Source organism: Glycine max, chromosome 3 (genome assembly GCF_000004515.6).
Source record: "Glycine max cultivar Williams 82 chromosome 3, Glycine_max_v4.0, whole genome shotgun sequence".
In the NCBI taxonomy this organism is placed as follows: domain Eukaryota; kingdom Viridiplantae; phylum Streptophyta; class Magnoliopsida; order Fabales; family Fabaceae; genus Glycine; species Glycine max.
This window is the reverse complement of record NC_016090.4, coordinates 6,696,125-6,768,213: the sequence shown is the minus strand read 5'-3', so window position 1 is coordinate 6,768,213 and position 72,089 is coordinate 6,696,125. Positions and strand designations below refer to the sequence as shown.

General features: G+C 33.0%; 4 protein-coding genes across 4 annotated transcripts in view; 2 read left to right on the top strand and 2 right to left on the bottom strand.

The window, feature by feature from the left end:
• The window catches only part of LOC100801120 (two-component response regulator ARR18), a 3,165-nt gene extending 228 nt beyond the window's left edge, over positions 1-2,937 (bottom strand). The window contains exons 1-5 of the mRNA XM_003520304.5: positions 2,232-2,937; positions 2,010-2,086; positions 1,836-1,872; positions 1,604-1,733; positions 1-1,420 (exon numbers count right to left, since the gene is read on the bottom strand). The exon at positions 1-1,420 is cut by the window's left edge and continues 228 nt beyond it. Of these exons, the coding sequence (XP_003520352.1) occupies positions 880-1,420; positions 1,604-1,733; positions 1,836-1,872; positions 2,010-2,086; positions 2,232-2,487 (1,041 nt within the window). The 5' untranslated portion in view covers positions 2,488-2,937 and the 3' untranslated portion in view covers positions 1-879. The remainder of the gene's footprint in view (positions 1,421-1,603; positions 1,734-1,835; positions 1,873-2,009; positions 2,087-2,231) is intronic.
• Positions 2,938-41,884: 38,947 nt separating this feature from the next.
• Positions 41,885-47,455, top strand: LOC100794758 (ethylene-overproduction protein 1). The gene is made up of 4 exons (XM_003520298.5): positions 41,885-44,527; positions 45,159-45,450; positions 45,538-45,847; positions 46,714-47,455. Exons 1-4 carry the CDS (start codon positions 42,468-42,470, stop codon positions 46,941-46,943), a joined length of 2,892 nt encoding a protein of 963 aa, XP_003520346.2. The 5' UTR covers positions 41,885-42,467; the 3' UTR covers positions 46,944-47,455.
• A 147-nt stretch (positions 47,456-47,602) lies between these two features.
• Positions 47,603-49,411, top strand: LOC102663984 (uncharacterized). Its single transcript, XM_041014488.1, has 2 exons — positions 47,603-48,117; positions 48,252-49,411. Exon 2 carries the CDS (start codon positions 48,338-48,340, stop codon positions 49,133-49,135), a length of 798 nt encoding a protein of 265 aa, XP_040870422.1. The 5' UTR covers positions 47,603-48,117; positions 48,252-48,337; the 3' UTR covers positions 49,136-49,411.
• Positions 49,412-57,181: 7,770 nt separating this feature from the next.
• LOC100792854 (probable L-type lectin-domain containing receptor kinase VI.1) lies at positions 57,182-59,652 on the bottom strand. The gene has a single exon (XM_003522003.5). It carries the CDS (start codon positions 59,570-59,572, stop codon positions 57,539-57,541), a length of 2,034 nt encoding a protein of 677 aa, XP_003522051.2. The 5' UTR covers positions 59,573-59,652; the 3' UTR covers positions 57,182-57,538.
• Positions 59,653-72,089: the final 12,437 nt, after the last annotated feature.

Below are 72,089 nucleotides of genomic sequence, written 5' to 3'. Positions count from 1 at the left end.
TCTTTATAAAAAAAAGTTTTATAATAAAACATAATTATTCTTTCAAATATTGAACTTTTCTTTCAATTATTTCCTTTTTTTTGTACATCCAAATAAAAAAATCATAGTTATTAGACATCATTAACCTATATATACAGTCTTCATAAAAAAATATAGTCAGATTTGATTGCCCAACAAAAACACTTATTACAAATACTATAAAAACTGTTATATACGAAAGATGAAGCCTTGAGTTTGCTTTCACTAGTAGTATAGCAGTTCTCCAAAAATTAATTGCAATTAGTACAAATATTATGAATATAAATTTTTTTGTGAAAATATAAACTAACATTATGATGTAATACTATCATTTTATTTTTGCTTTAGTCCTATACTATTTACATTAGCCGTTCGTTTTTTATTAAGAAAAGTTATACTGATGAAGATATGTTAACATATGGTATTTATTTCAGTGAAAATAATATATATATATATATAATCGAGGATAAGACTTCAAAATATTACCTAATAATAATAAAGGATCTAACTCGATCTACGCCACAAACTAGTAAACAAGTTTTTTAGTTTCACACAAAATTATACCTAAAAATACCTATCCCTATTGATCTTGGGTACTAGACTTTAATTTGTTTTCCTTTTTTCTTTATAACTTGTGTAACTAAATTTTCTCTTTTGGCATTTTTATGACAGTAATATTTAAGGCAACACTGGAATTTAAAATCATGATTCATTCATCTAGCTAGTTCATGTATTTGACAGTCATACAGAAAGAGACAAGAAACATACATAACTAAGTCAGATAAATGTAAGAATTTGGTTATATAAAAAAGCATAGTTTTCTGACAAGTACCTCAAGATCTCACTGAGAATTTGTCTCATTCATATAGTCAGATCTAGAGTACTGGCCATTATTTTCCCTTGTTCATCACATCGATCTTGTTGTGCTTCCTTGATCAACCTGCTGCTAGGATTAGATGATGAGGATAATTGAGAGCACAATGAGAGTGATAGGTTTGTGCTATCAACTTCATGGTTATTTAATGTTCCTTCTTCAGCATCATTAATCTTTGAGTTTAGTTTTAGTGACAGATCCAAATCAAGGGTTGTATGATCTGAAGCCTTCCTTTTCAGTGTCTTCAATTCTGGTTGATTTGTTGTTGGGTTTATAGGCATGAGATTTTGTGCTATTTGTTGCATAATATTGATTGGTGGCGTGTGATCAACGTGGCTTAATCTTGTGGGTGTGCTTAGAGAGTGATCATGAGCACCAAATGAGAGAAACTCATCTTTCGGTTCACGGATTTTGCTTTGTTCACCAAAAATGGATGAACCTTCCCGAGAAGAAATTGCATTAGACCAATCGAAAGGTCTTTGTAGCAGTTTCTCGTAGACACCAAAAGAAGCATCCCCGAATCCATAACTGTGAGAGAAGAAAGAAACATTTAAATGGATGAAAATGAACACATATGGTTTAATTTTTTTATTTTAAAGAAATTGTTATTGTTTTTTAATTAGCTTAATTCTTGAAAGAGCTTTGAAATAAAAACAAGTAATTACTATATCTCAACTATAATTATTGTTTTTGAGAGAATTTGAAGCAAACCTTGGATAATTGTTTGTGTAGCTGAAGGATGAACTTTGACTCGGATTATACCCTTGGAGCATTGAAAGTTGGCTAAGATTATAAATATTTTTGTCTCCGGTTTCAACAAGACTGTTATGATCCGCAAATACTGTCATATATAATCAAGTTGTTTTCATTAGGGATTTGTAATCAGAAACCCTAATCAGCAATAATTGATATTGAAAAGTTTATAATGAAGAACATCTCGTACCTTGATTTCGGTCATCCACCTTTTTGCTCCTAAACATCTAGCAAAAAGAAACGGGAAAGAAAAGAAATAAACCATGCTGGGCAAGACTAGGTAAATCATAATTTTTTTGCAAAAATAAAATTAAAAACAATAAAAAAGAGAGTCACGTCTGGGTAATAATTATCTAATAATTACCTGTAAATGACTCTTGACATGGGCAATACTTAAACTTTTGATGTTCATCAATTGAAGAACCAATTTTGGTGTTGCTCCTACACCCAAAAAAAAACAATATTACCAACAAAAAAAAGAAGCACTAAAACATGAAATTTTTCTGGACCAACCTTGCAGGAATTAATGACAAATTAATATGAAAAATTGAAAAGTAAAACAAATAAAAAAAATTAAGGAACTAACTCTCTTGTCCTCCAAGTCGTTGAACCGCATGAATAAAGCGAAGATGAAGATCAGGTGTCCACCGAAGCCTTGGCATCTTGGATCTAACATAAGGCCTTATCTTCTTCTCATTCTCTTCCACTGTGCTGTTACTTGAGCTTCCTCCGTTGTTGTTTTGCTTACTTTGATCTTCATTGGCCTCACTTTCACCCTCGTCATCTTCATCAATGTTAGAAGGACTTGTCTTGGAACATTGTGAGCCACTGCTTTCTCCCATCTTCTTGTGTACCTTAATTTTTCAACTTTATGCTACTGTTTTCTTGAAATTTTGGAGCAAGACAAAAGAAAATATAAACAGTGTTGTGTGGATAAATTAAAGGTCAATTAGTGAAATAAAATTCACTAATTGAAGAAAGGAATAATTGGGGAGTGAGGATTTTGAGAAATCTTTTCATATGCTTCTTTTCCTATTGCTCATCCTCTTCCATAATTGGACAAGAAAATAAAAATAAGTTAAATATTGATCCTAGAAACACGAACGTTGCACAATCGATGACAAGTCGTACACCTCTAGATATGTGATGCGATAAGGCTAAAAACCCTACAGCGATCTTCAAATGTAATTTAGAGCTCCATGTTTAGCTAACTAGCTTTCTCTCTCCTCCCGTCTCTTTCTCTCTCTCCAGTCAATGCCTGTGTGAGACGAGTAAACGATTATATGGTTTAATTTCATATCGTGACCATGTTGATGTATATATGTTTTTAAATCTGCATGGACATCAATGCAAGGAATATGTTTAAGTTTCAATGTGAATACAATATTTTTTTTGTTCCCACTTGAATAAGGAAACCTTTTTTTTTGTGTGACAATTAATAGAGTATAATTGTAATAAAAATGAACACCGTTGATATTTTAGTATTATATGCCTGTGGACCTATGTCTGACATACACACAAATATTTTGTTTTCAGGAAATTAGAAACATGGGTTTGATTCTTGGATTTAAGTTTTATGTACTCTGTCAAGAACATTTTATATTAAAAAGAGAGTAGCACTAATTAGACTCTATTAGTATGACTCACTAAATTTATATAATAATTAAGATTGTGTTTAAAAATGTCAACAAATATTTCTAGCTAATATTTTTCTAATTAGAATAACTTGTCATTTTTATCTATTCACATAATTTTATTTTTTTAATTAGATAGCATGACTGTAATTTATTTTATATTTTTGTTTCTATAACATTATTACCAAATATTTATTGATTTTATTAATGATTATTTTCATTAGAGAATTTAGTTGACTTTAGTGAAATTTTTTTTATAATTATTTTTTTATTTATAAAACTTAAATATAAAATTTTGTTTAAATAATGTGACTCAGATCAACATGTTGGGACGGTGAGTTGTTTCTTTACTTTTTTTTTTTGTTGAGTCTTTGTTTACATGTTTATACTTTCCAAAGTGCTAGAATTAGTTCACTGACTTATACACGTATTAGAATAATAAATGATAATTTTAAAAAAATCCTCTTTAATTTTTAGTCAAAACTTCATTTGCACCGAAATACGTATGTCCAAAGAAGTTGTTTTGTACATTGGACAGGCTAATAAAATACAAATATTTTTTAATTAGTTATCTCATGATTTAAAAATAAGATATAATCTACTTATTTTCCTTAATTAGTAGTTATCCCATTATCAAAAGTTCAAATTTGTATTTATTTTTTAAAATTAATGTTTTGCATCAATAATAATTGTAAGAGTAATTATATACTTCCTCCCTTTAAAAAATTATATATCTTCCTAAAGTACTAGTGTATCTTTTTTAATTCTCTTAATAATTTATAAAATAAGTATTCAATAAAAATAAAACATACTTAATATCTTATAAATATAAAAAATATATTAAGTATTGCTTTATATGTAATAACTAAAAATATTGGTGAAAATATATTGTAAAAGAAGTAGAACTATCATAACTAAATTCATATGTTACATATTAATTACCAGCTAGCAATTGCAATAAAAAAAACAATGAAATGAATGAATTAATTAATAGACTGCAGTAAAGAACCAAAGACGGTGGTTTTAATTGATGCACGTGTATGTCTGTGCGTGTGATAATAGGTTGGTGATTTTATTGATCATCCAAAATGTATATATGCATATCTGTGTCATTGTGACTCTGTGCTGGCTATGCACACCCAAACTCACCAAAACATGCAAAACTATCTAATGGTCCAGATCACGTGGCTATCAAAAAATATAACAGATAATATGAATTGTTTTCCCCATATAGTCGGGAATCACGGGCTTTGTTCCTCTGCAGTACATATTTGTTTTATTAATTTGATAATTTAAATCTATTCTGTACAAGTAATTTAACGTAAGAATTATTTAATCAAACTTATTTTCTGAAACTCTGTTTTTTAAATGATAGGATTTCTGTTTTGTTTTGCTTCCACGAATGAATTGTAGGCAGGAGACAGGTCCCAATTGGGATATGATTGTTTATTGATTGGCATCACTACGATTGATACATTGGAACTTACGGCTAAGCATATATTAAGTTTTCTTAAGCTTCTTTATGGATATATATATACTAATTTTTCTATATAATAATGTTTTTATACTTTATATGGAAGACCATGATATACTGTTGTTTTTGGTAAATACATAAGCATCGATGTCTATCCCTTAACATTATTATACTATTTTTTATATTCCTGAGCTCACTAAATAACCTAGCCTCATAAGTCTTAACCTGCATTGTAATTCGTAAATAAAAGGTTCTTAAAGTCACCGAAAACTAAAATGTTCATAAAATTAGCCATGGTCTATATGAAATTCAAGTTCTGAAATCCCTATCCCGTTCGATCATATATATTGAAGTGTGCATAACTACATATCATTATAACGTGAATAAAAAGATGTGTGTATCATTTATTCATCACAAAGATATCATTATAAAGTGAATAAAAAGGTGTGCATGTTCATTTTATATCCACTTCTCTTTATGTTCGTATCGACATTTTCGAGCTGTGACATATTTTATTGGCTACAAATAACTAACTTCCCATCCTATGGTAAAAGTCTATTACAAACACAGGCTTTTGAGTTGGTAAAGAGAACACTTTTCATTCCTCACACGTGCATAACTGTGTGGCCATCCATGCATGCATGGAACGTGATTTAGATCAAATCAAAAGTTGTGGCCATGAGAAAGGAAACTTCCTCACTTTCGACCAATCACGTGGTTCTTGACAATGGTAGGTTATGCAAGTCTAGCATTTCTCACAGTCAACGACTCAACTTTATCATCTTTCCTTGGAATCAATTTTCAAGTACCAATTTAATATTGAATTGAAATACTTTAGCCTAGCTCAGTCCTAGTGCTTATCAGGTTGCAGACTAAACAGGCTGGTCTATGGGCCACAAGGGCCAATTATTTTTTTAAATATTAAAATTTAAAAATCATTAGAATAAATTAATAGTTATAAATTAAAATAATAATAATAATAATAATGTCATGGACATTAACAATATATATATATATATATATATATATATATAGAAATACAAATAAAATAAAGGGTATCATCTGTAACAATAAATAAGTGATAGAAAATTAAAAACAATACTTCATATGTATAGAATTTTAAACTTAAAATGAACATTAATAACATATATAATATTAATTTCTATGGTTTTATCAATTATAAAAATTAAACAATAAAAAGACAAATCTAGACCATAGGTCGGTTCTGCCCCCTTTAGGCCAATAAATTAAATCCAAGTCGAACCTAGACAGACCATAATAAATTTATCGTATTGAATTTTCATCCCTAGCTAACCCAAGCCATGCATTGGGCTAATCAGGTCAGGCCATGCATTTTGATAATTGTATCATCAATTACTCGTACAAAGATATTTCAAGTATATATGTGTATTTCAGTGAAGGATTTTCACCATATTTATGTTGATAATTGATTCAAGGTGGTCTTAAGGCTCTATCTATTCATACAAACATGTTGGTTTAATTTCAAGAATTAGCTCAAATTGCTTAATGTTGATCGATGACAACACGATAACCCAAGAAACAAAGATACTAAAATATATCTAGATACAGGGGAACCTACTTCGTCAACTAGAGTAAATTGAAGTAGTATTCTTCTTAATTTCAAATAGACTAACATTACCTCTGAAAGACTTTGGCATCCGTGTTAGGGAACTCATCCCATTTCATAAATACAATAAATGCCAAACGTGTCATGTACTTCAGCTAGCATTAGAGGCAAACCTTATTCAGTCACGTTGAAAAAGTGAACTCACCTCACTATCCCCAAGTTGACCTAGCTTCATCTCGGCTTCCATCACCAGTTTTGTAGTCAACCAATCAAGGCATAATCATAAAAAGGTTTTGCCATGGTTCAACCCAAATGAGTGTATGCGAAAAATAGGTGATATTTTTTGGTCTGTCGTCATCATTCTACATTGGTTCTTCATTAGCCGATGTAGAAAGGTTTAACATTTCGCCTCCAACACACTTAATCATTCATAACCGATGTAAAATGCATTTTATAATTAAGTGATAAGATAAAAAAAATATTAGTCACCAATTTACTATATTTTTTTAAAATAAAAAATTACCAATTCTTGACTTTCACAAGTGGGACAAATCCAACATACGATTACCGATCCGGTCTAGTTTTCTTATGGAAAATGTTAAACATGCATTTAATTTTTTTTCATTTCATTTTTTTTTCCTTTTTCTTATAATATCACATATTATATAACTCGATTATAAAGTGTATTTTATCAAAGCTTTTTTTTTCTTAGTATACAGTCAAAGGTCAAATAAAACAAGCATATACACCGTGTTAGCAACTTTTTTAATTAGTAGCCAACAACAATTTGTGTGTGAAGGTCTCTATAAGGGAAATGTTCACTACAACTTGAACACGTTAGCCTCATGAGGTCAACGCTCAACAGTCCTATTGTGTCCTTTTTCTTGATTTTAACAGTTTTCAATTATAATACGTCAAGCTACATTAGAGTGTGTGAGCCTACATATTCGGATCTAACTTCATTATTATCAATTGAGAATGAGCATGTCTGTCGTTTTATACCAGGCTTCTGCTAAATTAATTACTAAACTATTTACAAATGGAATTATTTGAATATTAGAAATCACCAAAGACTAAACAACATAAAATATTATATATCACTCAATCATGCATGTTATTATATTGATATATTATTCCTTACATGTAATATTTTCAATAGATGCAAGTCGCAACCATCGTGTCATGAAAAAAAAGATTATAAAAAACTTATAATGATATAGCGAATTGAATATTATCATCTCAGTATGGTAAAATGTTTTATGAATTTTTTCAGGAAACAACTAATTAAACGAAACAAAATAATGATATAAAGAAAAAGAAAAATAAATAAATTATATATATGAACGTTATTTCTGAATTTGACAAATATAATAATGCCATTTTAATTTAAGCTGGAAAATATTATTTGGTAAGAAATTTGGAATTTCGAAGACTCGAGAAGGCAATTATATACAATTTACAACTCATTTGTTTCCTCTCTCATATTTCTTGAATGATCACGCCGCAAATTTGGAACCATTGCTTAAATTTAAATGGTTTAAATATATTTTTTATCCTTTAAATGATAATTTATTTTTTTTAGTCCCTTAAATTCAATAAAAAAATGTAATTCTTTTTACAGTAAAAAAATACTATCACAAATTATACATCAAAATCCTAAAAAAATCAATTTAGAGAGTCTAAAAAAATATTTGGCGAATATGGGAGATTAAAAACTTGATTGAAGACTAAAAGACATAACTTCAAATTTGAGACACTAAAAACATGATTAAATTAAATAAATTTCCTTAAAATTCACTATATTGAATTCAATCGCGGGATTCAGCATTAGACTTGATTCAAATTGAAAACTTCTCTCCCCATAATTTGAATCTCATAACAACATAAATATGTCTTGTTTGAATTTTTTTTTCAAACTTAACTCTTGTCTCCTATTGCTTAAGTAGGGGTGAAAGCATGTCCAACATGCAAATTAGGGTTTAGCTCAACCCAATCCATTTCAATTATATTTTAATGGGTTAAGTTGAGTTTATTTTAGTGAACTTGGATTGGAAATAACAAGTTTGAAGTTATGAATCCAACTAAATCCAACCTAACCCAAATATATAATAAACATGAAACAAAAAATACTAACATTATGTTTTATGAATATTGTGAGTTGTTAAACAAGTTATATATATATATATATATATATATATATATATATATATATATATATATATATATATATTGATGTTTTATCATTATAATAAGCTACTATGGTTTATCATATATATATATATGATACCACACATGTTGTTAAAGGTAATTGTTAATTAATATTTGAGTAAGAGACTATGTTTGACTTCCTCTCTTAGATCTCATTCTAAAGAGTAGTTGTAAAATAAATTTTGAAAAAACTTCAATATATTTTTTATTTATGTAAGTTAGTGTCTTTTCACTTTTGATCCCTACAAGTTCATTTTTCTAATTTTAGACCTTGTAAGTTTGCATTTTTTAATTTTGATTCATTTAAGATATTTTGTTGATTTTTAGTTTTTGTAACTTTGGGTTTTTTCAAGTTTGTACTCATCCTAAACCTCATATACCTGACTCCATCTTTACTTTTGTGCATTAAAAATTATTACTATTTTATAACTATATATTTTTGTCTAATTTTAAATCTAAAACTAATTTTAGATGTAATTAAATTGAAAAAGTCATAAAAAAGACAATGATGTGAAGAAATAAACTTAGTGCATTAACTCAATAAAATAAAATAAAAAGCACTTGTTATTACACCTGATGTTTTATAAATACAAACTTTCTTACTTTTTATTATTGCCCATTATACCCTTTTATTTTGTTAAAACTGAGTTTCAAAAATTACTTTCCAAAACAATATATATATATATATATATATATCAATTTTGGAAAGTAATTTTCGAAACTAAGTTTTAACAAAATACACAATTTCAAAAACTACTTTTTGAAACAACATATAAAGCTCAATGTTTGTTACTTTTAAATTATATTTTCATCTTATCTTAATTATTATTTAACTCTAATTTTGTTCATGCTTGTTGCCCGCTCTTGTCCAACTCGTTGCAAGCAGTTCACCACCCAACTCACATTTCTCTAATTCTTTTCAGGTTTCTTGTGGTCGTCATTTACAACATTTAAAAAAAAATGCAAATGCAATGTAATCGCAATTTTGTTGTCTCAAGTTAGACAACAAAATCACATTTTTGTTATGAAACTAATTTCATATATAAAATATAAGCATGTTTTCATTCTATACACACGTAAATATGATTCACAAGTTAATCAATTATTTGAAATTTGATAAAAAAAATATATTTTTAGTCTCTCAACTATTCATGATTTTTGTTTTTAGTTGCTCAACTAAATGTTGTGTGGTCTTTGTTCCAAACTATTTTTCCATTTGAAATTTGGTCTTGGCCATTAAGTTCCTTTGTACGTAAAATGATGATATGACAGTTAATTTGTAATAATATTTTCTTTTGACGATTAAAAACAATTAAAAATTATTTGTAATTGCGTGATGGAAACATTTAAACTTATTGAACCATTTTTATATTTTTTAACTATTAGTAATTCCTTCTAAAACACCAAATAATCAAGTATTGCAAAAGTTGTACCTCTATTCTCAAATTCACTTTATTTTGAATATTTAGCAAACTTAAAAATCAAATTCTACACATTCTATTGATTCACAAAGCAACTACAACATCAATGAATTTCAACTTAAAATATTAAATGTTATAACCTAAAGCACATAATTTCTAAAATCTATCAACATTCTCAAAAACCCAAAATCATTGTTCTTGCACAACAATTGTAGAAACTCTTTGCCAATGAAATCCATGGGATCATCGATATCAGCGTACTCTCCCTCACATTCGTCCATTGTTGGGGTTTCTCTTCCTTCTTGTTCTTCATCGAAGAAAAGAAAATAAAAAAAGAAACAAATTTAAATTTAACGAATCGATCTATATCACAATTCACAAAGTTGGGGATTCTCTAGCTTCAACGGTTGCTACTTTCACTTTGATAGCAGCGTCATCATTGATAATTATGTTGCCACCTTGTTAGTTGTCATTTACAACTAACTGTTGTATAGAAAAGTTTCATTGAATTTATATTTTTTCCCCAATTTATGGTTTTTTTTTGTAGGTTTGTACATATTTTTAGGTTTAATTTAATTTTGCTCAGTAGATATTCCTAATAATGTGAATTAATGTATTTTTAACTTCAGTTTCAGGTTAAAGGAGAAAGAATATGAAGGTTGTAGCAGATGGTGTCTCGCTAAGCGAGGCATATGCGCTTAGCGAGTGATATCCGCTAAGCGAGACACTAGACTCGCTTAGCGATTTAGGAGAATCTGGAAGAGAATTTGTCATGCATCTACGCGCCCAGCATGCCATCAGCTCACCCAGCAAGTCATTTGTCTCTTCTGGCGCTCAGCGGGCCTGGCTCACTAAGCCAAAATTCACTAACTCGTGGTTAGTGTGAAAATGGCGTTAAGCGAGCCTTCAGAATTAGAAGCCCTTTTTAAGGCTGAAGATGGAAAAAAAAGAAGAAGTAGAATACGAGAGAAAGCATGAGAGACTTAGCAGAGGCAAAAAGCAGAGCACGAGACCCAAATCCTTCAGCTTTCAAGAGGATTCTAGGTTTAGGAGTGATTTCTAGGTTTCTAGAGGTGGAGGAGACACCCCCACCACTGTGTAATCTGAATTTTGCTTCAGAAACCCCATATTGTAGCTGAAAGGTGCTAACTTGCAATGGAAGGTTAAACTTCTTGTTGGGGTTTTCTGCTGAGCCTTGATGTAAAACTCTTTACTATTTATTTAAAGTTGTTTTTATGTGTTCATTGCTTCTATCTACATTTAATTATTGCATGTTTTTGGCTTGATCACCCATTTGTGTGTAAAGTTAGGATTTTTAGCATTGGAAAATGTTTTAAATCCTTAGAACTGGATAGAGCAGGCTAGAGAACTGTATGTTTGGACACGGAGTGCAGGGATTTAGTTTTTAATATGTTGTAATCGTAATGCAATTCATTTAGGCTAAGTTCGACAAGGAATCCTAGAACAAAGTTTAAATAGAATAAGTCCATTCACGCGAGGAATCAGTGTTTTGGATATTTGCTCTTAGCATAGAACACAGAAACAACCTTAAATAGAGAAAAATATTTAATTACATCAAAGTGTTCAGTAGAAGGACCCAACGTTTTAATCATTTGTTTATCTCTCACACTTAGTTAGTAATTTAGTAGTTATTTTTAGAATCCTAGACACAATACCTTTTTTTATATTTCCTGGTTTTATACAAATGCTTGCTTATTGAACGAACACTTTACTGAATAAAACAAGTTCCTTGTGGATACGATACTCGGTCTTACCGTTTTATACTACTTGTGCGACTCAGTACACTTGCCGAGGAGTGAACAAAGTTTTTGGCGCTGTTGCCGGGGAACTTCTTTCCATTTGGGAAGTCTAGTTCAGTTTGTAGGCATTAATTCTTTATTCTTTGATTAATTTTTGTGTGAATAGTTAGTTGCAATTTATTTTTCTCTTGACTTGGTTGATTGCTGCTCTTGTTAGTGCTTTGTATGCGAGGTAAATCTTCTGCAGGTGATCTAGCTCCATTGGATTTGGAGATTGAAGCCACTTGTAGGAGGAACAACACAAAGAGAAGAAGGAAAATACTGCAGGACAGGACAACACCACCAATTCCAGAGAAACCTCAATCATCTGAGTCATCTTCAATCTTTCTAGAGCCAAGGGAATCAGAAATAGGTGCATCTGAGGCTGACAAAATGGCTGATGATCAACCTATGAGGGTTACCCTTGAAGATTATTCTAGCTCAATTGTGTTGTAATTCTTCACAAGTATAGCAAGACCATATGACCAAGCACACAACATTACATACCCTCACTCTTTGATACAGCTAATACAAGGAAATCTATTTCATGGCTTGTCGAATGAAGACCCATATGCACACCTGGCTACATATATTGAGATTTGTAATACAGTCACGATTGCTGGTGTGCCTGAGGATGCAGTGAGGCTGAGTTTGTTCTCTTTTTCATTGTCTAGAGAAGCAAAAAGGTGGTTACACTCATTTAAAGGAAACAACTTGAATACTTGGGATGAAGTGGTTGAGAAATTCTTAAAAAAGTATTTTTCCCGAGTCCAAAACAGCTGAAGGAAAAATAGCCATCTCTTTATTTCATCAATTTCCAAATGAATCCTTGAGTGAGGCATTAGAAAGATTTTGTAGCTTGCTGCGGAAAGCACCGACTCACGGATTTTCACAGCCAATTCAGTTGAATATCTTTATTGATGGGTTAAGGCCACAGTCCAAGCAGCTGTTGGATGCTTCTGCTAGGGGGAAGATCAAATTGAAGACCCCAGAAGAGGCTATGGAACTCAATGAAAACATGGCTGCAAGTGATCATGCCATCTTGTATGATAGGACTCACATTCCCATAAAAAGGAATTTGCTGGAGCTTTCCTCTCAAGATGCATTGTTGGCACAAAACAAGTTGTTGTCCAAGCAGCTTGAGACATTAACAAAAACATTGATTAAGTTGCCTAATCAATTGCATGTTAATCAACCCTCACATTCATCTGTTTTGCAGGTTAGAGGTTGCAGCATATGCGGAGGAGCTCATGAGTCTGGATGTTGTATTCCTTTAGATGACACAGCCTATGATGCAATCCTCCCTAAGAAGGGACCAGTCACTAGAGTCATAAGCAAGAGGCTCCAAGAGGATTGGGCTATAGCTGCTGAAAAAGGCCTTAGGGTTCTCATAAACCTCAGGGTAGATTTCTGAGCCCATGGGCCAAGGTTGGGTCCAATTATCTTTGTACATATTAGATTAAGATGTCATTATATTTGGTCCTTGTATTTAGTGCTCCATAATGTAGGAAGGGTACCCTAGAAATATAGGATTTTTCAGCCCTTGTATTTTAGGGCACCTAGACTAGTTTTTGTATTAGGGGTAATTTTGTAATTTCACATGCACTAAGTGAATATTTGATGTATGTGTTGGGAAATAAATTTAATTGAATTGGTAGAAGCCCAATCCAATTAAATTTTAGAGGGGGAGGTAGGCATTTTCTTACTACACCTCATTGCCACATCATATAGTCACACTTTGTGCATGTCCTTCATATTTTACACGCCGCTTGACACCTAAGCACACTTAGTAGAGAATCTTGGAATTGATCTTAGATTAGTGGGCTGAACCATAACTGAATTTCACTAATCATAATTAGTGAAATTTTGGCTCCACAATTTGGCTCCATAAATTCAATTTCAAATTCAAGTAAAATTTGAATTGAAATTCAAATTTCCCTCCAATTTTGTGTGACACTTAGGCTATAAATAAAGGTCATGTGTGTGCATTTTTTGGGAACTTTGATCATTTGAAAATTAAAATTCAGATTTCAAAGCTCTTTTAGAGTACAAAATTTCGTGCTCTTCTCTTCCTCTCCCTTCATTCATCTCCTTCTTCCTCAAAGCTCTTATCCATGGTCTCCTATGGTAGTGAGCTTCTTCTAGACTCATCTTATCCTTGAAGTGGAATCTCCTCTCTCTCTTCCTTCTCCATTCCGCTGCCATTCATCTTCCAAGAAGTAAAGGAATCTGTTGATGAAGAAGATCCTAAGCTTACAAGCTCCAATGGAGCTTAGATTATGTGGTATCAAGAGCATCTTCATCTAGGAGATGTTCTTTTGCTTCCTCTATCTTTTTGTTCGATGAATTCTCTTTAATTCCTTGTTCTTCATCTTATTCTCCATGTATATCCTCCATTGTCTTGTGGTTTGGTGCTTTTTAGAGTAGATTCAAAACAAATAAACCGATTAAATCTTAGATCTACACTTGTTCTTGCATTTCTATGGTTCAAATTTTGTAGATCTACTCTTGAATCATGTTTTTGTGTTGATTTTAGGTTCTATCATTTTTCATTCATAATATTCTTGTGCTGAACCTTTAGATATAAATTTTATTCCAAAATATTGATTAGAAAAAAAACACAAAAATCTAAGTGTAAATCACTTAATCCATGTTGTCTTAGAGTTATGCTTAGTCATAGTAATTGTCACATTATGTTCTAAGTTTGTGTTGAATTTTTATTTTCTTGATTGAATTCTAGATACAATTGTTCATTTATTCTTGTCATTCTTAGCCTATCTTTTGAATTTTGAGTCTAATCCATGCATGTTATTTAGTTCATAACATGTTCTAAATCAATTCCTAGAAGTAGTCTTGTTGTTGAACTTTTTCTTGTTTTCTAAGTTTCCTACATAATGCCTATGATGAAGTTGAGTTGTGGTGCTGAGTTGTGGCTGGATTTGTGAATCAAAATAAGTCTTAAGCTCTCTTGAATTGTGTTATTAAAGATAATTGAGCATAAGCAAACACAAATTGTAACTATCCAAGCCTTAAGCAACATAAACACTACTCTTGATTTCTAGGTTGAAATCGTTGGTGCTCACAGCATGAACATATGAACTTGTATAAATTATTGGGAATTGGTCACTATGTTTTTTGAGCTGAAATTTTTACTGAATTTTCTAGACATCTGGACCAAAATTATGAAAAAAGAAACAAGCGATTTGTATTAAAGAAAAAAAATAAGAAAAACCACACAAGTTGGCTGAAAAATCAATGTCCAGGAAATAAAAAAGTGAAAGGGAAGTGTGCTTGTTGTTTTGGCTCAAAATTTGTTCTATAAATTGGTGCCTATTTTATACCAATCCTAGTTCTGATATTTCAATTAAAAATTATTGTGAAAACAAGTGCCAAAACTAAAGGTTTCTTGAGTCTTTTTTTTTTTTTTTAGTTTTTCTACTCTACTCTAGAGCCATTCTAGGTTTCTCTTTGAGCCCTATCTTGCCTTTGTGTGCTTTTCATTGCTTTAATTGTTGAATAATCCTTGAAAATTTGTCATGTTAAAAATCTATTGGTTTAGCTTTCAATTCATTTTCTTTTTTTCTTTGGTTATTGTTTATCTCTTTGTTTTCTTGCTTGTGAGTTGCCATATAGGGAATTGGAAAGGAGGATTGGTGTCATACCTTGAAGAATTAGAGTCAAGAAGCAAGGGGCCAACCACCTTAAGAGCTATTGGACTAAGAAGCACTCCAAATTTAGTGAAGCACCAAAGAGAGAATAGCCGCCACAATTGATGACTTTTTTTTTGTAATTTTGTAATTGGCAATTTACTTTGCTTTCAAATTTTGTAACAAAAAGGCCTTTCATTGGAAGTAAGTTGGAAGCCTCCAATAAGTCACCCTACTTCCATTTGTGTGTAATAATTTTAGGCAATTTTCCCTTAGGATAGTGAGTGTTTTGTTGGGAACCTTAAATGAGGTCATACAAATACTTTTAGGATCCGTCTAGTTTGTATTTCTTGCACTTTAATTTCTTGCTTACTTTCATAGCTTATTTCCTGTACCCTCCATTGTCAAACCACCTAGATAGCTTGCCTTTTATCAATTAGTTTTTACCTTATCTTTCACACCTCTTTTAGTGTTTATTTTGGCTAGTTTCAACCATAGTTTTTTTTACCTTTTGTTTTCAAACCCCCAACAAGAAAGAACCATAACTTAGGAACCAACATGAGTCTTCATTCTTCATCTAGTGTTAATGGTGAGGGTTCTACTCCTAAGGACCCCTTGTATAAGATATTAGATGAGTTGAGATCCCATAAGTTGTGGAAAGAAAAACAAGAGAGAAAAGGAAAAGGTAAAAAAAGAGTGGAAGAAATAAGTCAAGATGAAAGAGAGAAAATAAGAGAGGAAGAAAGAAGAAAAATAATGAAAGAAATGAAAAGAAAAAAACATGCCTCCTATAGTAGTCATGACTCTTGCAAGAGTTTAAGTGAAGAACTTAGAGACTATTATAGAGGGCACCATAGTTCACATACTAAACATCACTCCTAAAGAAGAGAAAAGGATAGAAGGCCGCAAGAGGTTAACATCAGTCTCCCATATTTCCATGGAAAAGATAATGTTGAGGCCTACTTAGATTGGGAAATGAAGGTTGAACAAATCTTTGCTTGCCATCATATTAGCGAAGAGAGAAAATTTCCATTGGCTACCCTTAGCTTTCAAGGGTATGCCCTCTATTGGTGGACTTCCCTTGTTAGGGAACGAAGGATTCATAGGGATCCTCCAGTGGAATGATCTTAAGAGTGCCCTTAGGAAGAGGCACATTCCCTTCTACTATGAAAGGGAGCTTATGGGCAAGCTCCAAAGGCTTAGACAAGGGAGTATGAGTATTGAAGAATATAGACAACAAATGGAACTACTTTTTTTAAGAGCTGGACTTAGGGAGGAGGAAAGAACAAGCATAGCTAGGTTCCTTAGTGGGCTTAATATAGAAGTGAGGGACAAGGTTGAACTCCTTCCATATAGGGACCTAGATGAGCTAGTCTAACTTTGTATAAGAGTTGAGCAACAACTTAAAAGAAAGCCTTCTTCAAAATCTTATGGCTTTCACTCTTATCCAAGGAAGGACCAAGCCCAAGGAATTTTGGGGGCTGCACCTTCAAAACCCAAGGAAGATAAGGGTAAGACCATAGAGAAATCCACCCCTAAGACTAGTTCCCAAGAAAGGACTAGCAACATTAAATGCTTCAAATGTCTTGGGAGAGGTTACATTACCTCTTAATGCCCCACAAAGAAAACCATGATTATGAGGGGTCAAGACATTTATAGTAGTCAAGAGAAGACTACTTCTTGCCCTTCCTCTAGTGGAAGTGAAGATGATGTAAGGAGTGAAGAGTCTAGTGAGGAAGTCTACCCCCATGAAGAAGGTGACCTCTTAATGGTTAGAAGGCTCCTTGGAGGTCAATCTTGTGATCTATCTCAATCCCAAAGAGAGAGCATCTTTCATACAAGATGCAAAATTTTAGATAAAACTTGTTCTCTCATTGTGGATAGTGGATCTTGTTGCAATTGTTGTAGCACAAGATTAGTTTCCAAGTTGAACCTCACTATTATTCCCCACCCAAAACCTTATAAACTTCAATGGCTTAATGAGCAAGGGGAAATGATAGTTAATCAACAAGTGAAGGTACCTTTCTCCATTGGGACATATAAGGATGAAGTTAATTGTGATATAGTTCCCATGGAGGCAAGACATATTCTTTTAGGAAGGTCATGACAATTTGATAGGAAGATCATTTACAATTACCTAACTAATGAGATTACCCTCACCCATCTTGGCACTAAATTTGTGTTGCATCCTCAAACACCTTCACAGGTGGCCAAAGATCAAATAACTATGAAAGATAAGAAGGATGAGGAAGAAAAACTAGAAAAACAAAAGAAAAATAAGCATAGTAAGGCCTTGTCTTCAAAGGCCAAGGGGAAGGAATAAAAGGGAAAGGATTCCTCCAAGAAGATTGTTAAGAAGGAAAATCATTTTGCAACAAAAGGTGATATTAAAAGAGTACTCCTTCTTAAACAATCTTTCTACCTTCTCCTATCAAGGGAAACATCCCTTAGCACTGCCACAATTCCTACATTTGAGAACTTACCCCCAAAGGTCCAAGAACTCTTACATGAATTTGGTGATATGTTTCCCAAAGAGATACCCCCTGGGCTACCTCCTTTAAGGGGAATAGAACACAAAATAGATTTAGTCCCAGGAGCAAGCCTTCCTAATAGGCCAGCCTATAGGACTAACCCTCAGGAGACTAAGGAGATAGAGTCTCATGTTAAAGAATTGTTGGAGAAAGGCTGGGTCCAAGAGAGCCTAACCCATGTGTTGTGCCAGTGTTGATGATGCCCAAAAAGGATGGTATATGGAGAATATGTCAAATTTCAGGGCCATCAACAACATCACTGTAAAGTATAGGCACCTCATTCCTAGACTTGATGATTTTCTTAATGAGTTGCATGGTGCCAATATCTTTTCAAAAATTGATCTTAAAAGTGGTTATCACCAAATCAGTATGAAAAAGGGTGATGAGTGGAAAACTGATTTCAAGACCAAGTTTGGTTTGTATGAATGGCTAGTGATGCCTTTTGGGCTCACTAATGCACTAAGCACCTTTATGAGGCTTATGCATCATGTCTTAAGGGATTTCATAGGTAGATTTATAGTTGTTTATTTTGATGATATTTTAGTGTACAATAGGAGCCTAGATGATCACTTAGGATATCTCAGGCAAGTTCTTTCAGTCCATAGGAAAAACACCATCTATGCAAATATAGAGAAGTGTACCTTTTGTGTAGATAATATAGTTTTCTTAGGGTTTTTAGTTGGTAGAAATGAGGTCTAAGTGGACCCTGAGAAAATCAAGGCTATCCAAGAATGGCCCACCCCAAAAAGTGTGGGAGATATTAGGAGCTTCCATGGGTTAGCAAGCTTCTATAGAAGGTTCGTTCCTAATTTCTCTACAATTGCATCACCTCTCAATGAGCTGGTGAAGAAGAATGTGACATTTACCTGGGGTCAAAAACAAGAGAAAGCCTTTGCTTTGCTCAAAGAAAAGCTTACTAAGGCACATGTTCTAGCTCTTCCTGACTTTTCTAAAACTTTTGAGCTAGAATGTGATGCCTCTGGAGTGGGAGTTGGAGCTGTATTGTTACAAGGTGGGCACCCTATTGCTTATTTTAGTGAAAAACTTCATAGTGCCACCCTCAACTACCCCACCTATGATAAAGAGCTTTATGCCTTAATAAGAGCCCTCCAAACTTGGGAACATTACCTTGTTTCCAAGGAATTTGTCATTCATAGTGATCATCAATCACTTAAGTACATTAGAGGGCAAAGCAAGTTAAACAAAAGGCATGCAAAATGGGTAGAGTACCTAGAGAAATTTCCATATGTTATCAAATACAAAAAGGGAAAAACAAATGTGGTAGTTGATGCCCTCTCTATGAGACACACATGGTTTTGCTCCCTAGGAGCTCAAATTTTAGGATTTGATAATATTAGGAACTTGTAAGCTTTAGATGAACATTTCTCTCTCATTTATGAAAGTTGTGGGAAAAAGGCCCAAGATGGATTCTATTTGGCGGAGGGGTATTTGTTCAAAGAGGGAAAGCTTTGCATACCCCAAGGATCCATTAGGAAATTACTTGTGAAAGAAAGCCATGAGGGTAGGCTCATAGGCCATTTTGGGATAGACAAGACCATTGTCTTACTCAAAGAAAAGTTTCATTGGCCCTATATAAAGAAAGATGTCTATAAGCATTGCATTAGGTGTGTGGCTTGTTTACAAGCCAAGTCTAGGGTGATGCCTCATGGGCTATACACACCCTTACCCATCTCCTCTGCACCTTGGGTAGACATTAGTATGGACTTTGTCCTTGGGCTTCCTAGAACCCAAAGAGGTGTAGACTCTATCTTTGTGGTGGTGGATAGGTTTAGCAAGATGGCACACTTTATACCATGCCACAAGGTGGATGATGCTTCCCACATCTCAAAACTCTTTTTCAGGGAAGTTGTGAGACTCCATGGTTTGCCTAGGACCATTGTGTCAGGTAGAGGTGCTAAGTTCCTTAGCCACTTTTGGAAAATCTTATGGGCTAAGCTAGGAACTAAACTTCTTTTCTCTACCACTTTTCATCCATAAACTGATGAGCAAACAAAGGTAGTGAATATGTCTTTATCCACCCTTTTAAGGGCTCTTCTAAAAGGCAATCGTAAGTCTTGGGATGAGTATCTTCCTCATGTAGAATTTGCCTACAACAAGGGGGTTCATAGAACCACCAAGAAGTCCCCTTTTGAGGTTGTCTATGGGTTCAATCCCCTAACACCATTAGACCTCATCCCCCTCCCACTAGATACTACTTTTATTCATAAAGAAGGGGAATCTAGGTCAGAGTTTGTAAAGAAGTTGCATGAGAGGGTTAAGAACCAAATAGAGAACCAAACAAAGGTGTATTCAACTAAATGCAATAGAGGAAGAAAAAAGCTAGTTCTTAATGAGGGTGACTGGGTTTGGCTTCATCTTAGGATGGATAGTGTAGATGCAATTGGCTTTGATGTTTTGATGATGATCATGATGATGTGTTGCAATTGATGCAAATGGGCTTTTCAAGATTAAAATTCAAGACAATACTTCAAGATTACAAGGCACAACATCAAGATGATCACTAGAATATGAGGAAGGGAATTCCTAATTGAATTAGCAAAGGTTTGGCCAAGTAATTTAAAATAAAAAGTGTTTTTCAAAGGTTTTACTCTCTGGTAATCGATTACCAGAGGATGTAATCGATTACCAGTGGCCAAATACGTTTTATAACAGCTATAAAAATTTGAATTCGAAATTTTAGACTGTGTAATCGATTACACAATTTTGGTAATCGATTACCAGCAGTTAGTAAACGTTTTAATTCAAATTTTAAAAGCTGTAATCGATTACACAATTACTGTAATCGATTACCAGACAGGAATTTCAGAAAAATAATTTAAAGAGTCACAACTTTTCAAAGGCTTTACTCATGACCACCAATGGTCTATATATATGTGACTTAAACACGAAATTGCTCAGAGATTTTCAGAACAACAAAGTGTTTATCCTCTCAAAAAGCAATTTCATTTTATCCTCTTAAGAATTCCTTGGCCAACTTGATTGCAATTCTTTAAGGAATTATTTGAGTGCTCAATCTGTAAAATCCATCTCTTTCAAGAGAGATTTGTTCATCTTCTACTTCTCATTCTCTAAGGGATTAAGAGACTGTGAGTCTCTTGTTGTAAAGAATCTCTAAACACAAAGGAAGGGTTGTCCTTGTGTGTTTAGAACTTGTAAAAGGAATTTACAAGTTAGTGGAACTCTCAAGCGGGTTGCTTGGGGACTGGACGTAGGCACAAGGGTGTGGCCGAACCAGTATAAAACTGAGTTTGCATTTTCTCTTCCCTTAATCTTCTTTATTTATTATTGCTTTATATTCATATTCAAGTTGCTTCATTTGAATTAATATTTAAGAAGATTGTCATTAAGGGAATTCATAACTTAAGTAAAAAGTAAGATAGATTTTTAATTAGGAGAAAAGTTTGGAATATCTTAATTCAACCCCCCCTTCTTAAGATATCTGAGGCCACTTGTCTAACAGATAGATTCCCTACTAAAAGGAAATCCAAGCTTAGCCCTAGAGGGGATGAACCTTTTCAAGTTTTAGAGAGGATCAATAATAATGCCTATAGGTTGGACCTCCCAGAAGAGTATGGAGTCAACACCACTTTTAACATTTCTGATTTAATTCCTTTTGTAGGTGGAGCTGATATTGAGAAGGAGGAACTAACAGATTTAAGGTTAAATCCTCTTCAAGGGGGAGGGGATGATGCAATCCTCCCTAGGAAGGGACCAGTCACCAGAGCCATGAGCAAGAGGCTCCAAGAGGATTGGGCTAGAGCTGCTGAAAAAGGCCCTATGGTTCTCATGAACCTCAGGGTAGATTTCTGAGCCCATGGGCCAAGGTTGGGTCCAATTATCTTTGTACATTTTAGATTAGGATGTCATTATATTTGGTCCTTGTATTTAGTGCTCCATAATGTAGGTAGGGTACCCTATAAATATAAGATTTTTCAGCCCTTGTATTTTAGGACACTTAGACTAGTTTTTGTATTAGGGGTAGTTTTGTAATTTCACATGCACTAAGTGAATATTTGATGTGTGTGTTGGCAAATAAATTTAATTGAATTGGTAGAAGCCCAATCCAATTAAATTTTAGAGGGGGAGGTGGGCATTTGCTTACTACACCCCATTGCCACATCATATAGTCACACTTTGTGCATATCCTTCATGTTTTACATGCCTCATGACACCTAAGCACACTTAGTGGAGAATCTTGGAATTGATCTTGGATTAGTGGACTGAACCATAACTGAATTTCACTAATCATAATTAGTGAAATTTTGGCTCCACAATTTAGCTCAACAAATTCAATTTCAAATTCAAGTAAAATTTGAATTGAAATTCAAATTTCCCTCCAATTTTGTGTGACACTTAGACTATAAATAGAGGTCATGTGTGTGCATTTTTTGGGAACTTTGATCATTTGAAAATTCAAATTCAAATTTCAAAGCTCTTTTAGAGTACAAAATTTCGTGCTCTGCTCTTCCTCTCCCTTCATTCATCTCCTTCTTCCTCTAAGCTCTTATCCATGGCCTCCTATGGTGGTGAGCTTCTTCTAGACTCATCTTCTCCTTGAAGTGGCATCTCCTCTCTCTCTTCCTTCTCCATTCCACTGCCATTCATCTTGCAAAAAGCAAATGAATCCATTGATGAAGAAGATCTTAGGCCTACAAGCTCCAATGAAGCTTACATCAGCCTAAGAGGTGAATTACATGGGAAATTAGCCCAGACCAGGATTTAATGCAGGTGGATATTCAGGTTTTTAGCAGGGTTCGAATTTTAATCAGAATCAAGGGCAATGGAGGTCCCATCCTGGAAACCAGTTTAACAAGGACCAAGGTGAACCATCTAACAGGCCTCAGAACCAAGAGATTAGCCTTTATGAAAGAACAACCAAGTTGGAGGAGACTTTGGCGCAATTTATGCAGATCACAATGTCAAACCATAAGAGCACCGAGTCTGGCATCAAAAACCTTGAAATCTACGTGGGCCAATTGGCAAAACAGATAGTTGACAATTCTTCTAGCACTTTTGGAGCAAACACTAAGAAGAATCCAAAAGAAGAATGCAAGGCTATCATGACCCGAAGCAGAAAGGCAACCATGATGGAAAATGAGGGGACGATTAGTGATAACAAGTAAGAGCTAGTGATTGAAGTAGGAGAGGAAGAAAAAGAAGAAGAAGAAAATCAGTTGAAAGAGAACTTAATAAATGATGGTGAGAAAGAAATAAATGGAGAAGAAAAAGAGGAAAAAGAAAAAGAAAAAAAAATGAGAAAAATAGAGAAAAAGAGGGAGAAAGAAAGACCAAGAGTGAGCTTGCACGTGAAAAGAAGAAATAGGTTGTTCCATGCTCAGGGAAAGAAGTTCCATATCCTTTGGTACCATCAAAGAAGGATAAGGAGCGACACTTAGCTCGATTCATTGACATCTTAAAGAAATTGAAGATAGCCATTCCGTTTGGAGAAGCCCTACAGCAGATGCCACTTTATTCAAAGTTTCTGAATGATCTGTTAACCAAGAAGAGCAAGTACATTCATAGTGATAATATTGTTGTGGAGGGAAACTGCAGTGCTGTGATTCAAAGAATCCTTCCACCGAAGCATAAGGATCCTGGGGAGTGTCACAATCCCTTACTCTATTGGTTCAATGTCTGTTGGTAAAGCTCTCTTTGATTTGGGGGCCAGTATAAACTTGATGTCTCTCTCCATGTGCAATAGAATTAGAGAGTTGGAGATTATGCCAACTAGAATGACATTGCAGTTAGTAGACAGGTCCATTACCAGGCCATATGGAGTGATTGAAGATGTTCTGGTTAAGGTGAAACAGTTCACTTTCCCTGCAAATTTTGTTGTAATGGACATCGAAGAGGACACTAAAATTCCCTTGATCTTGGGTCGTCCCTTCATGTTAACCGCCAGTTGTGTGGTGGATATGGGAAAAGGTAAGCTGGAGATGAGCGTTGATGATCAAAAAGTTACATTTGATTTATTTGACGTTATGAAGCATCTGAGTGACCATAAGGCCTATTTTAAAGAGGAAAAGGTGGAACATGAGATAGACATGACAGCCAAAGCCATGGTACTGCAAACTCCACTTGAAAAAGTGTTGACTAATAGTTTGGAGTGTTTGACAACAAAAGAGGAACAAGAGGTACAGAGCTGCTTGAAGGAGTTAGAAGGAATACAAGAAAGTTCTCATGGAAGAGTGGTTTTTGAAGAACTTAAGAAAGGTAGTCCAACAAAGGAAGCTAAAATGGAATTAAAGACTCTTCCTGAACATTTGAAGTATGTATTTTTTAGGAGACAATGAAACCAATCCGGTGATCATTAGTAACTCCTTAAGACAGTAAGAGGAAACTCAGCTGGTGGAAGTGTTGAAGAAGCATAAAGCAACCATTGGAAGGCACATTTCTAATTTGAAAGGAATTAGCCAGTCCTATTGTATGCATAAAATCAACATGGAAGCTGACTACAAGCTAGTGAGGCAGCCACAAAGAAGACTGAATCCAGTTATGAAGGAAGAGGTGAGGAAAGAAGTACTTAAATTGCTAGAAGCAGGACTTATTTATCCAATTTCAGATAGTGCTTGGGTTAGCCCTGTATAGGTGGTTCCCAAGAAGGGAGGTATGACGGTAATTAGAAATGAGAAAAATGACTTAATTCCCACAAGAACCGTCACTGGATGGAGAATGTGTATAGATTACAGAAAGCTGAATAATGCCACCAGAAAAGATCGTTACCTACTTCCTTTCATGGATCAAATGCTTGAAAGACTGGCAGAACAATCATTTTATTGCTTTTTAGACGGATATTCTGGCTACAATCAGATTGCAGTAGATCCTAATGATCAAGAGAAGACAACATTTACTTTCCCCTTTGGTGTGTTTGCTTATAAGCAAATGTCTTTTGGTCTTTGCAATGCTCCTGCAATTTTTCAGAGGTGTATGATGACAATCTTTGCTGATATGGTAGAGAAGTGTATTGAAATTTTTATGGATGACTTCTCTGTCTTTGGCTCCTCTTTGGATTGTTGTCTATCCAATTTAAAGAGAGTGTTGCAAAGGTGTGAAGAAACCAACTTGGTGCTGAATTGGGAAAAATGTCATTTTATGGTGCAAGAAGGCATTGTGTTGGGTCATAAAATCTCTGTGAGGGGGATTGAAGTAGATAAAGCAAAAATTGATGTAATTGAAAAGCTCCCTCCTCCAGTAAATGTCAAGGGAGTAAGAAGCATTTTAGGGCATGCTGGGTTTTATAGGCAATTTATAAAAGATTTCTCAAAGATTGCCAAACCACTCAGTAATTTTCTTAACAAGGATGATGCGTTTGTATTTGATGAAGTCTACTTGAAAGCATTTAAGATTCTCAAGAACAGGCTAGTGTCTGCTCCTGTGATCACAACATCAGATTGGGGCCAAGAATTTGAGCTAATGTGTGACACTAGTGATTATGCTATAGGTGTTGTGCTAGGTCAGAGAGTATTCCATGCTATCTACTATGCCATCAAGAAACTGAACGAAGCTTAGATCAACTATGCTACCACAGAGAAAGAAATGTTAGCAATTGTTTATGCATTAGAGAAGTTCAGATCATATCTGGTTGGATCAAAAGTCATAGTTTATACTGATCATGCAGCAATCAAGTACTTGCTCAACAAAGCTGATTCTAAACCTCGATTAATCAGATGGATTTTGTTGCTTCAAGAGTTTGATTTAGTTATCCGGGACAAGAAAGGCTCTGAAAATGTAGTAGCGGATCACTTATCAAGACTAGTTAATGAGGAGGTCACCTTAAAAAAGTTAGAAGTAAGAGATGAATTCCCTGATGAATCCTTTTTCATGGTCAATGAAAGACCTTGGTTTGCTGACTTGGCTAACTTCAAAGAAGCTGGAATCATTGCTAAAGATTTGACTTGGCAGCAAAGGAAGAAATTCCTCCATGATGCTCAATTTTACATCTGGGATGATCCACATTTGTTCAAGATAGGTGCTGACAACCTTATGAGAAGATGTGTAACCAAGGAGGAAGCCAAGAGCATATTATGGCATTGCCACAACTCACCATGTGGAGGACATTATGGTGGAGACAAAACAATAACTAAGGTCCTCCAACCAGGATTCTTTTGGCCCATAATTTTTAAGGATGCTCATCAGCATGTACTGCAATGTGATTAATGTCAAAGAATGGGAGGGATTTCTTGAAGAAATAAAATGCCCTTGCAAAACATAATGGAGGTGGAAGTCTTTGATTTTTGGGGAATTGACTTTCTAGGACCCTTTCCTCCATCCTTTGGCAATGAGAATATTTTAGTAGCTGTGGATTATGTTTCCAAGTGGGTGGAAGCAGTGGTTGTCCCAAAGAACGATGCCAAGACGGTAGTTAAATTATTGAAGAAGAACATTTTTGCATGGTTTAGGGTACCTAGGGTTCAAATTAGTGAAGGGGGCACACATTTTTGCAACAATCAGCTACAGAAGGTATTAGGCCACTACAATGTCACACATAAAGTAGCATCACCTTATCACCCTCACAAAAATGGTCAAGCCAGGGAACTAAAGAAAATCTTAGAAAAGACTGTGACTTCAACTAAGAAAGACTAGTCAAGCAAGTTAGATGATGCATTATGGGCATACAGAACTACTTTCAAGACCCCCATAGGCCTCTCTCCATTCCAAATGGTTTATGGCAAATCTTGTCACTTGCCAGTGGAAATGGAGCATAAGGCATATTGGGCTTTAAAATTTTTGAACTTTGATGAGGTTGCACCAAGGGAACAGAGGAAGATACAACTACTGGAACTGGAAGAAATAAGATTGACTGCATATGAGTCTTCAAGGCTGTACAAAGAAAGAGTGAAGGTTTACCATGATAAAAAGCTACTCAAGAAGGACTTTCGACCAAGACAACAAATGGTGTTAATCAATTCAAGATTGAAGTTGTTTCCAGGAAAACTCAAATCTAAATGGTCTGGACCATTTACAATCAAGGAAGTCAGACCATATGGGGCAGTAGAGTTGTTTGATCCTCAGTCAAAGACTCCAGATAGAACTTGGGTGGTGAATGGTTAGAGGTTGAAGCTTTACCATGGTGGAAGCATTGAGAGATCAACCATTGTCCTTCATTTTAAATACTTATGAGGTAACATGTGTCATGCTAATGACGTTAAACAAGCGCTTACTGGGAGGCAACTCAGTCCTTTTTTAATTAATTTTGCATGTAGCTAGTATCAACTTATTTGTGATTGTTTGAGTGAATCATCAGTATGTTTTGCATTTTGATATGGGGTTGATTAAGCTTCTTTGAATCTATGAATGAAAAACAACTCAGAAAATTTTTCAGTCATGCACTCGCTCAATGCGCCCTGTGCGCTAAGCGAATGATTCTTCATACGATGAGCGAGTCACTACTCGCGCTAAGCGCACCAACCCCTACTCATTGGCTGATGGGGTCTCGTTGAGCCAGACTCTAGCACTAAGCCCAAAAACCTCTATGGAATTTTATCTTTTGGAATTGGGCTAAGCGAGTCATCTCGCTAAGCGCCCCGGTACGCTAAGCGCAATTCCTTTTCTGTCAGGACCTTCATGTGAATTGGGCCCAATAGGTCAGCCCACTAAGCCCATATCTCTCTCAGTTTTGGAATTGCGCTAAGCGAGACAGTCTCGCTAAATGTGACCCACTACTGCATCAGAAAGCATTTAATTCGCTAAGCGGGCACATGTCCCGCTAAGCGAAAGTTGCAGACCAGTCAGAGTTGCAGAACTCGCTAAGCATGTATCCTTCGCGCTAAGCCCAAATTCTTCTCGGGTTTTCTAATTTTTGAATTGACCTGAGCGAGTCTGCCCACTAAGCGTGTGAATTTGAATTCTAAAACTCAAACGTCACTAAGTGCTCGCTTAGCAGGTCACCCGCGCTAAGGAGGGCAGTCGAAACTGCCAAAAATAAGGCTTAACTGCCTTGGGCAGTTACTTTTGCACAATTACAACCTTTTTCTCTCATCATTGGCATTTGTTGCAAGCATCTGCAATGCGTTTCACTGCATTTATACTTTTTTGCTTCCTTCCTTTGATACTCTACTCTTCAATCCAAGTAAGTATCCTTTACATTGCTTTTTAATTTTCATTTTTGAATCATAGGATAGAAGACATTCTTAGGTTTAAAGCTTTGATTTTGTGTTATTTTTTTGTTATTAGGTTAGTTGTTAGAAAGCATGTTCTTAAGGGTTTAATTTCACGCACAATGTATGTTGCTTTGCTTTAATTTGATTAGGTTTTAAGGCCTAATAGTGGCCTTTGGTTAGGGGCTGAAAAGCCCCAATTTTTTTTGGAATTTTTTATGCTCTCGCTAAGCGAGTTCATCAATTTTTGTTGAATTTCTGGGTTTTCTGGTGAACTCGCTAAGCCGGCCTTGTCCCGTTAAGTGTGTTCATCATTTTTGTTTGAATGTTTGAATTTCAATATGAACTCGCTAAGCCACTGCACTTCAACTTAGCAAGAGTTTAAATTTCCAAATTTTTTTGAGTTTGTAGGAACTCGCTAAGCCAGCATGCCATGCTTAGCAAGTTAGTTACTTGGGTCAGAGTCTAAGAGGCTGCTGGTCTTCTATTAGTGGCTAAGTGAGTCAGTCTCGCTAAGCCTCCCAACCTCTGTAAGTTGAATAAACCTAGGCTAAGCGAGTCAGTCTCACTAAGCCCAAAGCAATTATGTTTTATATGTTTTTGTTCAAGCGTTAAGCCAACCCTACTCGCTAAGCCAATTAAGTTCCATTGGTGTATTTGGGCTAAGCGCCTACTGGCGTTGAGCCTGTTTAGTGTGTCGCGCTAAGCGAGCCTGTCTCGCTAAGCACAATTAGCTCTCTATTAAAGAATAAGGCTTAGCGAGCCATGCCCCCTTAGCCTTTATGTTGTTTCAGCTAAGCGACTGTGTCTCACTTAGCCAGAGTCTGTGTTTTTGTGTTGTCGTGCTAAGCGCACCCTGCATGCTAAGCCTGTGCTATTATTTTCATAAGGCAAGCTAAGCGAGTCAATCTTGCTAAGCGCCCAGTCTGTTTTTCTATTTTATTTTTCTGTTCTCAGTTTGAAATAAAACCTATCTAACTTAATTCTTATGATTCTTTTTCTTACAGATGGCCTCAAGGAAGAGGAAATCTACCGCCTCCCGGACCCAGGAGCCTTATGACACCACCAGTTTCATCTCTGAGGCTGCCTATGAGAGATACTCACAACACATTCACTCCCGGAACATCCTTCTAGAGAGGAACATTAATTTATTTGTTACAGAATACGACGAGTTTCGCAGGGAGCTCGTGAGGAGGAACTGGCACAGGGCCTTGACCCAGCATCCTGATGGTCACATAGATGTGGCCCTGGTCAAGGAATTCTACTCGAACCTCTATGATCTCGAAGAAAAATCTCCGAGGCAGGTTCGAGTCCGAGGGAAGCTCATAAAGTTTGATGGGGATTCACTGAATGCGTTCTTATAGACCCATGTGGTTTTGGAGCCAGGGGAGAGATACATAGCATATACTAGGTTCTACAATACGCGCCCAGACCCTCAGGAGCTTGTCTCCAAGCTCTATATTCCAGGGCGTAGCTTTGTTCTTAACGCTGATGGAGCGCCCTGGAAGCTCTTGAGGAAGGATCTGACCACTCTGGCGTAGACCTGGAGTGTCTTGTCCTACTCTAATCTCGCCCCTACTTTTCATACGTCCGATCTTAATATGGACAGGGCGAGGTTAGTTTATGGACTCATCACGAAGATGGATATGGATGTGGGCTCATTCATCTCTGGACAGATTCATTGCTTATCACTGCCCTATCACTCCTCCAGGCTTGGATTTTCGACACTTATCACTACCCTATGCATCACCTAGGGAGTTGTTCAAGATTTGTCGACATTCGAGTCCCTGAGCCTTGCCATGAATTTGGCATATATTAGAAAGAACTACTAGAACTTGAATGATCCCACGATCACCTTTCTGGGGACCCGCAAGGTCATGGCTCGGGGACCATCAAATCTTCTGCTCCTTTCTCCTCAACTCCAGTCCATTCTACTTCTGCTTCTCCAGCTCCAGCTCCCACTCCAGCTTCAGTACTTGTCAGCACCTCTGCTCAAAGCTCAGACATTATAGTGCCGATGCTACAAAGCCTCCACCAGGGCTTATGCCTGGTGATGCAGAGCATTCATAATTTGGCTTAGCATCGGCCCATTATCAGCATGGAGGATTTTATGGCGCAGGTGGCTTGGCCAAGAGTCCAGCCTTCTCCTTTGGGGGGAGGTGAGGCTTCTACAACCCAGGAGCCTCAGCCACAGTTACAGCCGGGGGTCATGCAAGAGGCCACACCAGAGACTACTCCACAGGTTTAACCTGCTACTACTCCACTAGTGAAGGTCTCAGAGGATGAAGAAGGCACCGAAGTCACGGACTATGCAGCTGACATGGCAGCAGCGCAGAGCACCTGGGATCCCTGGCCCGATATAGCTCAGGAGACATCTCAGCCAGCCCAGGATGCTCCCTCCTCACCCCAGGATGAGCATGCACCAGCGTAGGATGAGCCATGACAGGATTATGATTTATTTTTCTACTGTAGATACAACATTATGTTTTAGTTTCAGTTTTTATGTTTCACTTTAATTAGTATTTACTTTTTCAGCAAAGTTTATAGTTTTTGAACAGTTTACAGTTTTGATTGATTATGCAGTGGTTTGCTTTGGTTTGAAAATTTTGTGTTTGTGAATGATTTGAATTGATCGATTGCATGAATTGAGTGAATTGTGATGCTTAGATCATGTGCTTTGAATGAGTATGTAGTAATTAGAAGAGAAAGAACATGAATTAGGGACATGATTGAAAATGTTAGTTGGTTCGACAGGTAAATTGTGAAAATAATCATTAGCCATAACCCGGTGAGTTGTGTGAACTTTAACTCTGAGAGAACGACTAGCATTGGGTATCGATTTTTGCATGAATCTCTGAATACTGAATGAATGCATGAGTTTGGAGATGATGAAGGCCATGATTGATTGAAATAGCCACTTAGCCAAATAGCTTACCTTGTTCACGAATGATTTATCCCTTGCACCCATGTTGAGCTTAAATTTGATTGATTGACTTGAACCCTGAGCTTGTAAATTATAATCTTCATCTACCTTTTTTTAGGTTGTAGGAGAGCATCATGGTTCAAAGCAAATTTGTCCCAAATTTGGGGGAGGTTATTGGGTGACAGTAATTGTGGTAAGACAAATAATAGTCTCACAAATATATCAAGAAGCAGTAAGTAAAAGCTGCAAAAAAAAAGAAGAGAAATTTCAAGAATAAGAGTTGGTGTGTGTGTTGTTATTGAAGCTAAGTGCCTTAAATGTAAAAGGCAAGTAATAGAAGCTGGAATAAAAGAAAAAGAGTTGATCTAAGGATGAATGCTCTCCTTGAACTTAAGATTTTGCATCCTAGAAAAATCGTAACTTGTTTGCAGCCCAGCCTCATTACTAGCCTAGAAAGTCCTTCGGATTCAAATTGTGTGTTTGTGATTGTATGGCATGAGATGAAATGCAAAAGTTGGGACTTGTGTTGGTTGTTGATTGAGAAATTGCCTTAAACACTTGTGCTTATGATTGAAACAGTGACCGTGAGGATTTGGCTTGAGGAACCTTCCTTAATATCTATCTTGCTTGCTAACTTATTTCACTTGTGTGCTTAATAATCATATTCATATCTTTGAAATTTTGTATATCTTATGAAAAGTTGTTGATTGAAAGCATTGCATGAAACTTGTGTTCATGTGATTGAATGTTTTGGAAACAAACACTATTTTGAATAACCATTGTGATTTTGTCACTTGAGGACAAGTGAACTATTCTTTCTTTGCTTGAGAACAAACAAAACTGAAAATTTTCATAAAATTTATATCTTTTCCCTAATCTATGGTTCTTTTGTAGGTTTGTACATATTTTTAGATTTAGTTTAATTTTGCTCAGTAGATATTCCTAATAATGTGAATTAATGTGTTTTAACCTTCAGTTTTAGGTTAAAGGAGAAAGAAGATGAAGGTTGTAACAGATGGAGTCTCGCTAAGCGAGGCATATGCGCTTAGTGAGTGATATCCGCTAAGTGAGACACTAGGCTCGCTTGGCAATTTAGGAGAATCTGGAAGAGAATCTGCCATGCATCTACGCGCTGAACGTGCCATCAGCTTGCCCAGCGAGTCATTTGTCTCTTCTAGCGCTCAGCGCGCCTGGCTCGCTAAGCCAAAATTCACTAACTTGTGGTTAGCGTGAAAATGGCGCTAAGTGAGCCTTCAGAATCAGAAAGCCCTTTTTAAGGCTGAAGTTGGAAAAAAGGAAGAAGTAGAATATGAGAGAGAGCGTGAGAGACTCAGCAGAGGCGAAAAAAAGAGCAAGAGACCCAAAGCCCTCAACTTTCAAGAGGATTCTAGGTTTAGGAGTGATTTCTAGGTTTCTAGAGGTGGAGGAGACACCCCCACCACTGTGTAATTTGAATTTTGCTTCAAAAACCCCATGTTGTAGTTGAAAGGTGCTGACTTGCAATGGAAGGTTAAACTTCTTGTTGGGGTTTTCTGCTGAGCCTTGATGTAAAACTCTTTACTATTTATTTAAAGTTGTTTTTATGTGTTCATTGCTTCTATCTGCATTTAATTCTTGCATCCTTTTGGCTTGATCACCCATTTGTGTGTAAAGTTAGGATTTTTAGCATTGGAAAATGTTTTAAATCCTTAGAACTGGATAGAGCAGGCTAGAGAACTGTATGTCTGGACACAGAGTGCAGGGATTTAGTTTTTAATATGTTGTAATCGTAATGCAATTCGCTTAGGCTAAGTTCGACGAGGAACCCTAGAACGAAGTTTAAATAGACTTAGTCCATTCACACAAAGAATCGGTGTTTGGGATATTTGCTCTCAACATAGAACACAGAAACAACCTTAAATAGAGAAAAATATTTAATTACATCAAAGTGTTCAGTTGAAGGACTCAACATTTTAATCATTTGTTTATCTCTCACACTTAGTTAGTAATTTGGTAGTTATCTTTAGAATCCTAGACACAATACCTTTTGTTTATATTTCCTAGTTTTATACAAATGCTTGCTTATTGAACGAACGCTTTACTGAATGAAACAAGTTCCATGTGGATACGATACTCGGTCTTACTGTTTTATACTACTTGTGCGACTCGGTACACTTGTCAAGGAGTGAACACACCTCCAAACCCTTTTGCTTCTTCAGATTGATATCTTTAGAAAGTGGTTATGAAAACAAATTAGAAAAATGCATAACCCAAGCCCTTCTTAGAATGGCGTTTGAAGTATGTTTTCTCAAAAGACTTGGCCTTGAACTTAAACTCGTTGTTGGCACATGGTGAATGTGGAGTTGGTATTTGCGAGTGACCGATTGAAATTGACGATAGGGGTTTTCTTGAGGGATGATTTTGCAGATTCCATACTTGGAACCTTCCTTCTCAATCTTGAATATATAGTCGATTGGATCTTGGAACTCTACTATGCTCGATTGGTACTTTGGCAGCACCAACATCAATTCCAGCCATGGTAAAACATCGTTGTTTCCCTTTGAACCTCCCATAACTGATATTTTTGTGAGCTAGGGTTTCTATTCTGCAAATGCCCTCATGGAAAAACAACCTCGCTTGCTCCTCAGCGTCCCCACCCTCCTTTCCAATGATGCCCATCCTGACTTTGTAGTGCTCACCTCAAGGACCTGATCCAACTCCATAGATTTGGTGGTGGGTGAACAATCAAGGCAACGCAGGTGAGGTTCTCAATTTTGTTGACTTTTAGGTACATACAAGGTTTGGCTTTTGTTAGCTTTCTTTGGCTTAATTTCCCTTGACGAATCTAAGATTTTGTTGGCTTTTAGGGATATATGATGAATTGGTAAAGAAATCAGCAATATGATTAAACAAGATGGGAAATATCCAATGTATTTACAAAATTTTAGTATCACAACTTTTTTGTTGTTTGGTTGGCTTTTCGGGCTTTAATTTGTCTTGGGGCACTAGAACAAAGTTAATGTATGGGTTTCTTTTAATGAATTATAAAGATGATGGGTTGTTTTCAACAGTAACATGTATATGAAAGATTTGGGATATAATAAGCAATTTTTTTGTGGTATTTAATCGTCATAAAATGGTCTAATACATTTGAACTGTTTTGATTAAGCAATTTTTTTTTTGTTTTTTAATAAAAAAAAGTCACAAATCAACTGTTACGTCATCACTTAACAAAGAAACTTAACGATAGGGACAAAAATGAAACGAAAAATAAGTTTAGGGATCAAGACTAATCAACATTTTGTTGAGAGACTAATAACAAAAATCATGAATAATTGAAGGATTAAAAAGATATTTTTTTTGTTAAAAGTTTTGTCTTTAGTGTTAGAAAAAGAAATGATCAAGATCATACCGACTAAATCAAAGGTGCAAATCACCTTAATTCAAACACAAGAACTATTCTTAGGTCAATGCATCATTGAAAACTTTGATCTATGCGTCATAAAAGAAATGGTCAAGATTGTATTGACTAAATCATATGTCAAGATTGCATTTTCAAATGTGTGTATTCTACATATGTAAATGAACATTAAGTGCTTTGTTGAAAGTGAATCATTAAAAGCCCCCTTGATAATAAAAAAATTAATTAAAAAAATAATTCATTTACAATTACACAACAGAAACATATTTTCATCACGTGTGAATACCAGATACAAGATGAGAAGGGATTAATGTTGTGCATGTTACATAAATACACAATGAAAACACATTTTCATTGTAAATTATGTTTATCGAAAATGTGTCTCTATAATATTAAGAGGTGCAACATACATACACAATGGAAACATGTTTTTGTTGATCATAATACACATAAAAAATATGTTTTCATTGTGTATTTACATTGCATCCCCTACCATATAAAAATATGTTTTCACTGAGTTTTTTGTTCAACAAAAATGGATTTTTGTCCCAGGTATTTTCAAAAGTAGGAAATACCAAACATACTATGGGGTGGGAAGAGCATAAAGGAAGCTGGGAATAGCAAAGCCCATGATCCAATATGGCTCAAAAAGGCTTAATAATTGGATCACTATAATCTTACTCTGCAAAGCCAAGGCCCAATATTTGGATTTTGATATCTTCCATTCTGTTCTCTGTTGTTTTTCACTTCAAACAAGCGAGGATATCATAAAGGCAGAAAGTAAAAATACCATCTATAATGCAAAATAAACAAATAAATAAATAAATTTAAAGCTTAAATAATTTCAAGAACATATAAAATAAAATTGGAACAAAGTTGACTATTTTATAAAGATACATTGGTAGCGGATGTTAGACTAATTTTGCAAAATATTTATATTCAATTAAAATTAAGAGAAAAAATGTTGCTTGTTTATATTTTTATGGGGCTACTGCCATGGTTGGGTCCAATTTTACAGTAGGTTGTTTTCTTTCACCACCTATAAATTCCATGGGACACTTCTTTTACTTTCCAGAAAGAATAATCAACTATTGTTCTACATTATTGTCTTTTTTCAAAATGTAAAGGGAGTGACGCTTTTCTATTTTGGAAAGGACAACCGAAATGTAATTTTACATTTCAAATTATCTTATTCAGAAAATAAAGGGAGTGCCACATGAAATTTATGAAGTCCAAATTATAGTCATCCAGTGATTTCATACTAAAAACCCTATATGCTATGCACATTTTCCATTTTCATGTTCTATCTTTTATTTTTATTTTTAATTTCTAAGGCCTCAAATGTCAAATGAAGATTTGGCCCTCTTCATAAAGGATCTCGTGCATGACATAAGATTTTTGCCCCAAAATCCGAAACTGGTACACTATTAGAATTTATCTCATTACGTGCGGATTTTAATCCACAAGAAAATTTACAGATAATTAATATAGTTGCAGAAAATCTGCAAGAATTTCTTGCAGATTATTTAAAAAAAAATCGTAAAAATTTCCTATGAAATATTTTTTTGCATAAAAATCTGCAAAAATTTTGTGTAAATTTTGTTCCACAGAAAAATTCGCAGAAATTTCCTATGAAATAGCAAAATCTACCAAAAAAATAACATTTTTCTAGTAGTGGTATGGTATGCCTAATAAGATGAGGGTAAAAGAAATTCAAGTTATTTTACGTCATCAGGAAATTTGTATTACTTTCTTAACAAAAAGAAATATCAAAAGATTAATTAATCTTTTGAGAACATTTAAATCAACTGCAAAGTGCAAAGCAATACATAAATCACTAACCAAGTAAATGGTGAAAAAAACAAAAATCAAGTACATTCCTCACTTAACGGTTTTACTATACATTTCTATTGTACAGTGAAATAACTTGAATAGGTTCAACTAAAATCACACCTGATTTGACTTGGTCCTTCATTTGGAACAATAATTCATGGACCAAAACCCGAAAAACAATAATACATATATATTTTCAGTGTATCATATACAATGTTGAACTTAGGCATATGTACTAGAGTGTATATGTTCATAATTTCTTAATGGTGAAATTGTGGAGTCGAAATATGATTGTGATTGAGCATCCTCCTCCACCCACCACCCCCATATAAACGCGCAGGAGACAAGAAGGTCCGTGACATTAACTTAAACACACTTTCTATTGTTGCTGGTTCTATACACATGTAATTGTGCCCTAAACTCGTGGCCAATGAATACGTGCACACCACTGGCATATTGCAACCAACCAATCCTGCTGGCTAGATAAGGACGAGAACATATATGCGTGTAAATAATTGAATATGACTTTTTCTCTTGGGAGGTGTTTGTTAGATGAGAAGTTTTAAATTTTTTTAGAAATTTTGAGTTGGAAAATGTTAGGGTGTGTTTGGTTTGCATTTTCATTTTCTGTTTTCATTCATTGTTTTCATTTTCAAAAGATTAGAATTCTGAAAATATGTTTGGTTTGACTTCTTATTTTCTGTTTTCATAAAATAAAAATACTGAAAATTTATGATATATTTACTTCTTGTCTTTTTGTATTTTTAGATTTGCTTAAAATTTGTTTCCTGTTTTCATTTTCACTGAAAATGTTTTCAGAAATCCAACCAAACACATTTTCAAAATTTATTGTTTTCATTTTCTGGTTATTTCCTGTTTTCATTTTCACTGAAACCCTTGATTTTTCATATTTGATATTTTTTTTAAAAAAAATATTTTTGGAAAATAATATTTATGGAGAATGTTTTTAATAAATTTTTCACGAAAACTTTTTATTGGAAATATGAGAATCTTATTTTTCTAGTTTAAGTAAGAATATGTTATTTTTATTAATATGATAAATAATTAAAATAACTGATCAAAATATCAGATAACTCTTTAATTAACTCGTATGAAGTTTATTTAAATATTTTTTATGACCAACCAAATAGATTTTAGTTATTTCTAAGTAATATGATTCACCATATTCATAATTTTTGGACATGAAATTTTTTTTTCCTTATCAAATATTTTCTCTATTTTCTAAAAGAAATATTAAGGTCACATTCTCTGAAACAAATGGGATAACAAAAAAAAGTCTAATTTTATTATTGATATTTATTAAAAATTAGGCGGATGTTGATAAAAAAAATATGATTTAATTTGTTGTTAATTTTAGATTTGATTTTTTGAAAAACTTATTACACATTTAATTGACTCGCCTTTAAATCAGAAATGGTTCTTTGGTGTTTTAATTTTAATAAAGTGTATATTGTAAATTAATCAGTTACTCTTTTTGTCTCGTTTTATTTATGGTTTAAGCCTTAAGGTAATGCACACACATTATGCTAAAATACTTAATTATAAAAAAATTAATTATAATAATTCTCATAATAAAATATATACCCTTATTCCATAAACGATAAATTATACTATACAGTTATTTTTTAAAAGGAGGAAAATTATTTCATTATGAATCATAAAACTGATACAATTGGGAGTTATATAACTAGAATTGCATAGTGTAGCCAACTGTACGCTAATATTTTATTTGAACGTGACTAAAATTTCTAGTTCTCTTACTTGCATATCTTGATTTCATTTGGTTCATTTATGTGCAGAAAGAGAAGTCATCATAATTTTTTTGAACGGATAATGGTGATTACTTAATTTTTAATGTGTTAGAAATGAGACCGCTGATTTTAACTAGATTCTAAGTTGACCTAGATAAGCTTTTATAAGTGTACTATAGACTATTTTCTAATGTGTTTGAGACTAGACTGTTAATTTTAACTAGATTCTAATTGAAATCGATCGAGTTGAGCTTAATTTTGTACTACAACAAAATTCTTTCATTGTGGTTAAAAAATAAAAATAAAAAAACAAAATTCTTTCATTAACTTAATAGTCAGTCTATGGAAATAGTAGGTAGAGCTTGTTGGCTATCATGTTTGTGAGAGATCTTGATCTCGTAAATGATTAATAATTATAATATTATGTATAGACTTAGATTTGCCAACTAGCCCGTGGCCATCAATTATCATATAAAAATTAGACAAGAATTCTATAATAGATACATGAAATAATGTTAAGGCTAGTAGTGTAGAAACAAAACATGTGATTGATTGATTTGATTTACCTGTAGTCGTGCACAGTCGTGTGGATTATTTGAAATGAAATAATGTTTATTACGTCACGTGTATAAATAGAACAAAACCTTTTTCTTTTCTTGTAAAGTTAAGTATTAACGTGAAATTTCATTCTATACGTACGGAAGTGTCTAAATCTCTAGGACTATACATATGTACTGAAAAGTCTTAATCCCGGAAATGACTTGAGTTTTGTGCAAATCTGTCTCTTATTTAATCCATTGTTCATTATCCAAAGAGAAGAATTAGTGGCAGAAAGCTTATAATGAGAAGTAACACTTTTCAGGGAAATGATTGTTTATGATAGAAGAAGGTGTATATATATATATATATATATATTGCTGCAGATCAAGAGTTTTTACCTCAAAAATAAAAGAAACTATACAAATAATACATGTGCCAAAATATTTAGCAAAATAATATAAATCATTATGTCATGATAGAAATTATCCTCTCTAAACCGATTTTCCAATACACATTCCATTTTGTTTTTTCCTTTTTAATTATATATATTTTTTGTTTTTTCATTTATTTTCTTTCGTGGGTTTTCACTTTCTTTTCATTTCTATTTTTTAAATTATTCTAATCTTGCTATAAAAATAATAAAATTTAATTTATTGTTAATAAAATTTATATTTAATCCACAGATTTAATTCAACTAAAAAAAGATATTAAGTTAACAAAAAATTCTAAAAAAATATTTTAAAAAACAAAATAAATAAATATACAACTATGAAAATATGCTGGATACGACGAAGAAAACCCTAATTAGGTTAGTGTCCACCGATTAAAAAAATTAGGTTAGTGTCCCAACCAAAACCGCACACGGCAGCACCCCACCACAATCAAATAAAAAAACTGATAATAAAAAGAGGAGAACAAAAGTTAGAGGGGCTAGACTAAGATCCAACAACAAAGTCAGTATAATCTTTTAGAAAATGCTTAATTCAACGTCTTTCATCGAAAATAACAAGTTTTGTAAATAAATCTTCATTTTTATTACAAAATTTATAATCATTATGTTTTTTTTTTCTTTCGAAATAACTACTGAGAACCATATTTCAGTACTTATTTTTTTGTTAAGATTATTGCAAAATTCAAATAACTTGAATTTTTACAATGTGAAGTGTGAAAATCTGGTTCAAATAAAAAAAATTTCACATTCCTGAATCTTGTAATTCCTAAGTCACACGAACTTAAAAACACTTTTATTTATTGTTTATAATAACTGTGAGAAGTTATTCTAAGTCTTTGAAACTTTCAAATTTCCACCATCAACTGTCTCATGTCGAGATTTTTTTTAACGGCACTTGAAGAAAATAATAAGAACATTAAACACCACAAAGTATACATACCTACTAATAGTGGAAATTTGTTATATTCTTTGCATACAAATCTTCATTTTCATTACAAAGTGCAAAATTGTTATTATGTTCTTTTTTTAAAAAAAATTGTTATTGGAAACTATGTTTCAGTACTTGTTTTTTCGTTTATTGCAGAATTTTAATAATTTGATTTTTCACAATTTGAAGCGTGTAAAGTAACTTGTTTGAATAAAAAAGAATTCAAATTCCTGATCGAATTTTGTGATTTTCAGTCTTACGAACCTAATTTTTTTTTATTTATTATAATTATTTTGAAAAATTATCTGATAAGTTTTCATAATCCTTTGAAACTTGTTTACAAATTTTCACTATCAATCGTCCCCTCTTTCCTTTTACCATTTTATCAACAAATATTAAATATTAGTATTATTAATTTGTGTTAGAGAAAAAATTTCAAATCCATAAGGTTTCTTTCTTTCCTTCTTCCTCCACCATGACCAACCTTATATTTCTTACTGTCAACCGTCCCAAGTTGAATTTTTTTTTTAACGGCACTTGTAGACAATAATAAGAACATTAAACACCACAAACTATGCATACCTAATAATATATAGAGGATACACGTACACAGACCCACCATAAGTACGTAATCTTTGCAAGTCTAATTTCAGCATACTGATATTGGAATGAAATAAACGATTTCTCTCAATAAGGGTGTACCACGTTCATTATTAATTGAATTTTGGAAAGAGAAGGAAGGGGAAACAAAAATAAGAATGATGAAATGTAGGTTCAGAGACATAGACAGCTATCATCAATAAATCACCCAAATAATTTGCAATCATGTGCTTTCATAACACGCGTTTAATTAATTAGACCAAAACCAAAGGGAAAATTACTCTTCCTTTTATTCTCCTATATATTGGAGAGAGAGAGAGTTTAGAGAGATAAAGAATGCAAATTATTAACAATAATGGGTTATTCTAATATTGCAGGACATGCATGGCATCATACAACACCATTTTCCTTGGCTCTCCTTTACCACGGGCTTATTTTTGTTTATATTATTAGTTTATTACATTCTTACAACATGTACATAAAAGAAGTCAATTCATTTTGTTTTTGTTTTCATTAAAAAAAAAATGCATATGATGATTTTTTACATTACAAATATTTGTATAGGAATGCTATTAGTAATTTTATAATATCAATCCGTGGATATATATGTCTAAAAAAAATCAATCTGTGGATGTTAAAACAAATTTGAAATTTTATCTATAACCTGCTCATTTTGATAAGGAATTGTTTGTTTGAGTCCACAAAAGTGCTTTTAAGATTGTGTTTAAGTAATTTATTATTTTTCAAAAAGTTATTTACTATAGTTTTTAAATAGCCTATTTTCTTTTTGATTTTTGTTTTAACACAACCAAATATATTAGAAGTATTATTATGAAGATATTAATAATTTGATCTCTAAAGTTACACAAACTTAGTCTTTTAAGTTCTACACTTAAAATTTATTCATTTTAGTTTTATTCTATGTACAAACACGGTTGGATCATTCTCTTATTTATCATTCATAAATTTTACCTTTTAATTCTTACCATTTTATAACGACATAGACCAAAAGAAATCCATGCAAAAGGAGTTTTACAAGATAAAATGTAGGTTAATTTTCAGCTTTAAAAAAATATAAATGTACGTTAATTTTTTGTTCGTTATCTAAAAATTCTTTCAATCATTATCTTCTGCATGTTTTCCGGTTCAATTGAAATTGAATTATTTCAGTATTATTTTTTAAAAAAAAAGATTAAAAGTAATATCAACAGTGAAAATGTTAATCATCCATTGGATTTCCTCTGTCTTTCACCTAATCATTTAGATCTTTTCCCTTCTTACCACTTAAAAATAGAAGAAATCCAAGGTGAATCTTGTCAAGAGATAATTTAATCAACTAACACATTCTTCTCTCTCTCTCTCTCCCTCTATCTGTATCCTTTTCTCTCTCGTTCTCATTTTGTCGATATCTATATTCAACAAATAAAAATTAGAGGCAAATCCAATCCCAATTAGAAATAGCAAACCCCAAAAAGATAAAAGTGGCAAATCCATATATTTAGAATAAAAAATAATAGCAGCAAAAGTACACAGAAAAGAGAGAGAATAAAGAAGACAGAAAAAAAAAAAAACCAAGAGAGAGAAAGACCGTAGCTGTTTCAACGGCACCTCACCACACCAGTTGGCTACTCCTCCATCGTTCCCACCTTTCCTCCATTTTCTCACTAACAAAAATAAGAAAACCCCAAACCAAAAAAAAAAAAAAACATAACAGGGTGTGGGAAAAGGAAAAAAGAAAAACCTGGGTTACCCTAAAACCAAACCACACCTCACAAAAACAAAACAACACAACCCTAAAAAATCAACCAATTCATTCCCCTTTAACTCCCAAACCAAAAACACTAAACACATTTTTTCTTTTTCTTTTTCTTTTCTTTCTCCCCTAATGCCACCTCCATAGAAATTATTCCATCTTTTTATTTATTCATTCATTTACTTTAACAAATTGTTAGAAAATGCAACACAAAATCTTCGCCACAATGCGTAGCTTGAAGATCATGGATGGTTGCAAGGGCACTCAGGTCTACGCCATCAACCCCTCCGGCGCCGGTGGCGCCGACGGCCCAACCGGCGGTGGAATCGGCGAGAAGCTTCTCCAACAGCTCCACGACCACATCAAAGGCCAAACCCTAAGAACCAAATCGGTTCGGAACTTGCAAGCTACGAACCATACGACGCCGTCGGAGGTTGTCCTCTCCGACGGCTCGCTCCTTCCTTATGGCCTCTCCATGACGGACCTTCTGGAGCCCAAAATTGAGCCTTCCTTGATGTCGGTGGACTTCGTCGAAACTCTCGCCGGAGTCCACCGCCGCACAGGGGACTGCCCCCAGTTCGACCGCTCCGAGGTCTACCTGGAGCAATGCGCGGTGTTTCAGGGGCTGGCCGATCCGAAGCTCTTCCGCCGCAGCCTCCGTGCCGCCCGGCAGCACGCCGTCCACGTGCACGCCAAGGTCGTGCTTGCGGCGTGGTTGCGCCACGAGCGGCGCGAGGACGAGCTCATCGGCTCATCCTCGAGCGACTGCAGTGGGAGGAACCTTGAGTGCCCCCGCGCCACGCTGACTCCGGGCTATGACCCAGAGTCGGTGTTTGATTCCTGCGCGTGCACGCGTGCACACGCAGGGAATCGTGATATTGATGATGATGCAATGACAATAGTGGTTGATGAGCAATGCTCCACCTCGGAGGAGGAGGAGGAGGAGGAGGAGGAGGATGGTGACATGTCTTTTTTTGTTGGTGATGATGAGATTAAGTGTAATAGGTTCAATATAGCCTCACTTTCAAGGCCCTTTAAGACAATGTTGTATGGTGGATTCGTAGAGTCATTGAAGGAGAAGATAAATTTTTCAGGGAATTGTTTTTCTGTTGAGGCATTGAGGGCTGCTGATGTGTTCAGTAGGACTAAGAGGTTGAGCCATTTGGAGCCCAGGGTTGTTTTAGAGTTGCTATCTTTGGCGAACCGGTTTTGTTGCGATGAGATGAAGAACGCTTGTGATGTGCATTTGGCGTCGCTGGTTTGTGACATAGATGATGCCTTGTTGCTTGTGGAGTATGGATTGGAGGAGACTGCATATCTGCTTGTGGCGGCTTGCTTGCAGGTGTTTCTCCGGGAGCTTCCCGGTTCATTGCAGAGTTCGAGTGTTGTGAAGATGTTTTGTAGTCCAGAGGGTAGGGATAGGCTGGCTCTGGCAGGGCACGTGTCGTTTGTGTTGTATTATTTTTTGAGTCAGATTGCCATGGAGGAAGAGATGAGGTCGAACACCACTGTGATGCTGTTGGAGAGGTTAGTGGAGTGCGCAACCGATGGTTGGGAGAAGCAAATTGCCTTTCACCTATTGGGTGTTGTTATGCTTGAGAGAAAAGAATATAAGGATGCACAACATTGGTTTCAGGCAGCGGTGGATGCAGGGCATGTTTATTCTTTAGTGGGAGTTGCAAGGGCAAAATATAAGCGTGGTCACACGTATTCAGCATATAAGTTGATGAACTCACTTATTTCTGATCATAAACCGGTTGGGTGGATGTATCAGGAAAGGTCTTTGTATTGTGTTGGGAAGGAGAAATTGATGGACTTGATGTCTGCAACTGAGTTAGATCCAACTCTTTCCTTTCCTTATAAATTCCGGGCTGTTTCTTTTCTGCAGGAAAACAAGATTGGACCTGCCATTGCAGAAATCAACAAAATAATCGGTTTCAGGGTTTCTCCAGACTGCCTAGAATTGAGAGCTTGGTTCTTGATTGCCATGGAAGATTATGAAGGAGCCCTCAGGGATGTCCGGGCAATTTTGACGTTGGATCCAAATTATATGATGTTCTATGGGCATATGCATGGTGATCAGTTGGTAGAACTTCTCCAACCTGCTGTTCAGCAGTGGAGTCAGGCTGATTGCTGGATGCAGTTGTATGACCGATGGTCCTCTGTTGATGATATTGGTTCTTTGGCTGTTGTACACCAGATGTTAGCAAATGACCCGGGGAAAAGTCTTTTACATTTTCGGCAATCTCTCCTTCTGCTACGGTGTGTGTAATCCCTACATTAATTCAGTTATAACTTATCTCATTAGTGAGTTCTGATATAGATTCTAGTTTGACTTCATAATTTTCTCCATGCATGAATTCTCTGTGAATGAATTGGCTAATGTGGGTTGTTTTTTACTTTCCCTATTATCAGTGACAAGTAATATCAAAATCTGGCTAGAAATATTTTGTTGATCCTTTTCATTTTTAACTGGCCATATATATCTGCATGGCAGCATGGGTTTCATGTCTCTATTTGCTGCTAAACAAACTAGTTTTTAGTCACATTGTATTATGTCAAAATTAGAGAAAATTGTCACGTGTTCCACCCATCAAAGCAAACTATGGCAATTAGCAAACTAATGAAACTGTAGAACATTTTTATTGTGTACTTGCCGGGAACTGCATTGAGGTATTTACTATGTAATGTGCCAAAAGCTACCTACATTTTATGCATAGTTTCATAAGTGTTAGTCCAGGAGGTGATTTTCAGTTATTGTATCTTCTCTGCTTTCAGAATGAATGGAAACTGATAAGTACTTCGAAAAACTGGTTGGGTGTATCTTAGTCCTGGTTTCATTTTAATGCCAGAGCTTGACTATTATGGGTGTTGATTTTCCTGAATCTTGTAGGTTGAATTGTCCAAAGTCTGCAATGCGTAGTTTGCGGCTGGCTAGAAATTATTCTACTTCTGATCATGAAAGGCTTGTCTATGAAGGATGGATACTGTATGACACTGGCCATCGTGAAGAAGCATTAGCAAAGGCTGAGGAATCTATTTCTATTCAAAGATCATTTGAAGCTTACTTTCTCAAAGCTTATGCATTAGCTGACTCAAATCTTGATTCAGAGTCTTCAAAGTATGTGATCAGTCTCTTGGAGGAAGCTCTTAGATGCCCTTCAGATGGTCTTCGGAAAGGACAAGTGAGTGCTAAGTTTTGGATTAAACATTTTATGTTGATATCAGTGCTGAGGTAATGTATTTATATTAGTTATTCTTTTAAATTGTAGGCACTAAATAATTTAGGGAGTGTCTACGTAGACTGTGATAAACTGGACCTTGCTGCTGACTGCTACATGAATGCACTCAACATCAAGCATACTCGAGCACATCAGGGGTTGGCACGTGTATATCATCTTAAAAATCACCGCAAAGCAGCATATGATGAGATGACAAAGCTAATAGAAAAGGCACGGGGTAATGCATCAGCTTATGAGAAGCGTTCAGAATATTGTGACCGTGACATGGCAAAGAGTGATCTTGGTATGGCATCACAATTGGATCCTCTAAGGACTTATCCTTACAGATACAGGGCAGCAGGTGAGTCTCATACACGTGGTTCTATTGTCCTGTTTTCTCCTGATTATTGTTGATGGTAAGGGAGGGGGACTGTAGCTGTGATTGTAATTTGCAAGCCATTTTTGTGTTTCAAATTTTATTTGTGGCATTTGTTATAGCTATGATGGTTTTATTACTGCCTTAGGACTTAGAAATGTTTCTATAAACTGGTTTGCCAGCATAACTTCATAGACAAATATTTTAGTTTTCCATGAAAAGAATAGTAGTTGATAACTTTCCTTTGTTTTACTATGTAACATTTAAATGAAAGAAAAATCAATGTGTCTATCTTTCTGCTTTCTTCATTTACTTTTTTATATACCCCAATTCAAATGTTTATGTTGACAACCCATATGATTTAAGTTTTCCCTCTTAAAAAATGCTCTGTCTGAATTTGTAGCATTAATCATGCAGTTATCCAGAAACATCATATTGCATAAGTATTGTAGGAAATGACTTGTGGATCTTGCACACTTATGCAGTAAAAACTGAGCATCATTGCTTTAAATGTTGAAAGAAAATCATGGCTGTTCACAGGTTTCCTGGTCACAACACACCTATCAAATCATACATTATTTTAGGATACATGTTTGTTTGGGTTTGTTTTATTTTATCTTATCAATAGTGATCAATTATGGAGAGATCTTTTGAGTTTGTGCTTATCCTTGTAGCTTTGTATGCTTCTGTTCTGATATTTTGTGCTGGTTCCTTGTGAAATACTTTTGTTTTCTGTGAGCATCTTGAAAGAGCAATATGAACACAATATATTAGAGCCTCTGCAACCTGTTAGTGCTATGTGTTTGCATGCACAGACCTTATCAACTTCTGACTCAAACTCTGTTTACCAGTTTTAATGGATGATCATAAGGAAGTTGAGGCAATAGAAGAGCTTTCAAGAGCCATTGATTTTAAGCCAGATCTGCAACTATTACATCTTCGAGCAGCATTTTACGACTCAATCGGTGATTTTGTCTTCGCAGTCCGGGACTGTGAAGCAGCCCTTTGTCTTGATCCTAATCATAATGAGATTCTTGATCTTTGTAATAAAGCACGGGAGCATATTCGAGAACCAAAGTGACGGAATCAGATATTTTAAAAAAAAAATCATGGTTTCCTAGTGTTCCCTATTGGGACAAGCCTATTCTTGCCAACCTGTACTTTTTCTACTCGTGAAGGTAGTAATCATCAATGTCATTCACCTGTTAGATTGTCTCCAGAAACAGCACGGTCTATATCTTTCAGCTGGCCTTCTGGAGAGTAGAACCACAGAAAAGGGAAAAGAAAGGTTAGAAAGGTCATTTGGATTGAAACCAAAGAGAGGAAGCAGAGGAGCAGGATAGCTTGTAAATATATGTAATGACTTATGTTTTTGTCAGAGTATGGTCAAGTAGTGCAGACAACTGCTGCTGCTATGCTCCAGTATGCCACACCAGCAAATTGGTGATGAGTTACTAGTTAGACAAAACATGTACATGAAAAAACCAATTTGTTATGTAAGTCCCAAGATTTAGATAACTACCATTATATTTTTGGCTGAGCAATTGGCCAATTCACATTGTGTTATAACATTCTCCACTTTTCTCTGTTGTATAAACACAATTTTCCCTGACGACCCTTTGAACATATATTGATGATGAGTTATCCTTGGAGAAGCTATACCCATAAATAGTTATATAGGTTTTCGTCTGCTTATTAATCTGTACGTTTGTTTCCTTATTTTTCATTATTACTATTGTTATTGTGGGTATTTTATTTTTTGTTTTAAAACTTAACATCACCTTGTAAATCGTTATTGATCATGTAAAACCCAAGAGTCTATTGAGAGACACACACCTAAACTCTGATTGGATATTTTTTTCCATAAATATTTATAGAAGAAAAAAAAAGCTAAAATGAATCGAGTTTTTATTTTTTACAAGTTAAAATCAACATATGTATCATTTTGTGTAAGAAATTTAATTTATTTTATCTTCTTATTTTCTTCTCTTACAAGTATTTATGAAAAAGTCTATCTAAATGTAGCACCATTACCTGATTTTAAACCTTTGTCCTTTTTCCTTTTATACTGCATCCGCAATTTTAACCTGTTTTATCAGTCTTTTGTGTTCTCATTTTGAATAAGGAGATTTTTTTGTTGTTGGGGGTGCTGTGCATGTAACATTAAAATGGCCTGTGAGTTCAGGTTCCTTGCTTCTGTGTAGTCTTCCCACGTGGAAGGAGAGCTTTTCAACGAACCTGTGACCCACTAAAAAGTAAGACCTTAGTTTTAATGGTTTTCACGAGATACCCATATTTCCAACTGCTGTTATTTATTCCACCCACCAAACTAATGTGATGTCCTTTCTAATTCCAAAAATTTGAACCTTCTGTCAAAATATCATCTCAGATACTCAATTTAGTTATTGAAGCTTCCGTATATGGAAGCCAAGGAAACAGAAGAAGAATAAGGAGGTGGAGCTTGTTTTGGAAACCATGGATAGGAAACGTCCTAGAAAGTTAAACTTGAATGCACCCCTATTGTCAACGAGGCGTCTCGGTAGTCCAAATGTTGCAGATACTTCTTGCTCATCATATTCAGTTGGTCCAATCCAAAATACAAGTGAAAGGGTTCCATTTTCTTGGGAGAAAGCACCTGGCAAGCCAAAAGAAACTGAGAGAAGTGATAACACACAAGATGGCAACACACCTCGCCTAAGACTACCACCCGGCCATTGGCTTCCTCCGAAAGAAGCAGCTCAAGAAGATGTTGATCGTGGTGACGATGCATTTCATGATCAGGGAGATGGTAGTTGTGACAACAATGATGACTTTTTCTCTGATGCTATGGATGTTTTCTCTCTATCAGAGGCGTTAGATTATGTCCAAAAGAAGTCAGAGAATGCTCATAGTAACACCAATGATGGATTGAGGTTAAAGCTTGCAGAGTCTAATGGATACCAATCTCCTACTTACATGATCAATCGCTTTCTTCCCGATGCCACTGCTTTGGCTGCATCATCTGCTTTGCATTTTTCTACTAACTTTGAAGAGAAAGGTTGTGATACATGTAACTATCAAGAGTGTTATACAAGGCATTCATATGCTTCTTCTCCAAAGGGTTGTGGCTTGGAACTTCTCTTCCCGTGGCGTATGAAGCATAAACTTTGTTCTATGAAGAGCCCTGTGTTGCCATGTTCTACTAATCTGCATAAGCATCAGCGCAACTCCAAACAGAAGAAACGCCGTTCATCAACAACCTACATTCCTTGTACAAACTTGAAAGATATTTGATGGGTGAGAAATGCTAGAAACATACTCTTGTCACTCTATTTTAAACATAGTCTCTCTCATTGGTTGAAATTTATTGAAAATGAGAAAATTTTATGGGTCTCACTTGATATTTAATGATTCTTTCTCTTTAATTTTGTAATTTTTAATACATTTTAACCAATTAGAAAGAGTGTTTTAAAGGAGTGTGTTGCTATAGCACTTCTTTGATGGGTAGAGCTAGTTCTTTGATTTGTTAATTGGTACTTCATACAAAATCTTTATTTTGTGTATATAATATACATTATGTGTTATGTTACCTACTTTAAAAATGTGCATTTGTTGTCTGCCAATTCTTAATCAGTTTATTAGTAGAGTGTGACTAAAAGATCGACTCAATGTGATAGTAGTTGCCTTTCTTGAAAACCAGTAACTTGTTCAGGTTGAATTCATTTCACATCATGTCATTATTTAGGAGTGGATAAAGGGTATACAATTAACTGATTGATAGTTTTGGGCAAAAAGAAAATCAGTTTATTATCTAGATTAGTAGTCATTCATAATTTAAAACAAAAGCCGCCAACTGATAAAACTTCGATTCATTTCAAAGCTTTTGACTATAAGGGGTGACATTACCTGATTTGTGGTTTGTAAATCAACTTACTCCATTTATAGTATTAAGTGTTTTGAAAATTAAATAAATTTATAAAATATAAACTGAATGAAAAATATTTGAAATTATCAAGTAGTATACACAACTAATTTATATAAACAATGTATTAAAGGGTAAAAATCAATTAATAATGATAAGTTTAAATCAAGTACGAATGCAAATTTTGGGGGTTTTAAATAACCAAAAACTGTATTTTAGATCGCAATAAATCGCACTTTTTTGTAGTGATTCCACATCAGCATGGTCATTGATGGAGATAGTGGAGAGGGACAGTAGTTACAAATTTCATATAAAAGGAAAATTTCATCGATTTAAAAATGCAGGGGCCAAGAGGTTGACCGAAAATATGTTAGACTCAAAACACTTGTTTCCGCAATTGTTTTCATACAAATAGGAAAGTTTATGTAACTTAGATTTCTATATGATTATGTGTGTCATGATAAATAACACATTTTTTTAAGTGTTTTTGTACAAATAATGGAATTTGTAATTTTAATTTTTCTATAATCATAAATAACTCAACTCATGCACACTCTTAAGTGATATCTTGTAACACTTTGTTCTGGCTATGGGCATCTTTGGTACCTTCCGGTTTATATATATATATATATATATATATATATATATATATATATATATATATATATACTTATTTTTGCCAATAAAAAAAATTCTCTATGATCATGTATGTGTGTGTAGATATGAACTATATTTTATCACAAATAACTAGACTCATGCACACTCCGAAGGGGTGCAAAGGGAGACCATATCTGTAGATATGTTGTAACATGTTGGTGGAGCTCATGTCTCCTTACAAAGTCAATGAATTAATCGTTCACCACCGCCAAAAAAATAATCATGTATTCATCTTTGAATTTCTTTGATTTGGCTTTCTAGGTTTTGTTTGGGATGATTGATACTTTTCAGTTCTTTTTTAAGTGAAATTTCGAAACAAAGACGTGTTAGACTAAAATGAGACTAAGTTGATTTTTTTACTTCTTTTTAAAATAGCTTTTTTTTTTTTTTTTATGTCATTTGAAAAGCAATAAAAATAGAATTGTTGATTCTTGTTTCTGTTTTTACCCTAGCACTTTTCCTTCACGTTACTCTCCCTCTCGTATTCTTCTCTCTCTCTCTTTTATTGTTTTTTGTTTCGTTACTTTCATACCATCTTCCCCCACTTTATCTTTTCGTTTCTTTTATGTTTTCTCTTTTTCCCCTTCGTTGGTTTGTGTTTTCTTGAAGTTTCTATTCGTCCACCAATGCGCAGAGTTCACCTATCTCCATGGTGGACTCTAACAAGAATTTGTGAAGAGCATAGATGACAAAATAGTGCAACTCTTGGCACCGACGATGCAGACGGTGGATGAGGGTGGCAGTGGCATTAACGTGAAGTGCAGGAACATATAAACAAGTGTTGTATAAATTCAAAAACATATTAAGTAAATTTCATGCCTAATGATACATCCAAAATTAAGATAAATTATAAGACTGAATTGGAAGTGCATTCAGATACTTTTATACAACAATCTAAATCACATGCTAAACTTATTTAGGGATCAATTAACAAGTAACTCATGCACTACTAGAAAATAGGCTTTTAACATTGATTGTTTTTTACTTTCAACATTGATTAAAAAATCAATGTTGAAATCGCTGATGTTAATTTTATCAATGTTAACATCGGTTTTAAAAAAATCGATGTTAATATACACTACATGACATCGGTTATTACGAAAACCGATGTAATATAGTAAGCAATATAAAAAAAACAAAAACTACAAAAACAACTTCAGTTTTGATCAAAATCGATATTATAAGTTGCATAACAACATTAATTCTTAAAAAAATGATATTGAATTGTGTATTCTGAAAATTTATGATTTGTAAAGTACATAACACCATATGGTTTGTCAAACCTTTATGATTTGAGGGATCACCTTCAAAAAGGACCTTGTTAGGTCCAATTGTTATAATTTGAGGAAAAATTGAACCATGTTATGTGTGTGTTGTTGGCAATCTAAATATGTTGAGCATTCCGAAAGAATATTTGAAGCAATTGGGACATTCTTATCAATTGAATCAATGACTTAACAGCTAGCCGATCGAAGTCAACTAAAGATTTCAACTAAGAAATTATTTAATGGCACCTTCCGAAGAGGATTAAGATAAATTGGTGTCAACCTACATGCAATTTGGCTAATTTAAGTGTGAGCTGAACGTAGATAAGACCAATTTTTCAATATTAGTTAATATGAATGTTAACATGTGGATAACATCAATTTGACAAGTTGCATGGTGTAATATTCGTGTTTATTGGCATCATCTAAAAATTAGTTAAATTAAGTTAGATTTAATTTTTTTAAAAATAAGAGAATATTTTTCACGATTTTCTTAAGTTTTAATTATTTTATCCTTATGCTGATTCTATTATTATTAAAAATTATATTTTCTTGAATTTCTATATCTAAAATTATACAATTTTTTTTTACTGCAAACATTATACAATTGATTTGCGTCAAATTAGTTATATCATTAAATTTGTGAGATCATTTTGTCACTAATGCTTAAAATTTGATCATAAGTTTTATTATTCAATGACTAATTCGACATCAAGTTATAAGAATCAATTTGTTACATTATCTTCAGGATTAATTTATCACACATTTTATACATTCAAGGATTAAATTAATTTTTTTTATCTTTTAGGACTAATTTATTAGCACCTTACACTTTCAAAGAAGATTTTCACTATTTATTCTTTTTTAAAATTTAAATTATTATGCAAATAGGTTTTATCTCTTAACTTTATTTTTTTTATTATAAAATAAATAGCAAATTTTTTTTAAGAAATCCTATCTCAATATATATTTGATCAAAACTTAGTTATTATATGGTCAGTTTTTGTCTCCAAACTTTTTATAATTGTAAAATTAATATTACTTATATATTTTTTAAGAAATTTTATCTAAATATTGTATTTCATTAAATTTTAGTTAATATATAATGAGTTTTTTTTTCTTTGTTAATACCTAATTGTTAAACTTTATTTTTTTTCAATTAAAGGAGTCCATGTTTTCAAATCTCATATAATTAAGTATCATTTGATTGATTAAATATTGTTACAATTCCCAAATCATGAAACACACAATAACAATAAAAAAAATTAATGATATATAGTTGATAAAAAAAATTAATGATGTATAGTTATTAATAAGATTGTGATAATATATTATGTGTTTTAATAGACTATTAGTGTATTGAAACATCAACTTATAGATATTTCATACGAAAAATAATGATACATAGTTGTTAATTGTATTTATTTGGAAAAAAAATGATTGTGTTTTTTTTTATTGACCCCCTTTCTTCTGAGTTGGGGTGGGTCGGTGCATTAACCCATCTTGAAAACAAAAAGCAGCTCGAGTCTCTTGTTTGTTTTAGGGAATTGCTAGGGACACCTAGCAAGATTGCTGGTGCACGCCGCAATTTTTTAGAATTCCCAAAATACCCCTTAACGTTTCCGCGGAAAAACCTTCTTCCGCAATTAATGTTACAACTGTGGAAGAATTCCACAGTTGTAACATTAACTGCAGAAGAACCTTCTTCCGTGTCATCTCGCGGAAGAACTTCTTCGGCAGGAAGCCAAGGAAGAACCTTCTTCCGTGAGTTAATTTATTTTTTTGGTTTTTAAATTTTTGGATTATTTTGTATTTGCCTATGTTATTTTGTATTTTGTATTTTATTATTACAAAATTTAGTGCACATTTAATTCGGGTTATTATTACAAAATAAAAAATATTTATTTAATATATATTAAATTTTGTAATAGTAAAAATTTTGTGATAGTAAATATTTTTTATTTTTAAAAAAATATACGGATTAAATATGTTTTATTTAATCTGGGTTACTATTACAAAAACTTAATGTATACTTAATTTGGATTACTATTACAAAATTTAATGCATTAAATATTTTTGTAATAGTAAGCCGAATTAATGCATTAAATATTTTTTATTTAATTCGGGTTACTATTATAAATTTTAATGCATGAAATATTTTTGTAATAGTAATCATAATTAAATATGCATTAAATATTTTTTTTTATTTAATTCGGGTTATTATTACAAAATAAAAAATATTTATTTAATATATATTAAATTTGTAATAGTAAAAAAATTTGTGATAGTTAATATTTTTTATTTTTAAAAAATATACAAATTAAACAATATATAGGTTATTAGCACATCGGGATAATGAGTCAATGATGTTATAAAATAAATAATGTTATTATACATATCACTACAATTTCTAATGCATATTTAATGCGCATGTAAATTTAAATAATAAATTTTATGATAATTAAATTTGATATAAATCATACGAATTATTTAATTTGTATGTATTTTTTTTAAAATAAAAAATATTTACTATCACAAATTTTTTACTATTACAAAATTTAATATATATTAAATAAATATTTTTTATTTTATAATAGTAATCCAAATTAAATATGCATTAAATTTTGTAATAGTAACTCGAATTAAATAAAAAATATTTAATGCATATTTAATTCGGGTTACTATTACAAAAATATTTAATGCATTAAATTTTGTAATAGTAACCCGAATTAAATAAAATATATTTAATGCATTAATTCGGGTTACGTTTACAAAAATATTTAATACATTAAATTTTGTAATAGTAATCCAAATTAAATATACATTAAATTTTATAATGATAACCCAAATTAAATAAAAAATATTTAATTCATATATTTTTTTAAAAATAAAAATTATTTATTATCATAATTTTTTTACTATTACAAAATTTAATATATATTAAATAAATATTTTTTATTTTGTAATTATAACCTAAATTAAATATGCATTAAATTTTGTAATAGTAAAATACAAAATACAAAATAATCCAAAAATTTAAAAATCAAAAAAGCAAATTAACTCACGGGAGAAGGTTCTTCCGCCATTGAAAATAACCTCCTTCCGTGCGATCTCACGGAAGAACCTTCTTCCGTGTTATCTGGCGAAAGAAGTTCTTCCGCAGGAATCCACGGAAGAAGGTTCTTCCGCTATTGTTATTTTCAACTGCGAAAGAATCTTCTTTCGTGGTTTTCTGCGAAAGAAGTTCTTCCGCAAGATGACACGTAAGAAAGTTCTTTCGTAGTTCAAAATTGTGGTTTTTAAGCAAGGACAGTTTTGTCCTATCACATAATTGCTGGGTGCTAGGTGCACATAGCAACTCCCTTTGTTTTAATGTTTTCTTTCTGTCTTTCATGCGTCTCTCACGCTTGGTTTCCTTCTTCCTACTTGTGAGCGTGCAGGCATGATGGTTGGTAATGAAAGTAACCAAAATCACCATGAAAAGACTCCGAGACAACACTAAATGAATTGGTAATAATATTTAAACACCCCAACCATAAAAATATCTCTGTAACACTTTTTATTTTTCTTTATTTAATTATCTTTTCTTTTTGCGTCATATCACTTTATATATATATATATTATTAATTTCTTTCTTCTATTTCATTTTCATCCAACTGTCTCTTCTATTCACATCACATCACTTATATGTATTAGCATTGAGATGCCTAATTTTTATTGGGCATTAATAAATACACACAGTTAGAAGCTTGCAAATTGTTGAGTCTTGTTGCTTCTACGCTGAGAAGATATCTACACAAGTTTGAACAGATCCACGTACGCCAAAAATAATTATATAGAAAGAGAAAAAATATAATTTAAAAAAAAATAGATGTAAGGAATGTTTGACCGGAAAAGAAAAGAGGAATAAAGATAAACGAAGAGTGCCAACGAAATGTCTAAAATATTGAAATATTTAAGTCTCGCTACTCAAATAAAAAAATTTCAACACCTTTAACTGCTACAACCACGAAATTTAAGAATTATTTTTGCAGTCATAAAATAAAATAGAAATTTAACAGAAAATTCTTTGCTTGAAAATTATTAATAAGAATTGATTTGGCGTATGGAGCTAATTTTAGTTAGTTCCTATTAAATCAAAGAAACTTGAATGACTTTAGTGTGGTTTTTTAATGATTTCAAACGGAGTCTTGTAACTTTTTCATGATTAATTATTAGGTAAAATTATACTTTTTAATTCCAATTTTAATTTATAAATTAAGTCTTTTATTTTATAAAAAATTACAATGTTAGTCTCCGACGTCATTGACCATTAAGTACAATGGCATTGACTCTACGTGTCAACATCTCTGAGAGGTTTTTTACTCTGGTAAAAAAGATTAGGCTGAAAAAAAAAACCAGTTAATTATTCCCAAAAATAAAATTTAGGCTGATAGGAATGTTGGGTACTGGCTTGAACTTCGGGCGCGCTCGCGGCGACTGCGAGGATCGATTCTATTCTCCGGCGAAGGCTCGCCGAGCGCTTCACACCATGGAGAATGACAAGCTTCGTAGGGTCCACAGTGATGTCACCGCGTCTCGCTCCGTCGGAGACAAATCGGGTCGGGTCGGATGAGGCAAATAAGAGCGGCGTGGTTCCTTCGTGTGAATCGGTGGCGAACCGGTTGAGTAATCTGGAGCGGTTCTTGCAGGTCATCACGCCCTCCGTGCATGCTTTGTATCTGCCTAAGGTTTGCTTTTGAGTCACTGGAACTGGAACAAGTGTTTTGAAAAAAAAAAAAAAAGGTTTTATTTAAACTGGGTTATTGGTGAAATCGTGTTTCATTTATTAGAATTGGTTTGATGGGAATTTGATTTAAAGTTCACGTCTTTGTTTGTGAGTTGTAACGAAAGCATTCAATGGGAGGAAGGTTTAACATTTATGGATGTATTTAAGTACAAAAGAGGGACCATGCAAGGGGGGGTTGGTGTGGATTAAAAGAAACAAATGCAGCAAAGTTCGTGCAGAAAAAGAAAAAAGATTAATGACATTCTTGTGAATTTCTCATTTTTTATGTGTTTATGTGTGGAAATGTTAAGTGTGAAAGTTTTTTTTTATCTTGAAGAGCGTCGAGAAGAGGACTCAGGGCGTGTGAGGCTGAGTTTCAGCCTAATGGAAGCGCGATGGAGGCAGTTAAGCGTGAAAGTTTTTTTTTTCAGCCTAATTTGTTCTTTTACCACAAATCAGTAAAAATACACAAGCTTATCAGACGTTGCCGTTGATACGTAACAGTCAACATCAACACTCTACGTCCATCTGACATCAACTTTATATGGAAAACCAAATTTGTAAATTAAATTATCAAGACATCAAATATAAAATTGAAGATAAAATAAGAAACCAAAAATACAATTTTCTTTAATTATTTTGCTTGTGCTTGTCACAAGCCTAGCCACGCAAAATTTCCAAGACCCAATATGGATGCTCTTTTTGTCCACGTACAGCCATATAAGAATTTGAGCAAAATATAACTCATGCAAAGGGTTTACATTTACTCCTTATTCTTAAGGAAACTTTCTTACATAAAATAATTTTACACAATTATTCAATCATAAATTATTATATATGATAAATTTGTTAACTTTATAATAATTATTGTAAAAATTATATAAATAATTTATAATTAAACAATAATATAAAATTATTTTACCATGATGCATAATTATTAAACTCTTAAAAAAATTATTAATTCTTACAAAATAGAGGTAACAAGTCCCACATAGTTATGAAGTAAAACTCTACTACTCTAGTAGGTACAAACAAGTAAGGGAATATAGTCTAAAGAAAGAACAAATTAGAAGAACATTCTTCTGCTATCTACCGGTTTTTATTGGCAGTGTACTTCTGCTGCCAATGGAAGATAAACTGTATGAAGATGCAATCTTTCCCGTAGACATGGCTTCTAAGAAACTTAAGCTATTTGTGCTGCTTTGAGAATCATAGTATCTCCAATCAGAGATATCAGGAAGAGAGTCATCAAAGTTTAGGTACCTAGCCACTTGTTTCATAGAAGGTCTATACTCAGCTTTGTATTGTGAACACAAGAGACCCAATTTCAGCACCAACTCCATTTCCTCCTCATCATAAGCAGAACCTAGCTTAGGATCAACCACTTCAAGAATCTGACCCAGTTGGCAATTCTCAAGAACCCAATCCACCAACAAAAACTGGCCTGAAGAGCCAACAGGTCTTGTGCCAGCAACCACTTCAAGAAGTAGGACCCCAAATGCATACACATCAGAGCTTGCAGAGGCTTTTCCTGTTCTAGTTAACTCTGGTGCAATATACCCAATGGTGCCAACAACACTTGTTGTGTGTGACACTTGATCATGGCTATAAAGCCTAGCTAGTCCAAAATCACCCAAACGAGCATTGAACTCGCCATCTATTAGAATATTGCTTGATTTCACATCTCTATGGATCACAACTTGCTCCCACTCTTCATGAAGATACAACAACCCTGCAGCTACACCTTTGATGATATTGAATCTCTGATCCCAATCCAAAGCAATGTTATCGTTGAATAGGAGAGAGTCAAGACTACCATTTGGAATGTAGTCATAAATTAGGATTAGATCATTCTTGTGCTTGCACCACCCTTGAAGGTTGACCAAATTCTTGTGCCTCAATCTTCCTAAGCTTTCAATCTCAGCTGCAAATTCCCTCATCCCTTGCATTGGACTTCTCATGATTCTTTTGACAGCAACTTCAGTTCCTGTGCTAGGTAAAACACCTTTGTACACAGCACCAAAGCCTCCAACTCCAATTAGCTGGCTCTCTATGAAACCCTTTGTTGCTATGTGAAGATCTCTATATCTGAACCTATGAGGACAATCAAGCTCCCAGTCCTCAAGGGTTTCAAATATCATGTATCTCTTGTAGCGTGTCACAATAAACAACAGGCACAACAAGGTAAATGTCAAAGCAGACAACATGGCAACTGCAACCTTGACCCAAGGAAAAGATGATGCATCTTTCTCCTTTGGTGGTGGCTTTGGAAGGAGTGAAAAATTTAGTGGAGGGGCAATTCCCCCATTCACTGAAACACTCCACCCAAGAATATAATGAGAGCTTGCTTTCCTCTTACCTGTTGATGCAGAGAAACCAAAAAACATGGTTTCCTTCATAACAAACTTGATGTCATGAATGGCCTGGGATATAAGTGGCTTGCTTGGTTTTGATACCTTTAAAGGGGCTATTGTGACATTCAAGATTTCTGTTTCACCATCATATTCAATCCAAGCACAAACAGCATCTTCCTTCTCCATGCTGAACTCTTCCTTTTTTGCATCCATGCCTTCTTCAAAGTATGCTGCAGGCTCAGCTATCTTTGATTGCATGCCATTTATGTTTACCCCAACATGGTTTCCTACAGTGTCAGTGTTATCTTTGTAGCCATTCACTGTGTCAAATTCAACCACCAAGATATGATTTGAGGTGTTCATATCATTGGAGTTGTTGAAAAGACCAAGAAAATGGCCACCTTCAGCCTCTGGGAATTGTGTTGTGGGAGCTATGGTGAAGGCAAGACCAAAGCCACCAAGGCCAGAGTTTGGTGACACAATTGAGAAAACAAAGCATGTACTAAAGGAGGAAAATTTTGTTTGGGGCACTGAAGAATTTGTTTTCTCTAATATTTTGATGGGTTTGTTATAAAATGCATGGCCAACAATGTTGTTTTCTCTTTTGGTGAGCTGAAGTATACCTTGGGGTGTGACATTTGAATCCCCTTCACGGGTGAGATTTCTTTCACTATTATGGAAGCCATGGAATTGGAAGGAAAAAGCAGTGCAAGTAACAAGGAGAATGAGAAAGATGAGGAGACCAAAGAGATTTTTTGGAGCCATTGGCACACTAGGAAGAATTATGATATGCTAAAACATATACTTATAGGTTCAAAGGAAGTGGACAATTGTGCGAAGACCTGAAAGGGTCAAAGTAAAAAAGACGTAATGAAAAGTATGTATAAGGACCAAATAACGTGTTAGTCGGTGTATCATTGAACAAGTAAAGACATTATTAGTATCTTTTGTGGTGTGGGATCAAAGTTGTTGAGTGCAAAATGGGAGAGTTTAGTGACCGTGAGATGGAGATATTGTATGTATTGAATTTTCTATGCCATAAATTTCCATGAGAAATTGTTGAAACTCTCTCTCAGAGAAGTCTTTGTTTGGGCACATATATGTGAGGCAGATGAGACCGCAAATGAAATCGGAATTTTCTGTTTCTTTTTGGTTGTTTGTGCAATAATGCATTGATGTTTGATAAGTACCCGAGTATAAAGAATCAGAAAAATATATGACTCAGGGCATAGATCAATGCATATGAGATTATTATAACTCAACTCAAATTCTATATATGTCAAGAGTTTTGTAGCCCATGTCTTAACAGAATTGTCTTTATGAAAAATACATATTATTATTAGAGTACAAAAGAAATAGAAAAATATAAAGAAAATTTCTTTAATTGTCAATTTATAATTATTTATTTTATTAAATATGTTTTTATTTCTTTAAATATGTATTTATTTCGATGAGTAATTTTTAGTCAATTAGGTATATATTTTTCATTACCAATATCAGTATCTGAATTTTAAAATTGTATACTTCTTTCTTCTTCAATTATTAATCAACAATCCCAAGAAGGCAAGAACTAATAATCACCAGGTAGACCTAGTGATAAGAAGTTTATAGTAATATATATATATAAGTCCAAAGTTCAAATTTCAGTGTGATCATTGAACATTAAAAAAAGGCAAGAAGTAATATTGATGACAAAAAATTAAATGAAGAACTAAAGAAAAGAATGATAGACACTAAAACTAAAAATACAAAATCTTAGTATTAGTAACTGTCAGTTTCCATAAATTTGTTAGTCAAAATTTCCCTCCCAAAATAACGATAATATTGACGAATTCAAATAAACATAATTAAAAAATAAGTTTGCAGCTAATTGTCACATATCATTCTTCTTTTTTTTAAAAATTGTTGAATTGCTAAATATGGTGAGAAAGTTTAATTTTATCGAAGACAACGACGTTCTATAGGCAGAGTTGATTGGAAATTCAAAGTTGGCATTATTATTATTAGACTTTATCAAGTTTCTGGTTACAAAAATCTTCTGCAAAATAAATACTATGGAAATGATACTCATAGATGGAAAGATAAAAAAATTAAGTTTTTAATATATATATATATATATATATATTACAATATATGATTTTACTGAGTTTCAACTTAGAATCTCATGTTGAAAAATATTTTCTTATAATTCAAAATTTTAAAATTAAAATATTTTTTTATCAATTATGAAAAAAAAAAACTAAGTTTTCAATATTTTTTTTTATAATATATGATTTTACTGAGGTTTGAACTTAGAATCTCATGTTGAAAAATATTTTCTTATAATTTAAAATTTAAAATTAAAATATTTTTTATTAATTAAATGAATTTACAGAACAAGTTCAAGTAATTAAAGATCAGCAACAGACAAAAAAATTGTTTTTCACAAAATCAGTTTTCAAAGATTTTGTGTCTAAAGGTGTGTTCGAAAGAAATCAAGTTAAAGATCCAAGAATAAAAAAAAAAAAATACTCAAATATCTTTGAGCCACATTCATATCCCCTTCAATGTTAGAAAGGTTCCACTAATGAAGAAGGAGGGTTTCACTAATGAAGAATGATTTCATCAATAAGTATTTTTCCTAGTCATTCCTTGCTTACAACAGCATTTTATGGGTCATATATGAAATACTCTCAATCTCACCTTGAGACTAAAAAACAAAATATTCTTTGATCACTACTAAATCATTTTTGGCTCTCTCAAACTAAAAGTTTGGAGGATTTACGAGTAAACCAACTCTCACAAAGAGATAAAAAAATTAGAGCAAATACAATAGAAACTTTGTTAAACAAAGAATAAAGCTATCAGAGCAATTGATCATCCAAAGAATATTTAAATGTTTGAGTAAAAAGCTTTTCAGCACTTTGTGATCTCTAATTAAGATTCAAAACTACTTCTCATTCAAAGCTTCTACTTGAATATATAGACTTCAATGGATATGACCGTTGTGGAATTTATAATGTCTTCCAATTTTTCAGTTTAATTACTGAGAGCTTGTTTTCTTGTACTACATGCCAATTCATGGTGGTGAGAGAAACAAACAAAAGTAAAGTCCTTTTTCTGAGCATTGTTTAACTTGTCTCCATTACTTTACGAAAAGGATTTTGTAGAAAATATGCTTGACTGTGCTTTTGTCTTTCCTTAAAAACACAATAGAAATTCAAATGATGAGATATATTTTAAAAAAAAGGTAAGAGAACACAAAGGACATATACTTTTCAAGCAAAATCATCCTGGGTCATAGCATAACACATATCCAATTTTGTTGGACGAAATAAACTCTAGTATAAGTATAAATTAGAGTGTAGGTTTCTTATATTCATTTGAACGATAAAAAGGTCTATCACTACGGATGCTAGTTTTCACAAAGACTTTGGATGCATGTTTCTTAATATCACGTTGATCACTAGACTTACCTTTAGAAAACATGTAGTTAAGTATAGTGTTACACTTTGGACAAATAAAGGATAAGAGCAAAAATTTGTGTCTAGGTTAAAAGATACTATAACATCTCGTTTTTCGTAAAATAAATAAAAAAATTATTTAAAAGTTAATAGAATTTTTAGAAATTAAATAAATGAGAGAAAATAATTTTTGATAATTAAAATAAGGGTATTATAGTATTAGAAAATAAATAGAGTAAAATGTTGTTTTAAAAAATAAATAGATGTTTTAATTGGTTATTTATTTAATAAAAGCGTAAAATAAAATTCATTTTTTATAAAATAATAAAATAAAGAAAAATAAAGTAAATAATAAACTCACAGGACCATAACTATAAATAGAGGTATATTAAGCCAATTTATACATTTACGGTATATTTCTACATTTTCTTTTCCTCCCAAATTCGTTCTCCATTATTTGTCTCCTAAAACCCTCTCTTTTCCTCGCATACACCCCAACCTATCCCAATAAAACTACTATCCTGAACTCTTGAATTGTTGGATCTTCTTAAAATTTGGACACTACCATTAGGACTCATTTTCGCACATTTGTATCATTGGGATTTGCAAAACAATGTCAGCAGAGAGAGAAATTCCCAATGCACAAAGACAGTGAAATTAAAGCTATAATCTCTTTCTTCTCTATAACGCTTGGAAACCCTAGCAGAACAACAAGAGAAAAAACATGAGGAATATAAGGAAACCGCTAGAGATGCCACTATCTCTGTCAGACTACACACGTAAACCCGCTTAGAGGTAAGAGATGAGTTTATCGCAATTGAGGTTATAATGAACATGTGTAGGGATCCTTAGAGGATCAAATTGAGATTTATTTTGGGATGTTTATTGTATTGTAATTATGCCTTTATTATTATAATCATGAGATTATTATGTTTGATGGGGCAATTGATGCCCTAATGCGAATTGGTTGATAAAATTTAATGCTCTTGGTGTTTTTGAACCTATGATTGTGATATGATTATGTGAAATTGTTTGAGGGGTTTTACTTCCCATGTTGTGAGAAGTATTTTTGTATAATTCATTTGTGTTTTGGACAACTAGATTAGCGTGAGAATTAGATTGTTGGAAACATTCTTTGTTTATGTTTTGGTCTTATAAGCTTATTACGTGTTGATATTATAACACATACATGTATAGAATGTTAAAATAAATTAGGAATTAATAGTTCAAATAATAAATTAAATTGAAGGAAATTAATATATTAAGATTCAACGATAAATACTTTTAATGCATTTTTAGTTTAATTATTTATTAACTCTTTTAAATTGAAAATAATATAGTTTAATTTAATATATACACATTTTGTGTCATGTAAATATTAATATTGTGTGATGTGTATATGATTCATGAGGTGTGATAACATGTTGCGTTAAGATTATAACATTGTGATTGAGATTGAGTGTATGTGATAAATTGAGTATGTTTTGAATTGTAAGATATATGTGTATTGAGATTTTATATGCATTGAGTTGTGAGTTATGAATCGTACAATCACACGATTGGAAGACCCTTTAAGGATGATGAGTTAATACACGACGAGTATTATGATGAGATCCACTGTGAAAACTTGACGAGTTGAATCAATTTGAGGAGCGATGAGCTAAAAATATTTTGAGAACAATTGGAGTCGTGTGTTTTTTATAGTTCATAGATAGAATCTATGTGTTAAAATGTTTTTTGGGTTGGACCTAAATCACGAGGGAGAGGCTATGACAAATTCTTCAGAGTCTAGGCCTTGAAGGTAAATATATTCGGTTTGAGTGCTCCTTTAAGCTTGTACCGATCCCACATGGTTGGAGTTCTCGCAAAACAGTGTGACCTTGACAGGTCTCCTTATGATTTTACGTAGTGAGAGTGACCTAACTTACTAGTTTCTAGTCTGTCTTGTCATGTACTCCTAGACGTCCGAAGAAATTTTTCATTGACATGATACCACATTGCATAATGATTGAGTCTTAATGTATCTGTTGCATAATGCTTATGTAATGATCATTATGACTTGTTACGTGATGGTGGGTAGTGAATTGTGTGAGCGTGAGATGTTGTGTTATACTTGATATGTGTTTTTCTAAACACGTGATTAATGTGAATGTGTGAAATGTGATTAAATCCTTAGGACAAGTGATGTTACACAATGAGTGATAAAATGATGTAAATTGTGCTAAGTTTAGTTTGTTATACTTATGTTATATATATGTGATGTCATATGTCTTTACCTATTTAGGAATGTGATAACTCATTCCCTGTGTGATTAACACGAATGTGAACTTTTTACCCATGTGAACTCCTTTATGTTTATTGAATAAAATCATTTTATGTAATTCCGTATTTCCATATATTTTATTATATAAGTATGTATATCGGAGTAGAGGGTGTCACAGATACAATATGCCTTGTAATGCTTCATAAACCTTAGAAACTGAGTTATGAGTTTAACTCAATCCTACAAAAATAACTTCTAAGGTGAGGGTTATCCCCCACTTATATCCATTATTTTGGTCTCATCACTAGTCAATGTGAGCTTTTCAAACTGGACTTCTCAAGTGTGAAATTTACAAGACTGAGCATATGTGGGTGGTCCAATAATGGCCCAATAGACCCAACAAATCTCACTAAGATAGACTCTTATACCATCTTAGAAAGTGACATGTGTTATGAACCTCACTTAATCCTATAAAACTAGCTTGTAAAGTGGGAATTGTCTCCTACTTATATACACTATTTTGGCCTACTCACTAGTTGATGTAAGATTTTCAACAAACCTATTTAGTCCATCAAATTTTTAATGTTTGTCATCATCAAAATTGTGAGATTACATAAATTAATTTTTGTTATCCATGTCTTTAGTTTTAGGATATATGACAGGTATTTTATCATGTGCATATGACATAAATTATATGTTTATTTTATATGACTAAACTTTATAATAAATAGATTTTTTAATTTATAAATTATATTATTATTAAAATTTGTAATAAACAATTTTTTGAACATATAGGTTATATTTTAGATTTATAATAAATATAAATAAAAGATAAGGATCCAATTGAAAAAAATAGTTTAAATTTCTAATTTAAAACCGATGTAAATGAAAATGTCGTGGCATAATTGTAAATAATGTGACTTCGTTAACATCGATTTTTCAGAAACCAATGTCAACGTGGCTTCTTTAACATCGGTTTTTATAAAAACTGATGTTAACCAACTCACATTAACATCGTTTTTTGGAAAAAAACCGACGTTGTATTATCCTCTTTATAATATTTTTTGTGCTTTTGGCATCTCACTCGTCTCCTTCACGACTCTTCGTCTCCTTCATGAATCGTCTCCCTTAAACCCGTTGTCACTCTCACTTTTGTGGCGTTGAAACCACTGTCCTCAGTGTCGCTCACGGTCTCACTCTCGCTCTCGATCATCTAGATTTCAGTGTCACTTTCGCTCTTGGTCTCACTCTCACAATGTTGAAACTAGTGTCGGCACTATCACTCTCGCTCATGGTCTAAGTGTCACCCTCACTCTCGCTCTCATGGTATGTTTTTTCTCAAAGCTTTGTGGATTGTGAGTATCTTCCTCCTTTTGCACTGTAGGAGAAACTTTTCAATTTTCTTTAGTTTGTGATTATGGTTGTGCTGATTGTTGAACCTAATTAGTAGTAGGTGGTCATGGTTGAACAATGTTGTAACCACCCTAGCATTGTCACTACCACTACTACTACCAATGGTGATTAGTAGTAGTAATATCTGTCTTTGATTTTTTCCGCTAGCTATCGTGACAACTTGTTTTGTTTGGTAAATGATAAAGATTTGGGAGTTAAAGAGATTGATTAATGATTGTTTGTATAGATATATTGATGTACTTCCTTTGATATTTTTCTTTGATATTTGGCCTCTTTTTGTCCTTCCTCAACATGTTTCTTATGTAAGACAATTATTTTCTACTATTTGACAATTTTTTGGTACCTGTATCATTGGGCTTTGAAGCTTTTTACTTCTAAATGTTCAATTAGATTGATGGGTTTTGTGGGATATTAAGGATTAGAAACAATTGATGGGAAAGTATTGTTTATTTTTAGCTTTTACAACAGTAGTTAGTTAAGAAAGCTATTGAAAATTTGCATTAGAGAAGCCTTTATTAGTTTGGAAGTTACATGTATAAGAATTTTTGTATCAATTACTTTTTCTTTGAGAGAATTCTTTTTATTCCAGTGTCTATGCTAACAAACTCATATTGTTATGTCAAATCTATCATGTATTACATTCATATTGTTGTTTTGCAGATTTATTGGTATCATATTGTTATGTCAAATCTATCATATTATATTAGTTGCATGGAGTAAGCTCCTAGATAAGCATGGTGCATAGTCAATTTGTGCATGGATCAGTTAATGGATTTAGTTGGTTTGACAAAATCTACTTAATGTCATGTTTATATTGTAAATGTAGTTTAGAAACGATGAATGAAGATCAACAAAACTTGAAGGAAATAACTAACATAATGATGAAGATTAATAAAAAAAATAGAGGAAATATTTAACATCATTCATATTATGGATTAGGTTATAAATTTAAAGACTATTTTCAAATAAACATGACATGATATAACACATTTGCTTATATTACTTTATTTGTTAAATGTAGCCTTATGGTGAAGTCAGTAGGTCATTTGTTGAAAGATGGAAGGATGAACAAGAGCATACTTGGCATCTGCTAGACTCTAATGGCAACATACACTCTGTTACATACAACCAAGATCTGGTGAACCCAACTCTACTAGATAGCTGGATGGACGTAACTCAAAAATTTCTATAGACTCACTGGAAATCGTCAAGTGACCTTAATCCACTTTGAAAAGAGTCTTTTCCTCCTCACCATCTTCAAAAGCAAGTTTGAACCAAAGCTTACCTAAATGGCACTCTTTGTACCACCAAGTTTCTAACTCAGTCACTTCTAAAGTCCCGATGAGTGCAAAGTGACTTGCAACCGTTTGGTGAGAAATTAAGCACTTTTTTACATGTCCAATTTTAAAATCATATACATATCTAATATGAATTTAATGTTAATTTTAGGATGTGCTGAGTACCATGTACTCATTTATGAAAACTACAAAAATTGGAAATGGATAGAGAAATTTTGCACAATCACAAAATTTGCAAGCTGGAACTTAAATTATATTTGAGTTTCTAGATGCAACTTCTAAATTTGTTTTATTTTAGATTTATTTGTAATTAAAGTACATTATACTATAGTATTATTGATCTATAAATTTTTGTTTATAGGTGTTAGTGGTATATATTTAGTGGGAATTGGAACATCTTGAACACATTTGTGAGATTTTTGTTTTTAAGTACTCTTGATACATGGTATATTTTGTTTAGAACTCTTAGTGATATATTAATTTGTGTAAATTTTTGTTTATAAGTCTTGGTGATATATTTTGTTTATAAATTTAACTTATTTTATGAGTTTTATACAAGTTGTCATATGAATAATTATAGGTTGGTAATTAAAAAAATATGATATTAAAAAATTAAAAAATAATGATTCTTTATTATAAAAAATGATGTTGTCATTGAAGGACAACATTGGTTTTGTATAAACTGATGTTGTCATTAAAATCCGATATTGTCATTTAATGACAACATCAATTTTTCTGAAAATCGATATTATCGATGTTGTTTTTGTGTAAAACAATATTGATTTTTAAACAATAGATGTTAACATTGAAACTATAATATCAGTAGTTTCAACATCGGTTAATAACCGATGTTAAAAGTCCTTAATAACCGATGTAAAAAATTTAATTTCTAATAATGATGGTTGAAGATGATATATATATATGGAAATAAACATAATTGGCCTTAATCTTGACAAATTTCTAAGAGTGATATTTGTGAGTTAATTTCCATGTATATATTATGAATCATTTAAAAATTATTTTTATAATTAATATGATTTTTAACATAATCATTATAAAAATAAAAAATCATTAAAGAGTGTAATGATGATACACCGATAATATAAAATAGTTTTATAACATCATGCAATTATAAATTATGGTTGATATGACTTTTAGATTGTTAGTACATAGTTTTTTTTTCTCATCATTAAATTCTTTATATTTTTTAATTTACATGATTTTCAAAAGAGAAATGAAAAATAATAATGAATGACATAATGTAATAAAGGAAAGAAGAATATAGAAAGATATTACACAAATACTTAGAGGCGAGGTTGCCCTATTTGAGTAATTTGCTTTGTGATCTTAAATTTTAATCTCAATACTAATAGGACTAGTTCGTATAAACTTATTTGTTAGACAAAGTAGTTTTTTAAAAAATATACAGCTTATTGATTTTTATTGTGCATTTACCTAAACTGTTTCTACTTTAAAAAATAATTTCCTACTTATTTTGATAAGTAAATCCTATATACTTATTAGATAACTCTTTTTCAAAAGATATTTATTTTAAAAAATACATACTTAGGAAAACTTAATACTATGTAAGAAAAGTATTTACTGTGGTGTGTGATATTATCATATACAATGCCTTTATCTATAATAAGAATTGATACATAATAAAAGAAACCTAATGAAGAGTAAATAAGAAAATTCCTAATTTTAGCTATACAATTAAAGCATATTTCACATCTTATAAGATAAATTATAATAATTTTTTTTCCAAAGATATCCTTAAATAAAATTATTCAGTCACAGCACTTTTAATAAAGTCTTAGTGACAGAAAAATATTCGGTCGCAAAATTGGTTGCTGGCCATGAATAAAAATAAAATCACTTAGATTTAGTAATTGGTTCTTCTGCGACTATCATAATCGGTCTCTAAAGTAGTCTCTAATTTTCATTTGTGTACATATTTGATTTCGGTCGCCAATTCAGTTTCTAAACATTAATATGACATAGATATTCCGTCGCTATATTGGTTGCTATTTGTGATTTTTCCTTTCCTGTTGCTTGGATTTAAGTTATTCCCTATCCGTCTATTTAGCGGGATATTCTTAAAAGTTGACCAGTCATTAAATAAGTCAAAACATAAATTGAAGGTTTAATAGTTTAATTATGCTTGAACTAGCTAGAATTAATAAAATCATAATAAGTAAATACTGTAATATATAAAATAATATTAAAGAAACATAATATTATAATTTTATAAAACTAAAAATAAGACACAATTTTATAGGTTCTTGACATTTAAATTACATGCAAATGTTCAAATTAAATATATCATAATACTTAAGTCTAACTTTCACCAGTTTTACCGGTTTTTCACCATTTCAATCTTGTGATTTTTTTGAACCAGTTCACCAATTTTGTTGTCCGATCGACTGGTTTGGTCAAATTTTTAAAACAATGATTTTATGCATGTTTGGTTGTACTGTGGGTAGATAAAAATGGCGTAAAAAATATGGAAATCCAAAAGCAATTCTGGATTGCTTTATTGAGAATGTGAAAAATTAATCAAATTTCCTTCACTATGCTCTAGTTCCATACATACATGTGCTTAATTTGGTTTACAGGAAATAATATGAAATGAGAAAAAAAAATCAAAAATTGAATTAAAGAAAAATGTTTAAATTCTCTTGGTTTAAAAAATCAACATGCGTGCCTCTCTTTTTTTTCTTCTTCATTTTTTCATTAATTGACTCGTCCCTTATTTTGAAAGCATACAAAAATTGTAATAAATAAGGATAAGCCCAAAATTAATATTCTCTTATTACTTTCTTTAAAATATTTTTTATAATTTTTTTCTTTATTGTTTTATCACAATACTCGTGCTATTTTATATATATTTCTCACACTTTTTTTTCTCATATTAAGTGTTTTGAATTGGTGAGACGTGGCGTTAGTCAGAACACAATAATAATCTATCACAATCGGACCAACCAGGTCAATATGTGAATTCTTTACCACCTAAGTCATGCGAATATATATATATATATATATATATATACATGTATCTGGCTAATAAGAAGAATGTGGTTTAGACGTCTAGTGCATGCATATGGTGGGTATTAAGAAGTCCAAAGTAGTTAATGGCGTTATGATGTATGAGTCTTCCTGATCAATGTTGTTAGATATCGATTAAGAAATTAATATGAGAAAATATTTACTATAAAGCTCAACCCTTGGAACATATTACAATTTCAGATAGACATGACAATGAGATGGGGCGGGGACAAGTATTGTCTCTCCAATTCTTGTTCTCGACTCCCCAACATATTCTCATACCCGTACTGGATACCCGACAGGTTAAAATTTATCATCTCATTCTCTCTTACCCGTTGGATATCGGGTATCTCTGACCTTGTCCCGTACCCGATTCAAATTAGAAAAATAATGTTTTTTTAAAGAAAATATTAAAAATTTAATTTTAGAAAAATAAATTGATTGTTAAACATTTATTTTTAACTATTTATATATCAATAAATTTATTATAGCGCATGTGTCTACAAAAATTGTTAAGAAAAAAATATTAAATTATGTAAAAAATTTAAAATAAAATTAACTAGTAATAAAAATTCTAGGCCTTTTGATTATATTAAGCAAAAATTCTAAAAATTTTAAGTGGCGGGACGGGTCCGGGTTCAGGGTCGAGACAAATGTAGTAATCCCACGTATTCGACTTTTGGTTGTCGGGAAAAACCCGAACCTATATCCGGTCAACTCAAATATTATCAAAGTCGGAATGGATTCAGACGGATACCCATGAGTACAAATTTTCTTGCCATGTCTAGTTCGAGGTGATGAAGAGCCTACATCGACGTGTCAAACCTTTTCATTGATGTGAGTTCTTGGAGAAGATTAGTTTGTTATCCGGTGAGCAACAGCCGAATACAATAAAATGTAAAAAAAAAATCATAAATAATATAATTTTTTGTGTTATAATGTGTTTTTAGTTCTTTGACGAATGTTACATTTAGACTCATCGGAAATTTTCATGACGATGTATTAATGTAGTTAATGGAGAGGGAAAATTAATAGTGCCCCGACCTACACGCAGTCATTGGATATTAATTATTTAGCTACTCTTTAAATATAAGTCTGCCATACAGAATATATTTAATAGAGTATTTTAACGTGTTCGTGTGATTTTTTTTTGACAGATCGTGTTCCTATGATGATCAACCATAAATGTGTTTTTATATATAACTTTATTTATAATGAAATATCAAATTTTGGATGATTTCCAAACATTTTTTTGACAATAATTTTTATAATTTAGAAGATACATAAGAAGAGGAGAAATAAAACTTCATAATAAAGTAGATCATTTGATAAACAAAAAACAAAATTATAAGAATTTGTTGTTGGTTTCAGATTATAAAAAAAAAAAATGAAACTGAAACATCAGGAGTACAATTTTCGTATTTGGTTGGAGCCTTTTTGGCAATTGTCACTTATGTACGGATCAAAAGGGTATATCGAGGGGAAGGCCATTTTTTCCCACAATTATTTCAATATCAAATTCTAATAAATAATTATTTTAAAATACTAAATTTAACAAAATATTTATGATTAATTTTTTTGTGTGAAACTAAAGATAAATAAATATTAACTCAAAAACATATTTTTTATTCATTTTTCTTCATTAATACATCTTTTCATTTTTAATTAATTTCTTTTCCTCAAATAATATTTGAGAGACTAAAACAAAATTAAGGATTAAAACAATTTTTGTGTGTTGAGTGTCTAATAAAATAAAAGAATTATTTTATTGGAGAGTCTTTATGTTATGAAATTATTTTAGATTGTGGTTGAAAGAA

Excerpts from the sequence above, each read along its gene's own strand:
- LOC100794758 (XM_003520298.5), top strand. The coding sequence starts at position 42,468 with ATGCAACACAAAATCTTCGCCACAATGCGTAGCTTGAAGATCATGGAT. Across the intron at positions 44,528-45,158 it reads CAATCTCTCCTTCTGCTACG|GTTGAATTGTCCAAAGTCTG; the intron begins GTGTGTGTAATC and ends TGAATCTTGTAG. Across the intron at positions 45,848-46,713 it reads TTACAGATACAGGGCAGCAG|TTTTAATGGATGATCATAAG; the intron begins GTGAGTCTCATA and ends TCTGTTTACCAG.
- LOC102663984 (XM_041014488.1), top strand. The coding sequence starts at position 48,338 with ATGGATAGGAAACGTCCTAGAAAGTTAAACTTGAATGCACCCCTATTG.
- LOC100792854 (XM_003522003.5), bottom strand. The coding sequence starts at position 59,572 with ATGGCTCCAAAAAATCTCTTTGGTCTCCTCATCTTTCTCATTCTCCTT.